The following is a 56,905-nucleotide window of genomic DNA, read 5'->3' as shown; positions in this document are numbered from 1 at the left end:
TAAATTATTTAAACAGATAATTTTTAATCAACCCTGTATAAGTACCACTGTATTAAAGTAATAATAATGTATAGGTTTTACAACAATACCGTGTTTCCCCAAAAATAAGACCTTGTCTTATATTTTTTGAACCCCGAAATAAGCACTTGGCCTTATTTTCAGGGAGGTCTTATTATTTGGGGGCATGTGGAGCAAGATGGGGCTCCTCTTGCCATCTTACCTGATTTCCAGCTCTGTCTCCCTAACCCTAACCAGAGGAAATGGTGGGGACTGGCTGCGCATGCGGTTAAATATTTTCGGGGAGGGCTTATTTTCAGGGGGTGGCTTATTTTAGTGCATGCGCCCAAAAGCACGATTGGGCTTATTATCAGGGTATATTTTTAAAAATTGCACTTGAAAAAAGATGTATAAATGTTAGACCATATTGATATGACAATTGATTTGTAGCGTTCGAATATTTTCTCAGCAATTCTCTCAAGTTACAGTTCAGTGCAGGAAATGGTGAATTGCTTTAACTCTGAATAGCTCAGAACACCTGAATACAGTTCTCTAGTTTGAAAAGACATGGGCAGTGATAGTCTAAAGCAGTGTTTCCCAAACTTAACTTTAAGTTGACTGGACTTCAACTCCCAGAATCCCCCAGCTGGCATGTGATTATTCTAAAGCTATGCTCATTGGGACATGAATGTCCATGTATTTTTTTTTCTGGGAACCTGAATGATCTGTGGTGAACATTAGATGATATGATACAACAAGGGACATGGATCATAAAACTGATGTATCAAAGATCAAGGTTTGAGAGAGCAAATGTTATATATATATATATATATATATATATATATATATATATATGTATGTATGTATGTATGTATGTATGTATATATGTATATATGTATATATGTATATACATATACATATACATATACATATACATATACATATACATATACATATACATATACATATATATATATATATATATATATATATATATATATACACAGGACATGAATATGTCTAAAGCAAGCAGATGAATTTCCATTTTCAGATAGAATGTTTATTAATTATAGGTTAACGGATGGAGAAAGGTTAAGGTGCACAAATCTTGGATGAAATGTAGTGAATAGTTTGTGATCTGTCATAAGGAATTAATATTTGTTGAAAGAACTGAAAATGTGTATAATTGTATTTCTGCCCACTTTGTTATGATATGCAGGAGAAATACTAAAGTATAATGAACACAGGGGTAATGAAGGTGTTAAGTAGTGTGCATGTTCAACCAGGCAGCAAGAATGAATGAGTCCTGAATGAATGGGGATTGAACACAGAAGTGAGTAAACAGAATGAAAGAAGTACATTGAGATAAAGTAGTTAAATCCTATAAAGACAATGAATGAAGAATGAATCTCAAAACATCTAGGAAGGAAGGATGACTCATCTGAAAGAAGACGATTGAGAAAGCCTTGGTTAGACAGAGCCCATGGCATCCTCCAGAGCCAATTCTAGTTTAGAGGTTCCAAATTGTAGAGGACACCCAAACTGAAAAGATTTCTGAAAAACAGAATAAAGTGAATAGTAGTATGTGTGTATCAGTGTGCCTGCTTGAAACTGAAATATAATTTTGCAACAATGGGTGCTGATGTAATTAAAAATACTTACTGCGATTCAGAGTAAATAGGGTGAAAATGTCTGAGAAAAGGAAAAAAAATCATCCAGGGCTGAAAATCAGAGGCACAAAGCTAAAAAAAAAAAAAGTGAAGGAAAAAAAGAAAGAAACAAGAGGGCGCCTTTTTGAAATTCCTAACAAAATTGGAAGATGAACCAAACTACAGGAGGCACCAGAATATGATTTTGCCCAGGGGCAAAAGAGGGTCAACTTTGGCAACTTTAAAACTTGTGAACTTCAACTCCCAGATTTTCCCAGCCAGCCATGCTGGGAGTTGAAATCCACAAGTCTTAAAGCTGCCAGAATTGGACACCCCTGGTTTCCAGCCAGTTCTGGAACCGTAAAAGCAGAGAGGTGAGAAGCTTCAAAAGCCAACATACATAATCCATGATCTATGGACATGTTGGAAGCATAGATAGAAAGATCTGGAGAGATCTAGAGAATGGTTTGGACAAAAACAGGATTCAGCTATATTTAATTTCCTAATTTCTTATGTTTCTTATATCCTTTTTTGTATTTAATTTCTTTGGATTCATATTTTTTGTTCTTTTCTTTTGCTCTGTTACTTACTTCAAAAGTGAATAATGTATGGGTATGTTTTTTTTAATAAAAAGAAGTGTCAGTATCACCTTTCTGACAGGCAATGCTGTGTTCTCTGGTTCAGGAAATAGTGGTTTTTTAAAAGAGAGGATGTAAATGTAATGTTAGCAACATTCTGCCTGCTCTTTTTTTTCTCATGACTCCTCTTCAAGGTTGCTTTTTTTAAAAAAACCCACTGAACTGTGCTCAAGAAAATTGTACAATAGGATTACATGCTTTTGAATCAGGCTATGTTGATGGGTTGTAGAAATTTGACCTTAAGACTTAATTTTCAACTTTTTTTTCATCATGAGCCTTTCTTCAATTCAATTCTGCGCCTTCAGATTTTATCTCTTCCTCTTTAACCTATTTGTAAAAAAAAAAAAAAAATCAAGCCTTTTCAAGATGGTCTTCCATATATACAGAGGGTGGCAAAAAAAGTGGTTCTTTTATACAGAGACTTCAGGACCTGTCCTGGGAAATCTGAAGGAACTTGGGATGTTTAATCAAGAGAAAAGATGACCAAGAAAGGTATGTCAGTGAGGAGAACCACAGCAAATGACAAAAAGTAATTTTTCAGTGGCCTTAAGAACTAGGCCAAGAAATAATAGGTGTACATTACACCAACCTATATTGAATTTGAATTTAAATTAATTAATTTGTTTGTTTATCTATCTATTTCCCACATTTATTAGTTTTATAAATAACTCAAGGCAGCGAACATACCTAATACTCCTTCCTCCTATTATTCCCATAACAACAACCCTGTGGGATGAGTTGGGCTGAGAAAGAATGACTGACCCAAAGTCACCCAGTTGGTTTTCATGCCTAAAACAGGACTAGAACTCACAGTCTCCTGCTTTCTAGCCTGGTGCCTTAAGCACTAGACCACCCTGGTTCTGAACTGAAAGATAAAGGAATAATAAAGAAAAAGGAAATATAAGGAAAAAAAACCTTGCCAATGGTAAGATCTGTGCAATAGTGAAATAGGCTACTTAGGGAGGTTATGGATTTTCCATCTCTGGAGGTTTTCAAGAAGAGGCTGGACAAACTACCTCTTCTGATGGTTTAAAATGATTTTTCTGCATACTGCAGAAGGGTGACTAGGTGATATTTGTGATCCTTTCTGGATCTACCATTCTATGATTCTGTAGTTGATGGGCTACTACGAGTAGTCCTTGCTTAACAATGGCACTTGGGACTGGCAACTCCCATCGCTAAGCAACCCAGTCATAAAGTGCAATATCACATGATATTTATACAAAGGCAGTTGTTGTGGCTGTGGTTGTTAAGTGAATCCTGCACAGTTCAGTGACCGCCATGTGTGACCTCTTGCCAATCTTCCCACTGATTTTGCTTGTTGGAATTCTGTGCTGAAGGTTACAAATGGCAATCCGGTGACCATGGGATACTGTGACTGTTGTAATTGTGAGCCAGCGGCCAGACGCTCAAATCACAATCACATACTGCAGGGTTGCTGCAATGACCACAACTTCAACAGTCAGTAACTTCCTCATTCCGTGTTGCCTTAACTTCAAACCGTTGCTGAATGAAGTGGTTAACTAAGGATTACCTGTATTAGAGCTGGTTTCATCTTTAGGTGAAACGAAACATGGATTTCCGGAGCTTCAGTGAGAGACAAATAGCCAGCTAAATATCTGCTACCCTCTTTACATCTTTTCTTCCGTTTTTTTCACAGCAAATATAGTTTATCATATATTGTAGAAGTGCGCATGTCAAAATTTCTGTTTTGTGCTATATTATTTCTGTCTCGTGTTTGTGAACTACTATCAATATAAAAATGTTGTCTTTAACTAGTGGATCATGGGTTCTAGGAAAAGTATTGAAACAACTACGTAAATATTGCCCAATAATTCATTTAGCACTGCTTAAAAGTATGTGACAAATGTTCACTGATTGAATAAAGTACTGAGCGTCATAAGTACTTAGATGTTCCTTTGAAATTGCTAGTCAGATAAACCACAACATATTAATTGTGAAACCACCATACCAAATTGGTCTGATTATGGATAGGTGTGAATTGTGTGAAGATTGCAAGCTGACATAAAAGCAAGCCTTTTTCTCAAGCTGTTTCTTACCAATTAAAATATACCATCCTTTGGACTATGCCGTGTGACCATGTTTTTACTTCAGTTTACTTCCAAGGGGAAGAAAATTAGTTAACTGATTAAATAATCAGCTGAACTCTTAAAAATAATTCAACTTTATGTCTACTAGTTTATGTCATGAAAGTCAGAGACATCACATGTCCTTTTTAATTATTTATCTTCTCCAACTTCCTCAGTTGATGTTAAGAATTATGCATTTGGGGGGGGTGTCTTCAATACTAGATGAATGGGGTCACGGCTTGTATATCTTTTTACACAAAGATTATATTTAAATGGGGCTTTGCAAAGCATTTAAAGGATTGTGTGCTTTGCAAAACAGTGTAGGTTGGTGTGAACCAAAAGCCCTCTCCTGGAAGCTTAAAAAAGCCTAAAAACACTTACTTTAAGAATTCTTAGTATAATGGGTGTGCACACTTATGGAAATTACCTAGGAAGGACTTTGAAATAGCCTGGTTGAGCCTTCTTTGTACTTCAGAGAAATACTTCATTCACACTAACATGCTTTGTGAAGCACTACTTCAGGTCTTTCTGTCAAAATGTGGGACCGGGTGAAGTTCACAAATCAAGGGAAGTGTCTGATAAATTAAGAAATGTAGTTAAGTCTAATAATTCAGATATTTGCTCACCATTTGTATTCACCAGGTTAAGGACAAACATATTTTATTTTATTTAGTTTGTCAAATATGTATGAGATAACAGGTATAAGTATAAATATGGACATGAGCACATGAAATGAGTAGAAATAAATGGGGACAGTAGGATGGGCTACTCTATCTGCTTGTAGTTCCTCCTCAGAAAATCGAATGAAGGTAGTATATTTTTTTTCTTACCTAAGTCTACTGCTTAGGGATATATCTAGACAGTCAGTTTAATGTGCTTTTCTCTAGTCTGTGGAGCACCATGAGAATATGCTAGCATCATTTGATCAATCTATGTAGTCAGTCTCAACTTTGTCTCAGTAAGGAGAGTGACCATATTCTAATAAATTACTGCAGGGCAAATTATAGGGCAGAGACAAATGGATCTCACCCCCTGCCCCCAATTGAGGAAAAACATCCACAGGTTGCTCTACCTCTTATGGGCTGGGGGTTGCGAAGTGAGTTTGGATGGATGGATGGATGGATGGATGGATGGTACGATAGATAGATAGATAGATAGATAGATAGATAGATAGATAGATGGATGGATGGATGGATGGATGGATGGATGGATGGATGGATGGAAGGTACAGTGTGTTTAACCATGCCACCTATCAGAAATATTAAATGTATTTACAGTTCTAGTGACTAGATGTGACCTGCCTATCGGTTAGCAAACACATGACAGAGCAACCTGTTTTTCTATGTGGAGCTAATAGGCAGGTCACTATATGAAGTCTTGGTCTACCATTAAGAAAAAGTCTGCTTGCTATCACTACTGTAGCAACAAACTCATTAGGGAATGTGGTAGACCAGGACCTCTTTAAGATGACCAGCGTATTCAAGACAAATGTCTTGATGGTGGCAATGGCTTTAGAGAGGTTCTGGTCTATAACTTTTTTTAGAGATCTCGAAGCTGCTAATGGCCTGAGGGAGAAGCTCGAAGGATAAATTCCTACATGACCTGAAAGCAACCAATAGATCTGAGCAGATTCCAGCCTCTACTGCATTTTCACCATAGTTGCATTAAATATGACACAAATTGTGTATATAACAAGACATCTGTCAGGAAAGGATGGCACATTGCCTTATCCAATCAGACAAATTGAAAATTAACTGACCTTGATTATAGGCTTGGGGATGAAATGAAGGTTATGTTAAATAGACATGTCATTTGAGAATGGACAGCAAGCCATCTTTGAGCCAAAATTAGGGGAAGATGTTAAATGTGCCTTAGGGGTTATTGCATGTGATATATTTTTTAAACACAAAAATTCTAGTAACTAGAGAAGAAATAACAGTGTTTTCTTATTTCTGAAGCTAGAGTTACAGGAATCATGTTTCTTGCACCCAGATGAGCCCAAACCAAGGTTAGAAAGATCTCATGAAGAATGTTGATTAGAGAGGATTGGACCATGCGCACAAAGAGGGAATTATTTTACAACTGATAAGAATATAAGGTAAGAGAAAGGGATGCCCAGATATCATTCAAAATGGAGAGGCACTATAGCATATTTCTTTGAAATGCAGTATAGCAACTTTGATTTGTGAGAGGTGTTCCAACCCTAATTGTTATTTTAACAAGCTGCTCCCATACTTAATTGTGGAAGGAGAAGAGATAAGAAAGCAGTCATGACCCATCCTTGCAATCTGTTACATTTCACCAGAGACATAAATTCTCTAACTATTTCAGCTCCTTGACAGACCTTTGGAACTGCTATAAAGAATCCCACAGTGAGATGAACAACTAGGAAAACACATTTGGATTACTTATTTTAATATTAACTACTCAAAGATCTATAACTAATTTTAGTAGAATAGAATAGAATAGAATAGAATAGAATAGAATAGAATAGAATAGAATAGAATTTTTTTATTGGCCAAATGTGATTGGACACACAAGGAATTTGTCTTGGTGCATATGCAATCAGTGTACATAACATTATGTTGTCTTTCCTCAGTATCTGCCACTATACAAAATATAATGAAATTTAGAAATTTAGAAACATAAATCCAAACTGTTATTTCTTTAGCCCAAGAAACCACAGACTAAATGAAGTGGAGAAGTGAGGTATTTTCCCTCTTAGTTATAATCTGACTTAAGTGGTTACCAATTTGGTTTCTATATTTGCTGCATTGGTACATTCCAATTAATATATATTTTTCCCCCTGCAATTGGATATCACCTGCAAATAGCAGTCAAAAGGTAGTAATCTGGTTCAACTTCATACAAAGCTATGGATTACTTAACTATAATTTAAGCCAAGTTGTCTAAACCAACTATCATTTAAACCAAGTTGGAATAAACCAAATTGGCTAAATTCATGCAACATAAAAGTATGGTATATAGACTTTTATAGCCAGGTCACATAGTATGCTAGATCAGGCCACACAGCTCAGGTTATGACTTAGCAAAGTCTGTCATTCCATCCATTGAGTATCTATTCTGTCTTTTTTTCCTCGATGGATTTTTTTTGTAAGAAAAAAGTAAGACAAGAACATAGAGGAATACAAATAGAAGCTATTGTCACACATTTACACAATCATAACTTCTGAAAACACTCCTTTCTTAGTAAAAACATTGTCAGTGCTCCCAAAAATACTATTACTAAACAAGAGACACACAATTTTTTCAAAATTTTGGTCAAGCCTTATTCAAGCTAGACAACATATTAAGAATCACACAGTTTCTCTTCTCAGAGTTTATAAGATATCTGAAGTGTGTTACGAGACTGGGGAAGGTTTGCACTATAGAACCGGTAGTAAAACTGGCGGGAGGCTCTGCCCACCGACCCTGACATCATAAAAATGCTTCTGCGCATGCGCATGGCCCCGCTGCAAACTGGTAGTAAAGGTAAGTAGGACCCACCCCTGCTTGAGAGGAATTATAATCAGTGGAGTCTGTAAGCAGAAATATGGCCTTCCTCATTTTTACAGGCATCACAGGATTTAAAGAACTTAACACAGTACAACGCTGGTCTTAAATCATCATCTTTCTGGATGAATTTGGAATGGAACACTTGTAAAATAGAAGAATGATTCCAACAATGCTGAGAAAGCATTCACAAGATTTGGATATCTCTACATCAGGCCAGATCCCGGGCTGGATACGTCACATACTGGCCACACCCACGGCCAGTTTAGTGAAGGCAGGAAAAGTCCCGCTACATCACGTGACGCCACCATGACATGAGTTTGACACCCCAGCTCTACATGATATCTTTTGCCAAGTATGTCTTTCCTAAACACATTCATTTATAGAGCACTCTGACCTAGTTGGTGTTCTCCAAAGTCCTGTTTAGCTCCCTGCTTACCCGCCTGAAACCTTGGATCACCTTTGGAGGCCTTCATTCAGAAGCTTCCATCAAGCAAACAAAATAAATGGGTATAAGGGAGCAGATCTTCTCAGATCTGAGGCATCATGGCCATCATAGGCATCACTATACTTCTATAGTCTGTTTTTAGTTGGTATATGTTCATCCACCAGGAATTCTTTTCTTTGAAGTCATTTGTAAACCTCGATTTCTAGAAACATATTCATAATGAAAATTTGTTCTTCTCCCATGAGTATCTGTCATTCAGCCAATGTCTAATGAGGATGTCCTCTTGAGCTACCACATCTCTTGGAGGTTCATTGTGACCTGGAGCAAGACTGTTAAGTGAAATTTGTATTTTATTAATAAACTTACCTGAGCAAGTAGACAGAATGCAGCTTGAGGGTGAGAATTGCATGCAGATTCCCAATCCAAGGATTTTCCTGAAATCACAAATGAAATTGTAAAGCGCAAAAGAATTAACTACATGAGGATAACTTATTGTGGTTTTAATGGCATTGAAATGAAATGAAATGAAATAATGAAATGAAATATAGGTTTGTTTGTCCAAATCTCAGCAGGAGCCTTAGCGTTCCACTTAAAAACTGAGTGTGGTTCTTAACCTAAACAAAACCTCTCCATTAAATTCATGAAGTGGGGGGTTGCAACCCATTTGTCAGTGCACCCCCTGTCCATTGATAGGATATGAGGAAAAGTTCCTTTCTCTCCCTTCCCCCACTGCTGAACATCCTCCAAATCTGCCCAATTAGATTAAAGGAGTCTCTGAAGCAGATCTGGGTACACACGGAGACTGAAAGGTAAACAGCCAGGATGGTGTGTAGCATTTAACTATGAATTAAGGTGCAACTCTTCCCTTAGCCATGAAAGATCCCTGGATGACTTTGAACCAGCCAATCTCCCTCGGCCAAAAACACTTTTAAAAGTTGTTTCAGTGATAGAATGAAGGGAGATTGTCATATATGCAGAGGTGGGTTTTAGCAGGTTCTGACCAGTTCTGGAGAACTGGTAGCAGAAATTTTGAGTAGTTCAGAGAACCGGTAAATACCACCTCTGACTGGCCCCGCCCCCATCTATTCTCTGCCTCCTGAGTCCCAGCTGATTGGGAAGAAATGGGGATTTTGCAGTAACCTTCCTCTGGAGTGGGGAGGGAATGGAGATTTTATAGTATTCTTCCCCTGGAGTGGGGTGGGAATGGAGATTTTACAGTATCCTTCCTCTGCCACGCCCACCAAGCCACACCCACCAAGCCACTCCCACCATGCCATGCCAACAAAGCCACGCCCACAGAACCAGTAGTAAAAAAAAATTGAATCCCACCACTGCATATATGTCACCCTGGTGGAGGAAGAGAGAGTTAGCAAAGAAAGGGAGGGGAAATCCCAATGTTTGCTTACCTAGCATAGAATATGTTCTTTAAAATGTGCAAGACAAAAGAATCTCCCCTCCAATATTGTCCTACATATGTATGACTGCTATTTAGTATTAGAAATTCCATGGGATTTATTCCAAGTAAGCTGAAAAGATTGCAACCTTTGATATCTAACTATCTCATGAAGTAAACAAAAACTTTCAGTGCAAAGTCCTCACTTAATCTACCTCATTAATTAATGTATTACTTAATAGCATAATGGCACCATCTGAACAAAGACGAATATTGTACAGTGCCAAATGGTACTATTGTGATACATTCTATCAAAGCACTCTTCAGTATTGCCAGTCCAAATCAATGGGCTTCACAGCACCTATGAGAACCAATTTTGTCTAATAGTTAAGACATTAGATTAGGAATGGAAAAACCTGAATTCTGATCCTGTTTTCAGCCTGGCAGTTGGGTGACTTTGAGCCAATCGTTTTCTCCCTGCCCTAGAAAGAAGGCTATAGCAAACTACTTCCAAAAATGCTTCGATTGCTAGGACAGGAATCAAATCTGATTTAAAGGCATTAATAAAGGAGAATATTTGTAATTCAGAGTTGAAATAAGGGGTCCTTGGTGTCCTCTGAGCTTGGTTGTTTTCTTGCAGATGTTTCATTACCCACATTAGGCAACATTATCAGTGATCCCTTAGAGGCATTTAAAAACAATTAATACATCCCTGACCCCTCCCTTTTTACAGAAATGAGAGTTGGGGTCTCTCAGGAAAAACCGAACAGCCAAATGCAGTGGGAAAGTGTTATTTAAGAGTGAAGGGCAAAACAAGACAGATTAGGATCAAGAATGAATAAAGGATGAGTTACACTGAATTGAATACAAAATAAAGTGGTTAGTTCCAAAGAAATAGACTGAAAGACTATGAGCATAATAGAAAAAGTAAATGTGAATGAAATGTAGAAAATAAGAATTAATGGTTTAAAGCAGATCTGCACAACAGATGTTCTCTGTGCCATAAGTGCTCTGCCAAACAGCCTTGGACAGCCCAATGGCATTTTTTGCAAACTCAATAAATTTGCCAGTATCCAAAATATTCGCTGTTGAATGCCTCCAATGTCTCCCGGCTTTCATTGCTGCTGCCAACACTCCAACTGTGTGGTACAACCATTATTTCTTTGCAACTCATGATGATTTTTCAGTTATCAGTGTAGCCCTTTCCCCTCAAGAAGTTGTGGAGGTCTGGTATAGAGGAGAGGGGGAAATTGGATATGTTGTGGTTGTATGGAATTGATGAGATCCTGAAAAAAAGAAAAGGCAAGAAGTCTCAAAAACACATGGCAAGGTAACCAAACAGGTAAACCGAGGTATAGAATAGATTTTGCTACATGCATTTTGCTTACTGCATGTTTTAATTTCTGCAGCTCGCTATTTCTTGCTCCTTTCTTCAATTTACATAACATTCCTTAAGCCTCAGGCAGGAAGCCCTATACCATTTTAGACAAATGGTTGTCCAATCTCTTCATAAAAACTTTCAGTGTTGAAGCATTCACAACTTCTGGAGGCAAGTTGTTCCACTGATTAATTGTTCTAACTCTCAGAAAATTCTTCTTAGTTCTAAATAGCTTCTCTCCTTGATTAGTTTCCATCCATTGCTTCTTGTCCTACCTTCAGGTGTTTTGGAAAAACGCTTGACTCCCTCTTTTTTGTGGCAACTTCCTAAGATATTAGAACACTGCTATCATGTCACTGTTAGTCCTTCTTTTCATTAAACTAGACATACCCAATTCCAGCAACTGTTCTTTATATGTTTTAGCCTCCAGTCCCCTAATCATCTTTGTTGCTCTTCTCTGCACTCTTGAGTTTCAACATCTTTTTTACATTGTGGCAACTAAAACTGGATCCAAGTGTGGTCCAGCATTAATCCAGCAGTTGCTGGAAACCAACAAAAGTACATTTAAGTGCATGGAATAATGACGGGAATAACTACTAGCTAATAGATCTGCTTTAGACTCATTCGTCTGAATATTTGAGAAATATTTGAGAAAGCTATTATACCATAATACTATGTAATATATATTACCTTTGTTGGCTTTCTATATTGTTCATCTTGTATGGTAGAAATGGCCATAGGAATTTTAATCTTTGAATGAATAATTCAAGTGCAAAATAAGTTGCTAGAAAACACCTTTGCGTTCTTTTATATATCTTTTCAATTACATCCAAGTGCATTATTTATAGAGGAATTTTAAGCTGTAACTAATTAAAAATAACTATCATGTGTTGAATTGAAGTTGTAAAAAGCTGAGACAGTATCGCATTTCTACACAGGGGCCATGAATAATGCTTTATCATGTTGGAAACATGAAAATTTGCTTGAAATATTTATTTTAGTGTTTGATCACATAACTGACATTCTTTTTTTTTTAATTGAAAAAGTTTTCAAATACAAATTTTCCCCCTTTTTTTCCCCCTCTCCCTCCCCCTCCCTAACCCCCCCTCCCCACCCATCCCCCCCTGTGACTTCTTCATAACAAAAAAAAACCTAATTCATAACAGATTACTTACTCCCTCCTCTAGGTATTGACCTTTACTTACTAAAAACATTATTAATATTATAACATCCCCCTCTATCCATACATATCAAAAAAGAGAAAAGAAAGGAAAAAAAAAAGACATTATACTATGACATTATAGAATAACTTCTCCACTTTAAAACTATACGATAAGTCCTACTTTAACATTTAATCTTCTATATATATTACTATAACATTTCAAAGCGGCCTTCCCCATAAAATCTAGTTTAACATTTATTCCACTCTATCCATTTCCTCCACTCCCCTAAATATAATACTTAAAAATCTCTTTTCTTAGACTAATCAATCTACTAACTAGCTTATTCACCCACTATCATGCAAAATTGCCATACACAACATTTCTTAACATCTTTGATTCACTGCCCACACTACTTAAAAATATATATCTATATTTTCCATTATATCTAAATAAAAAAAAAGAAAAGACAATGACTTTAAATTTATAATCCATATAGTATCTTCTTTGAGGTCTTTCCACTGGATTGGTAGAACCAACATCCATAATCGGGTAACATAGCTTACTGGTGCAACAGTTTATTCAGGATCTTCAGTCAAATCTGCCCCCAATCAGTAGTAAATATCTTCTTATATGTATAAAAGTAAAAACAACCACCCGAGTGACATTATAATTATATTCCATATAGTAATAATTGTGGGTTTCATCAGGATTATTAATTCCCATCATCGTAGTGGGTAACAACCCGATCTTCTGCATGCCCCAGCATAATTCTCTTGCCTTGTGATTCAAGATAATATAATATGTTTATCAACACAAAAAGAAATTCCAAAATGGATAATTCAAATCCATCAGTTTAAGGCTCGTTTCACGTCCCCAGATTACGGCCATGCAGAGATCTGCCACAAACCTCAGGATGATATTAACCAATACGTCGCCTCTTCTGTGTTTACACATAATCATTCATATTTTAAAATCACTGGCTTCACTGTTGCCTGATTTAGAAATTTCTGTTTTTATGCCACCTATTTCTTTTTTTCTTTTCTTTTTGTGGGTTTGGTTTCCATCCTGGTTCCCTTTCTACAAAATGTGTATCATCTGGTCGGTTTTTATTCTGCTTTGTAGATTGGTCTTGTTGGTTTTGCTTTTGTATCTCATATTTCTTTTTTATCCCTTGTATATCCCCTAATTGGTTTCCATGTTTATCCTTGCCTTGATAAGTCATCACATTAAGATTAGATGCCTCTTCTCTCAAATTTGTAGATAGTCCAGCTGGGGTATCCAATAAATCCAAAGGCAATTCATCTGGTACAGTCTCTGTAATTCGATATTTTACCTTTATTTCCGGCTCCTTCTGCTTATCCTGTATTATACCTGGAGATGTTAAGTTCATTTTCAACCTATTTTGATAAAATTCTTCCGCTCTTTCAACAGTATTTAGCTGATATCTTTCTCCTTGGTATCTAAATATAATACCAACTGGGGCGTCCCACCTGTAGGAGATATTTCTCTTTTTTAACTCATTCACCAGAAAACCAAATTTCTTCCTTTCCATCAATATCTTAGGTGGGAGTTCCTTGTAAATCCAAATCTTTCTTCCATACAATTGCAAATTAGAATTGAAGGAATTTTGAACGATATTATTCCTAATTTCCTTATCTGTAAAATAAATCACCACATCTCTAGGCAATTGCCTTTGCTTAGCAATCCAGGAGTTGATTCGATAAGCTCTGTCGATCCTACAAAACACTTCGTCAGGTTGAACCTTTAGAATCCCAGCTAGAAATTCAGAAGATATTTTCCTTAAATCATCTCTATTATTTTCCTGCAAACCTCTTAATCTTATCGCATATTCTGTGAAATTATATTGTACCATTAAAATCTCTTTTTCAATCTTCTGTTGCAGATTTTCTGCATTACCATACTTTTGATCAGCATCCATTTTAGGTTTTTCTTCTAAGCTATTATCCTGAGTGTTTGTCAAATCATTTTCAATTTTTTGAATTCTATTGTCCAATTTATCTTGAATTTCTTCCATTTTAGACTCTAGTACATTAGTATTTGTGTCCAACTGTATCATAAATCCTGTAAAACCATTAACCACTTTTGAGAATTTTTTCTCCAAAAAATCAAACTTAGATTTCACCAATTCTTTAATTTCCTGCTTAAATTTTTCAAATTGCTGATTCACAATCTCCTCCCTTCTTTCAATCTCCTCTATAAAAAATTCTATTATATTAAAATCAGGTTTCTGAGACTGAAGAATTAAGACTTGTTCCTTTAAGTTGTTGGTGGGGGGATCCCCCCCCTTCTTGTTTATCTGACTTTATGAGTCTCAGTGCCATGTTTCCGCCCAGGCAGGCTTTGTTAAAAAAAAAAGCAAGAAAAAAAAAAAAAAAAGGGACTTCTTTCCAATCAACAACAATATCAGGTCTCCAAGGGAAAAAAAAAGAGAAAAAGACACAGGAGCAAAGTTTTGTCTACAAATGTAGCCAGTGGTATTTATTCCGCTACATTGTAGTAATAGAAAACGGAAAGACTTTCCCTTTCAGCCTCTCCTCCAGCCAACGCCATTTTAAAAGGCTTTTTTTTTTCCTCTTTCTTTTCCTCCTCTCTCTTAAGTAATTTTTTTTTTTTAAAAATCAGTAAAATACTTGCGGTTCAATATTACAGGTCCAGCTCACATTTTCTTTGAGTAGTCTGTTAAATTTGCAGGCTTGCTTTCGACGCCTGGCTCTGCATCAGCAGAGGTCTCCCAAAGCCCGGAGCGGCGGCTGGGGATACGGGGCATCTCATCCGCTCCGTCCCAAAAGTAAAAAAAAAACTTTTGGGACTCCGCAGAGAGTTCTACCCACCCCTGCCGGCTCTATCTCCGTTTCCTCATGGAAACGGAGTTTTTTCGAGCCGCCATTCCGTTGTGAAGGCGGCTCTAACAGGCGATGGAAGCTGACGATCCCAAAGGAACGTCTGGCAGCAGCAAACAGCAACCCGGAAGAGAGCTGACATTCTTTTAATGAAAATATGGAAGTATATAATCACAACACTAGAAATAGTTTATTTCAGGTTGAGCAAATATAATTGGGTTTCCTTAAATCTCCAAAGACTTCTAATTACTAACATTAATTTATTCTATCTAGGTTATATGTTTTATTTATTATTATGTCCTCTGTCATTTATTTGATACATGGGTGGAGTTTTCAGCACCAAGTTTTTAAAATATTCTTTGAAATCATAGCATAGTTTAAACTCGAAATATAATTTTTCTTGTCTGTACAATAAAACGTAATGATAACATACATCATCTATCATATTGTGTGACTAGAGTTGAGAACTAAATTGTTAACCTTTTTTAAAATAACGGAATATTAGTAATTACAGGTAGTCCTTGACTTATGACCATTCATTTAGCAACTGTTCAAAATTACAACAGCACTGAAAAAATTACTTATGACCAGCCCTCAAACTTATAACCATTGCAGCATCCCTGCAGTCATATGATCACAATTTGGACACTTGTCAACTGTTATGTATTTACAGTGGTTGCAGCATCCTGTGGTCACATAATCACCAGTGGTGGGTTGCTACTGGTTCACCCCAAACTGGGCGAACCGGTAGCAGCGGTGGCGGGATGCTCCGCCCACCTCCCCGGACGTTTTTGTTCATGAGCAGAAGCTTTACATGTGCCCACGAGCAAACCGGTAGCGACGGGATTTGCAACTCATTACTGATGATCATCATTTGCAACCAGCTGGCTTCCGGAAAATGGCGAAGGTTGTAAAATCAGACAGGGTCACATGATGACTTATTTAACAACCACATTGCTTAGTGATGAATGTTGCAGTCCCAATTGGGTTTGTAAGTTGAGGACTACCTGTAGATGTGAAGGTATTGGATTAATAGTAGAGAAGTACGTGTACATATTCCTATTGATTTATTTTTATTGTACTTTCTTGTTTAATAGTGGAATGATAGATCACCCTATCTAAAAGGAATTTGCGATAAAGCAATGAACCTACGGTGTAAAAGTAAACATTAAAAACATGCAACTTGTCAACTTAAGGAGAGACCTGATTGAAAAACAAATCCTAGTCATAACAGCTGTTCAACAGTGGAACAATCTAACTCAGAAAAGGTGGGATCTCCTTGATCAGAGATGTTTAAGCAGAGACTCTTAGGGATGACACAGTGGGTTTTCCTGCACTGGGCAGGAGGTTGGGTTAGAATGATGATCTCAGGGCTCCTTCCAACCCTTATATTCCCTGATTTTGTTGATCTTTGCTGTTGTATTCATTTTTCAGTCAGTGCCAATTCTCCTATTTTGAAATATCATTGTTCCAAAAAAAGATCTACTTCCATTTTTGAATGTTTTGTAATAGTAAATATGTTGGGTAACAGTGGAAAAAATGAATTTCTTGTAGCACAACAGTTTAGGTCTTTGATAACGCTAAAGGATGAACTTACCTAGAATTAATTAGCAACAATTGCTAAGGATTTTTTTTCAATTTTCCAAAATAATTTTCACCAACATCAATAACTAAGTGGCCATTGCTATCAGAAATGCTACTATGAATGAAAGGTATTACAATCTAACCAGAGAATTCTAAAAAAAATTAAATTAATGTAATGCCATTTTCAAATGATAAATTCATATTTATGAATTATTTTTATAATATATTCTGGATAACTAAACTCTGAGATCGATTCCTCTGGATTTTTCTGCTACATATGGGGAAATCCTCAAAGCCTCCGCCCCCATATTCCTTTTTATACCCACTCTTACTTACATCTCCCCACAAAAACTTAAAACCAACCTTTGGGGAAGGTATTTTTCCCTCTTTCTCTCTCTTTTCCTTTTCTGTGGAATTAAGAAAGGAAGGGGTGTATGTTTTCTGTAGAAATTAAATCATTTTTCTATCAATGTTCCCAAACTCTCAAAAATAGCTTCAAATCAGTCCTGTTGCATTTCCATCCTATTGGAGGTGGGAGTGAGTTAAAAAAAGAGGAGCAGTTTACCTTTTTAATGGATGCCTCCTGCAGCCAATCTCATCTTTGGAATCTAAAAAAAGAAACAAAACAAAACCCTTAAATTGGCCTCATTTGCCCCTCCATGCCTTCAGGTGCCTCCTGCAGTTTTCTCAGTGGTTGGGAGCCTGAATTGTTCTTCCCACTTCTACCATGCAGACTTTCAATCTGACTTTTAGCTGCAGAGCCCAAACTTTCATTCTATAATTTTCATGAGAGCCTGTGATAGTTGATGCAGCATTGAAGTTATTTCTCTGATTTAAAATTATGTGGATATACCGTGTTCTTAAAAATACTAGTAACAGTTCTGACAGCAATAAACATCTAAAAAGATGGTGGAACTTGTTTAATTTGTAACCACAGCTTAAGAGCTGTGGTGGCGCAGTGGTTAGAATGCAGTATTACAGGCTAATTCTGCTGACTGCCAGCAGTTCGATTCTCGCCAGGTTCAAGGTTCACTCAGCCTTCCATCCCTCTGAAGTCAGTAAAATGAAGATCCAGATTGTTGGGGGCAATATACTGATCTGTAAACCGCTTGGAGAGGGCTGTAAAGTACAATGAAGCAATATATAAGTCTAAGTCCTATTGCTATTATTAAGAAGAGAACCATTTCTCATATATAGTTAGATCTCTAATCTTGCACAGCTCATATTTAGATATTTGAATGTTCTCTAAATGATAGCTTTGACATTGGTTCTCATATGTCTTGCTGTTGAGCCCATAGAAACATAGATGCTCCCATGGGAGCCGCATCTGGACGCTGGTTACATTTCAATGTATGTGTGACCATGCTCCCACAAACTGGGGTTATTGGAAATCTAGTTTTAGTAGATGTCAGAAACTGAATTATGGTTCTGAACTACACAACATCTGAAAATATAGATACAATTTCTTATCTATGCTGCATCTTCCCTGGGATCTGAGAGGGCTTGCAAAATCTGCAGTTTACTCCTGAAGATTCACAAATGAAACTAACCAGGAAGCCAAGTATGCATAATTTGGGAAGTATTTCTGTCCTGACATGACAACTGTGTTTTTTTAATGTTATTTAAAGTTTGTTGATGAATCATTTCAAAGGAAATTCTATGAATCCTTAAGTGTATTGTTAACGGGGTAGATTGTGTAATGCACACATATTGGTCTGTTTGTTTTGATAGTGTTAGTTATTGTTAGTTAGTGCTGACACATACTTTTCTTTTAAGACAATTAACAGATTCGGAAGAAAATGATGTGTTAAGAGTCATAACAGATGAATGTTGCCTGCTCAGATCAGTCCCTTAATTGTAGTTTCTCTTTCCTAAAGACTTCTTCCCTCCCAAGATTCTTATTCATCACAGATACTTTTGCATTTTTAAAAAATATACCTGCAACATAGACTGCTAAATGTAGCATTAATTTAACTGAGCCTCTTACAGACCCAAAAGCTGCATCCATCTGGGATCAGTGCTACACTCTGAACTCCACAACCCCATTAGTCTTGGGCAGATTTTCAGCAACTGAGCGAATTCACTTCCAGCTCTGCTGCTGCTTGAGAGGGAATGTTAGGTACTTCTTCTGGACCTAGAGGTCAGCTGGAGTCCCTCCTCATCCCACTTCTTGCATCCTAGGATTTTCTCACTTCTTTCTGGAACCACCTCCCCATTCCTTCTTATTTTGGTGTTATTCTATTTATTCTAGAGGAAGCTTTGTCATGTCTGTCATATAGTCTTCAGAAAGAGACTCAGCAAGGAAATTATTTGCAACAAATTGAACAAGAAATTACGAAGGGTGGAGCAGATAGATGGCAGAGCAGTGGGTTTTCTATTCCACATTAGCTAGTGGGAGGTCTTTCAGACTTCTTCATTCTTCCTAGGAACAATTAGAACAGTATGGCAGTGCAAACCAATGCAGAAAATATGTGTACAGAAGTGCCCTGGGACAGCTAAACCTGCCTGGAAGCATTAGCTGAGCTGAGTCCCATTTGGCTTCCACTAGTGGGAAGGATCAGGACCACTCAAAGGGTGTCATGGAAGATTGAGAGGTTTCTTCAGGGCAAAATTCATTTGGGATAAGCAGGTTGTAGAAAGAAGAATGAAAGAGAAGGTGTAGCATTCAAATCCACTTAATTTTTTAAAGATATTTTATCCGGCTTTCATTATTTTTATAAATAACTCAAGGCAGCAAACCTAACTAATATTCCTTCCTCCTCCTATTTCCCTTCAAAAACATCCCTGTGAAGTGAATTGGGCTGAGAGAAAATGACTGGCTCAAAGTCACCCAGCCAGCTTTCATGCCTAAAATTGTCTTCTGCAACACATGGCCACCATTGAATAAATGACAATTTCTCAATCTACTGTTCTTCAATTGTACTGGCCATTGGCTATTGGTCATGCTGGCCTGGGAATTCTTGGAACTGTAAACCATCACATCTGGAGGATACCAGGTTGGAAAAGATTAGAACAAGATGTTGGTGGGCGTGAAAGACAGAAATAGCCAAGTGAGATGTCACTGGTGCAGATAATATTTGCTGAATCTTCTACCCCAGTCATCTGTGTATGTCTGGCCCTTCAAGCATGAAGGGCAGTGATTAGTGCTTATTCATCTCCCAGCAAATAAAGCTGGGTGGTAGGGAAAGCACAAAGAGGAGAATCCACTAATCACTCTCCTTTAATTGTCCCACCTTAATATAATAATATAATATAATTAATAATATAATGAGCACACCAATAACTAGCCTCTCAACTAAGGTGGAACAAAGCTTGGCTATCACATTGAGAGAATTATGCCCTCATGCTTTTCTGCTAATTTAAGCATGAGATAGAACTATAACCTGACAGTGAGGAAGAGTATGTAATCCAGCATTTTGATCCTCACAGTGACCAAATTGATGCTTCTCAGGTGGTCACTGCATAGAAACATGTCCTCTCCCACCATTGTTTCCTTGCACTTGGTATCAGAAATCATACTGCTTTTGTCTCCATAGCAAGACTGATTTTTCAAGACCAATTACTCTGGATGAACCTATCCTTTTTAAAGCCTTCCAGGTTAATGGCACACTGTTGGATACTTCTTTTGTTCTAATTGCTTGTGATGATATTTTCTGTTCTATCCTGAGGAACTGTGGAATTTTGCAGGAAACAAAAACGGATTCCTCGGTTAGGAAATCAGTGAGTCATGGCATATAAACTTTCCGTGACTCATTGATTTTCTTAATGAGAAAATAAGTTTCTTCTGCATTAGAAACCTTCTTTGTACAGACACAATAGCAACCTGGGAATTTTGTCCTAAAGCAGAGTTGTGGGTAGACATTAGGCTTGTGGTTCTATTTTACTGTTTCACTGGAATTCTGAGGTTTATCAACTTCAGCCAGAAAACAGTGATTCAGCCGGGCACATAAATTAAAAAAAAAAAAAAGGGTGAAGAGCTTAAGCTTACACTCAAATCCTGTTGTGCATGATGATGATGATGATGATGATGATGTTATCCATTCAGTCGTGTTCAACTCTTTACAATTCTATGGGTCAGGTTTCTTCACATCTTCCGGTCTTGCACTACTTCTTTGTTCTTGATTGTGCCTGTTTGCTAGTGTTAAATCATAAAGAGCTTAAAATTCTTGCTGATTTTTTGCAGACAACAAGTGCTTCACTGATACATATTTATCTTTTGCTGTCCTTGTTCTAGGCCACAGGTGTCAAACTTGCCGCATCACATTTCTGTCACGTGACATATGACAACTTTTTTCTCTTCGCGGAGTTGGGGTGGGTGTGGTCTGCACGTGATGCATCTGACCTGCGGGCCGCCAGTTTGAAGCCCCTGTTCTAGGCATATCCCGAGTCATTTTAAAGTGATAGTAAGACTTTGAAGATCCTCTGTGGACACTTCTTAAATGAGAAGGACAATCCAATAATAAACACTGCATTACTGCCTAATAATTACTTTACATGAATCCTCTGGCATTGTAGTAACATTTTTGTTTCAAACAGGAAACAAGCAGGGAGGATTGCTCTGGTTGTGATATTTCATTTTTCTAGCTTGAACTGAATAGTGTTTAATTCACTAAATGGGGCTCAGTTCTGGTAGTTCAGGCTGGGCATCACCAGCTAATTAAAGGCTGTTACAAAGTATAGAAAGTGTGAATAGAATAGAATAGAATAGAATAGAATAGAATAGAATAGAATAGAATAGAATAGAATAGAATAGAATAGAATAGAATTCTTTATTGGCCAAGTGTGATTGGACACACAAGGAATTTGTCTTGGTGTATACGTTCATCAAGAATCATAAGGTACAACATTTAATGATAGTCATAAGTTACAAATTAGCAATCAGGAAACAATATCAATATAAATTGTAAGGATACCAGCAACAAGGTTACAGTCATACAGTTATAAGTGGGAGGAGATGGGTGATGGGAATGATGAGAAGATGAGAAGATTAATAGTAGTGCAGACTTAGTAAATAGTTTGACAGTATTGAGGGAATTATTTGAGAGAATTAATTTGTGAGAATTAATAGATTCTCACAATGAAAATAAATCTATTTATGATTATTTCTTTATGGAGTAGAAATGGTTTTTTATTTTGGGAGCGAAACAAGTGTTAGGAAAAAAACATTCATGTTGAGCACCAAATGAGTGGTTGTCTCTGTGTTCCTTCTGTGGCTTTATAGTGTCTTTTATTCTTGTTTTCACAGTGTGTTTTGTGTTGGAAACCACCAGAAGGCCAGGTTTTATTTAAACACAATTAAAACATAAAACCGAGGCATCTCTAGAAGGATTGGAAAATTATGATTGGCCATTGGTTTTCTGGTGAACATTGTAAACCCTAAGCCACCCAGAGTCACTTTGGATAGCAAGGTTGGGTGGCATTTAAATAAATAAACTAGCTCTCCGAAGCACTTTTTTTTAAATGTGAGAGTGAAAAGCTTGAGTAATCAGAAGTCTGGGAGTTTCCCCATAGTTGACCATTGACTCTGAAACAAACTGACTGTGGTTCTGCAATTCATGGATTCCAAGAGACTGATGGATTTCTTACATGTGTTTCCTAGCAAACAACATCTGGGGAGTTATTGAGGCAGCATTTCTCAAACTGAGACTCAGGATCTGCAGTGGGATTTGAGATGTTTCCAAGAAGGTGTCTCCTAAATTCTGCCAGACAGAACAGCAGAATGATGGGCATATTAGAATAAAAATTCACTGCAGAAAAACAGCTATTGTTTTTTTTTCAGGAATAATCTTTTTATACTCTGGGTTCATTTCTACCCACCCCATGAAACGTTTTGTTGATTTTGTTTGTCCTTTCCAATGGGCCCAAACAGTAGATGGCCTGAGAAATCCTGTATTGGGAGACTGACGGCTGATCTTTACAACTTTCTAACCATGGCAGATATATGAGATTTTATTTGATTTACTTATTTGAGATGATATGGAATCATCCGCTTAGAAATATGCAATGGATGGATTCAGGTATAATTGTAATTTGAATTGATACAGTGATATCTGCACCCAATCTAAGCAGAAGTAACCTTAACCCTCTCTATAATTTTTTATTTCTTAAATTTATATGCTGCCCATTTCACAAAGTGACTTTGGGTGGTTTACATCATAAAGAACAAAAATATGTTACATTTTTTCCTGTACTCTGTGATAGGAATACAGGTGTTAAAATCTTCAGCAGAATTCAGAGATTCAAATGTTGCAGAAAGTGTGAAAGCTTGTATTTTGAAGATCTACTAAATTATACCGTAGTATAAGCAGCCATTGACTTGATAGCAATACAATTTTTCAGTAGTTTCCTGTAGTTCATTGTATATATGAGATAAATTTGTTACAATAATTAGCAGGAAGCAATAGGACCAGCTGAGCTTGCAAATTATATTCTATGTAATAAAGTGTGTATAATAAAATATAAATAAAGTTTATATAATAAACTTTTGTTGTTGAGTAGGGTTTATTTGTAAGTAAACATCAAAAGATGAGCTCAGTAGAAAAATGTGCCTGTTTTATTTCATCTAAAGGGTTAAGTAGGAAATCTCAATTTACAAAATGAAAATCACCCTTAGAAACACAAATACCAAACCTCAATATTTAAACAGATTCCCCCCTCAAGACACTTAACTAATGAGGGAAGAGCTGTTATGGATGAGTTAGCATAAACACATAATATAAGCTATTTGATACATTGTAAATAGAACCTGTCATTGTTTGCAGCTTCTACTTTGCACACATACTAGTTGCCAAGAACAAAACAAGGAGCTTTCTATTATGGCACAGAGTATCTTTAACCAATTGTGGAAAATCCAGTTATTACGGATATATATATAACCTTAGAAAGTTCAGTAAATATATTGCACTGACCCCGAAGGAAAAAGAACCTTGGACAGTCCACCTACATTGGTAGACTTTGATCTACTGACATTCTTTTCAATATACATATACTATAGATCTGATTTGCGGGCCTTCTGAACTCACCAGAAGTAGGAAAACAGGCTGTTTCCTGCCTCCGGAGGGCCTGAAGGGGCAAGGGGAAGGCCTGTTTTTCTTTCTCACCTGGCTCCAGATCCTCCCTATGATCTGGGGAGAGCGGAAACAGCCTTCCCCACTCCTTTGGAGGCCCTCCGGAGGCCTGAAATGGCCCATTTCCCAACTCCCGGTGGGACACGAAGTAACTTTTTTACTGTCCCCAGCCTCGAGACTCCTAGAGAGGCGTGCCAGGAGCAGGGGGGGGAGGGCGGGTTGCACACGCATTTATGCGCATGAGGCGCATAAATTATGGGTGTGGGCATGCACGCGTGAACTTCCCCCAGCCCCCCTTCCTGGCATGCAATGGCAAAAAGGTTAGCCATCACTGCTATATATAGTAGTCTTTAACTTACAACCATTCATTTAATGGCCATTTAAAGTTACAATGGCACTGGAAAAAACAACTTATGACCATTTTTCACACCTATAACTTTATAGCATCCCCATGGTCACGTGATCAAAATTCAGGTTTCAAATATGAAACCTTCATATTTATGATGGTCAGTGTCTGGGGGTCATGTGATCACCTTTTGCAATCTTCTGACAGGCAAAATCAACATTTTAGAAGCCAGATTCTTTTAAGAACTGGGTTACTTAAAAACTGTTGGCGATTCATTTAGCAACTGTGGCAAGAAAGGTCCCAAAATGAAGCAAAAAAACTCACTTAAAACCTGTCTCGCTTAGCAACAGAGATTTTGGGTTCAAGTCCAGGACTACCTGCCATGCAGGAACTTCATTAATTCAATACAAATGGATAGGCATAATATGGTTGTTGTTTACACATTTTAAAGAACTGATCGAAATAGACTTATACCTTTTCCAAACTATATCTTATTTGGTTTCCAAATCTGATTCCCAAGATGATTTATGTGATTTAATCTTAGGGTAACTAAACCTGAATAAACCTTTCTTGAGATTTCTTTAGCTGAAAATGATTTTATTTGTAAATAACATTCTTCAGAAGTTCAAGGCAGTATAAAAGGCATAATGGGTAAATAACATACCCTATTGTTTTGAGATAAAATGAGTATTCCTTTTCACTGAAGAAAATGTCTTTCTTTTCTTTATTTTAGCAGCACTAAAGTCTTGTATATAGAAACTCTAGTCGAGCTAAGAAAATATTTTCCTAATTTCTTTGTTAGCAACAGGTAATAAAAAAGAAAATCGAACACATATCTATATATAATCTTTTATTAAAGACAACTGTAATTTATATACAACAAGATATGTACAAGGAAAAGAATATACAAGAATTTAAGCTGCAGCCTAGCACTCTGACAGTTTGCCAAATCCTTTTATCTTCTGGTTTAGTATATCTAACCCTATTATGCATTTTTTGCACTCTTCACAATACCTATTCAGTTGACATCTTGAAAAGCACAGTGCAAATAATCCATACATTCACCTGTCAACTTCAAAGCATATTTTAACTGGAGAAAATAATGCTGTAGTAATAAATCCAAAGTAACCAGTGGAATGTGTTATAAATAAAATTCTGAAGAAATATGGAATAAACAACTATCTGTTTTTCACAGTTTAACATGCTAAGATAGCGCTCCAGACTAAAGGCCAAGATAAATTTGAAGGGAAAAAATATAACCAAGAAATATCTGGTTGGGCATCACTAATCTTCTAGAGAGTAATTTTAAGTTTATACTCTGGATGGGCTTAAAATATATAACAATTTACCAACAATGAAAAGCTTCTGTTTCCCCACCCCCTCCATGTTTGAAATTATTTATACTCTAATTCTACTAATGGATGAACAGAGTGAAAGAAGCAGCAAACAAGCCTTAATTGGCTCATAAAGTAGTTAGGCATAAATGTACAGTTTTATCACAAAAATATTCCTACACACGTATACTGTACACACATTGCTTGGACTTTTTCATTCTAAATATGTAGACTGTCAACAAACTGATCAATTTGTCGAGTCTACAAACAGCATTCAAAATAAAACAGTACAAGCCTAGTGATAAAAAGGTTTAAATGCCACAGGATATACGGGGTACATAGTGTGTTCGAATGTCCAACAAAGTGCATTCTGCATTGGGTTTCAACTCATGTGGAATTACTTCTGTGGGAAAAAAGAGAGAAATCAAGATTTAGAATGTGGTTTCACTAGAAAATAGTGAGTATTAAAATAGTAGAATTTCTGAGAATCTATCACAAGTTCAATGAAACTGCCAAAAATCATATCTTCCCTCCCCCAACAGAGCTCTCGTTAAATTGGAAGAGGTGGACAGAGGTCTAAAACGAAGTATGGGTAGAAGTTCTTAGCCCATACAGTATAATCACAATTTCAACCAGCACTACTTCCATGAAATGCAATACATGTCGCTTCCAGAACCCTTGTTATTAATAGAGTAGTATGACAATAGACAATGTATGACTCTATAATGCTGGCCTAAAGATATTAGCAAGTAGAACAATCAGAGTGAAGGGCCTATAAAGTTAGTCCTCTACTTACAACCATTCATTTAATTACCATTGAAAGTTACAAGGGCAATGAAAAAAGAGTGAGTTATGAGCAGTTCTCACACTTGTGACCATTACAGCCTCCCCACAATCACATGATCAAAATTCAATTGTTGGGCAATCAAGCATGTATTTATAATGGTTGCAGCCATTCTGGAGTCTTGGAGCTATCATTTGCAAGGAAAATCAATGGGAAGGGGTAAATAGGTCATAAAATGGAACATGACTCATTTGCACATTGTTTTGCTTGTTATCAGCAGAAATTTTGGGCTCAATTGTGGTCGTAAGTCAGGGGTGAAATCCAGCAGGTTCTGACAGGTTCTGGAGAACCAGTAGAGGAAATTTTGAGTAGTTCGGAGAACTGGCAAATACCACCTTTGGCTGGCCCCAGTGGGGTGGGAATGGAGATTTTGCAGTATCCTTCCCCTGGAGTGGGGTGGGAATGGAGATTTTGCAGTATCTTTCCCCTGCCACACCCACCAAGCCATTCCACGCTCATTAAGCCACCCCCACAGAACTGGTAGTTAAAAAATTTGGATTTCACCACTGTCATAAGTCGAAGACTATCTGCATGTGACAAAGATTTGTTTTTCAGTAATACTCTAATGAGATAAAGAGAGCCATTATACATTTCTATAATCCGAAGATATAGGTGAAATGTTTATACCTAGCTTTGGTATCTCAAAGGTTGTATCTTGCTCTTGCAAAGTAAAGTCAAGGGAGAGATTCTGCATTCCAGATTCATTTAACAGGAACCCTTTTCCAATTCCAGCTTCATTTAACAGGAACCCTTTTCCACCAATGCTGCTTTGTTGCCACTCAGAGCCGTTAAAGAGCTGCCAGAGGGGAAAGATAAAAGAGATCAACAATCTGAACTGTTTTCTAGTTCAATTCAAAAATACTGTTATTTCCTTTCCAAGATGCAGATTACAGAACAAAGACTGCAGCCGCATTCTTAGGTTACATGGATTCTTGCGATCTAATGTGGTTCAGAAGCAAAGCAAGACATCCTAAACCAGGGATGTCAAACTCGCGTCGTCACAGCGTTGTCGCATGATGTAATGGGATTTTTTAATCCCCTTCACTAAACCAGTTGTGGGCATGGCCAACACATGACACATCCGGCCTACGGGCCAGATGACAGCCCTGCCCTAAAGTATCCCTTCTCAACCAAGACAAATGGGAACTCTTGTACACATTGCATGCCCGCCCACCCCTTTGAATACTGCCTTTAAACTTCATGTTTTGTCCCAATGCCAAAATTATTTACAAAGTTATTTAAAAAGAGAGTCTTACATCAAACAGTGGAATATCCTCCTCTTCATCAGTTATTGTGAGGTTATACGAAGCCATCAGGTAAAGGAAGGGGAAGAGAAAAGAAAAGAAACATACCCAATGAATCTCAAGAATTCTTGTTTACTAAATGTTTATTTTCCAGTTTTCTATTATCAACAATAACACCTGTCTAGTCAATCATAAAATTAAAATAAAGCATTGGATAATTTATGCTCATACAAGTAATGCCAGTGGCTTAATATCTAGAATTATTTTACTGTAGAAGGCAGGTTGTAATTAAGTATTTATAAGCTCTATATTTCAACAGGAGAGATTTAGATACATATTTCCATTCTCTTAATAAAATTAATGAGATTTACATGGGCTTAACTTTCACTGAGTCAAGCCTGTAGTAAACTAAATAAAAAAAAAACACTTTTAAATCATTACATCACTCTCATAAAACCTATTTCTAACCATGACTGCATCCAATATGCGACTACATAGGAAGCTTTGACTTTTTAAAACGAAGGTAGAGAGTAGGCAGACAATCTAAACATCCTTCCTTATTCTGAATCTCAGCTCCAAGGAGCTGAAAATTGTATTTTTAAATTTTATTTTAGTGTATGGCACATGTTAGCCAGGGATCACTGAAGTGGCTGGCTGCCTCTATGAAAGGGTTTTTTTTCGGGCAGAGTTATCTTGCCTGTGGGATGCCTGAATGCCAGTAGGCAATCAGGGGAGGCTCTTTTCCTGTCCCTATGCAGTTTATTCGCTCACAGGAATCGAGTCGCTGAGCTGCCGACCTCAGTGGAGCAAAGGTTGAGTGTCTTACCACGTGAACCACTGCGCCCCCCTAATAATCTAACCTAATAATCTAATAGATTATGGGAGCTGAATGTCCAATCTATGTGGGCAGTTGACCTAAACCCTGCCATTCTCTTGGTTCTGTTCCTCAATCCATTTATGATCAATCAACTGGTTCTGAACAATTAAATACTAACCTTCAGAAGAAGAATAGGAGGGTGAAACCTGAAGTCTGTATATGTTGTTTGTACTGTCAGGGGTCTGAATTTCCAGTGGGCAATTTCTCCAGGGATTACTGTTCATGTCACATGAAAGATCTAAAAAATGTCCATTGAAAGTATGTGATTTATAATGCGAGAGATATTTTTTCCCTAAGATTGTTCTACAAACTAAAGAAGCCATTTTGTTTCACACAAACAAACAAAATGATTGACAGCACCCCTCCCCCCACTCGGCCAGGATGAACAAAACACGAGATGCTATGCCCAGACAAATAACTGATATTGCAGCTTAAGCCGATGATCACAACATCACACAAATGCTAATTCAATATCTGAGTTCCCAAAACATACTCAGCCACAAACCTAATCAACCCCATTTCAACCGGTCATATAAATCCAGCCTTTTGATTTTCTTTAGTTTTGAGAAGTTCTCCAATAGTTTGTTGGGAATTTATCAGTGTAGAATAAACAAAGAAAAAAAAATGTCTTAATTCCTTAACATCCCTGACAGCTTATCTTTTCATTACTCAAGCAAGCTGAAAAATGGCAGGCCTGGCTTTTCCTTGTGAGACCCACACAACTGATTAAAATTGTTTCTTACCAAATGTGCTCCCCACTTCCATGTCCTCTGCTACATAGCCAGGAAGCACATAGCCACTGTGGTCATCAGGCAACTGAATGCTGTTTGTTGCTTCGACTGTCTCTTCCTTAATATCCTCCACTGACTGCAAAAGATGAAGGACAAAATGTCAACTTTATGTCTTTTAAGGCAGCGGCCCCCAACCTTTTGGGCACCAGGGACCAGTTCTGTGGAGTAAGGTTTTTCCACAGACCGGAGGGGGCATGGTTTTGCATGCTGCCTGCATCCTACGGATGGGGCTTCTCTTGTTTGCGTGGGCCAGTTTATGACATGCAGTGGTCCACGGAACAGGGGTTGGGGACCCATTTTAAGGTCAAGATGTGTGAATGTATTTATTTTGTTGTAATCAGTATTATTGGGAAGTATTTCTGCACAGTTTTCAGCAGAAGTAAATTGTTGCAGCTTTTCTTTTCTTGCTTTTAAGAATCATTTTCCTGCAATAAAATGGCCTTTAGATGGCAATTGTCTATAGCTAAGGTATATGAGCGGGGCAGTTGAGCAAGCTGGGAGCCCAACAGATTTTTATTTTGAAAGATTCAACACTGGCAATAATTAGGCAGAAGGAATGGAAGGCTTTTTTTTTTAAGAATTAGATAACTGATAAAAAGTGATCAAGAAACTAAAAATATGTTGAGTCCCAAAATGCTTCTCTACTGGTAGTCCTCAACTTACGACCAAAATTGAGCCCAAAATTTCCGTTGCTGAGCAAGACAGTTGTTCAATGACTTTTACAACCTTTCTTGCCACAGTTGATAAGTGCTTCACTGCAGTTGTTAATTTAGTAATGTGGTTGTTAAGTGCATTTTGCTTCCCCGTTGACTTTGCTTATCAGAAAGTCATAAAAAGAGACCACATAACCCCAGGAAGCTGCAACCACCATAAATACATGCCAAGATGCCAAGTGTCTGAATTTTGATCCCATGACCCCAGAGATACTCCAACCATTTTAAGTGTGAAAAATAGTGATAAATCACTTTTTTTCAGCACCATTGGAACTTTGAAAGGTCACTAAATGAATGGTTGTAAATCGAGAACTACATGCATTTCCTTCAACAGGAATGATTTCTGCCAGCAGCCATCTTCTTGTACCTTCCACTAACTTATTCTCAGTAGGAAGATTTTCAATGGATGAAGAGACAGGAAACACCCCCTCTGTATGAAGGGCTGGACAGTGGCATCTTCGGGAGAAGAGCAGGGCTCAGATCTACAAGATGGCAGGCAAAATTTCTATCATGGTTGGGCCAGTCACCCTGTAGATTTTGACTTCTGCCCTGCAAATACCCATGAATCTGTGCTTTTTAATATTTCACATGCATGTTTTACTTAAGCTATTGAAGAAAAGACATATGTTGTATGTATGGTTTTACATAGTTTATATGTTTTTTTATGGTATGTTTCATGATTTTTATAGTTCTGGATATTATTGTTGTGGCCAGCTAACCGGAGTTGTGTTTTTCAGTGAGTAGCTATACAAATCTTTTAAACACATACCTTTCTTGGGCTCTTGCTTTTTGGAGACCTTGACTTTTTTTCTGTTTGAAATAAACAAAACAAAAACACAGGCTTAGAATAAACATATTTTAAGAGAGAGTGGGTGATAGACAATGCAACTGACAGACATTTTTGGTATTATCCATCTTATAATATTTTCTTCTCCAAGTTTGCAATAGTGCAATTCTGTTTGCCCCAAAGCCATAGCCATTCTTGGAAATTTTTCCTTATGGATTTCAATTGTTGCCATAAAACTGACAACCTGGCTGCCTAGTGTATGTAACACTGGAACCAAATTTTATATTACAAGTATTGGGAATAATACCCATCCTTTGTAAGTTTTGAGCAATACCTTTTTTCTCTGATTTTACTGGGAGTTCCACTATCTTATAGACTCGAACAGCACTGGGTCCTTTGCTAATGCTTTGATCCTTCACTTCTTGAATGTCAGGCAAGGAATTCATGGCACAACGGAAATTTGCCTTCCACGTTTTTGGATCAGGTTCTACATCACCTTCTTTGTATCTCCCTGTAAAAAGACAGATGGCATAAATCTAGGTGTGCAAAAAATAAAAAGAAAAGCCACATCCAGCCAGAGGGATCCTGGTATGTTACTCTAAGGTCCTGAGAGGAACCCACTGTCACTTCTGTGTGCTTGACATTGACTCTTTTTAGTCTGTGCAGTTCAGTGTAATTCAGACATATAAATGTACTGTTGATAACAAACCTTAGTTATTGAAGGTATCAACTCAATAACCCTCTGGAACGATTTGCCCCCGGAGATACGGAGGATATCAGATCTCCGGGCTTTTCGCCGTGCCCTAAAAACTTTTCTCTTCCATCAAGCAGGGCTGGCGTGAAACCCCCCCCCCTGTTTTTGAGATATTAGATTTTTAATTGTTTAATGAGTTTTAGTCGTAAGGTTCTTAATTTTTGGCCAAAGGGTACAATTCTTTTAAATTTTTAAATTTTGTATTGGATGTTTTTTACTTGGCTGTGCACTGCCCTGAGTCCACCAGGAGAAGGGCGGTATACAAATTTAAATAAAATAAAATAAACTGAACTCAGAAGTTAGATATCACCAAGTGAGCTCACTGATTCCAATGGGCCCAATCCACATATGACTAGATGACAAATATGACTAACTATATGTAACTATTCCTATGAACAACTTCTTACTTATAGAAAGGCTCAAAAGGCAGTTGTAATATTATCACCATCACCTTTCTGTAACAAGATACATATTAAGGGAGACTGAGGAACACTTCACAATGAACCATCGATTGCTCACTATAAAGAGAGATTTTGTCAACATGCCAATGTAGTATTGAGTAGCAAACCCAGACATCCACTCCATAGTACAGTAACATACTATACCTAGATACATACAGAGAATGACCAGCCCATCCTTATCTCCTGAGGTGATAAGACTTGGAAAAAGATTTCTATTTTTCTCTCATCAGCCATTCATGTAGATTGGTTGTCAAAACTCTTAGGAAGTTTATAACTCTGACATGGAAATACTGTACAATAGCACAAACTCATGGGCTTCTGCGTGCTACAAATATGCACAAGTCAGAAGCTGAACATATTATCAACTAGTTCCAGGATAAATACACAGTCCTTTGAGGGGGGGGGAGGGCCTTTCCAGTTGTTTTTAACTAGTAAGTGCTGGGGTTTTACTTGCTTCAAAAACTATTTAGAGGAATTGTTTTGGAATGTCCAGGAGCAAGATCTGTTTGTCAGAATTTCATGCAAGCTTTAAAAATGTTGCATGTTTTAAGAAGGCACTTGCCTTTGTGCTCTGTTGCATTCTGAAACCTGAACCTTTTACAGCGTGCAATTCCCTATTAGTATACTGACCACAGATACTCAAGAAGAAACCACAAACTCTTTGCCTAAAGAGGCAGGGCAAGGAAAAGGGATCCCTTTGGCTAGTGTTAATATGATGATTCCTCCTTCAAATACAGTAACCGTTTGATTCTCTAGAAAATCTCTAGAAACGTTTCACTATCACCAGGACAAAACAGCACATACCAGTATGAACGGCCCAATTTTTGAACAGGCAGGCATCTTTTTCCAGTTCCCACCCATGCTTAGCTGCATGTTTCCAAGGGATCTGGAACATTTTATCTTTCTGTAATTGAAAAAAAAAATACAATTCTGAATAAGCATCACTGAATTGCACAGAGAAAACAAAATCAAGAAACCGGTAGAAAGCTGAAAATGAAAAACCCCTGACCTGTGAATTAATCAAGCAGTAGACAAGCGTACATTTCTGATGATTTATTTGATTTAGCATTTGTCTTGTCTACTGTATATAGCCTCCAATTCAATAGCATAGCATTTCATAACCAGGTGTTGTATAAAACAAAATAAACAAAGACATATTGATTTCTTTCCCTACAGTTTACTATAACATATGCAAATATTCTGGATGTAATCTTAGCCACAGAGAAATGAGCCTATTAGCTCTACCTGAATCTCTTACATATCTCAACTATTTGGCATTTTAAAAAGCTATAAAAGCGCAATAACATATTATCAAGTTAGTTGTAGAGTTCAGACTGACATTAAAATTAATGTTAAACATAACATCAAATGCATTAAAGATTTATTTAATTTGCATTCTCAATTTCTTTTCAATATTTTTGCTCCTTTGATCTTGGCATTTTTTTCCTCTGGTAGTTATTCTTAAGCAACAAATCATTGTATTGAAGCCTCACTACTTTCCTCACTACAATGTTTCTATATTTTCTATAATAACCTTGTTTTAAACTTGAAGCAAGAAAAGTACACAAAACTAGCCTTTTAAAAGAGAGTGCATGAATGAAAGTTTTCTATACCTTATTGAGCCAATAAAGCCCAGGAATTTTATTTGAATTAATCTGCAATTCCAGCCAAGGTCTCATGCGCATCCTTGTTTGTGGCATTCTGGCTCTAAAAGAAAAAGTCAGGAACTGTAAGCACAAAACAAAATCTCTCACTTCTAGAAATATCATGGAGACCAGTGGCTAATATTGTAACGGACAATGTGCTTTCCCCAAAATCTATTTCCCCTAATTTCCTTATAAAGAAACCAGCTTTTTTATGTATATAACACCATCTATATGTGCAGTGCTTCACAAAATACAAGATACTAGAAAAATTAGTATCATCACATCATGAGTATTACACTGTTATGTTACTTTTAAATCGATAATGTGAAAAGTCGATCTAGTTAGCAGTCAAGATGGTGGCCTAGAAGCCAGGAAACTGAATTCTACTCCCACCTTAGGTGTGATAGCCATCTGGGTGACTTTTGGCCAGTCACTCTCTCTTAGTTCAACCAACTTCACAGGATTGTTGTGGAGAAAAAAGGAAGTAGGAGTCTAGCTAAATTCCCCTCAAGTTATGTATAATTCACACCATGCAACCTTGGAGTGGTTGTTGCCTTGAGGGCATTTTCTCTGCCTTTTATCTTTTACTTTGCTTTTATTTCTCATTCTATTTTAATTGTAACTTTTTACATGGTTTTATGATTTTTAATCTGTAAACTGCCCAGAGTCACTTATATAATAAGATGAGATAATGGGATATATTAATGGGATTTAAATATAAATTAGATATAACTCTTTTTTTTTTTTTTTTGCTTTAATTTATATGCCGCCCTTCTCCGGAGACTCAGGGCGGTTTACAATGCGTTAAGCAATAGCCTTCATACTTTTGTATATTTATACAACGTCATCTTATTGCCCCCACAATCTGGGTCCTCATTTCACCTACCTTTGAAAGGATGGAAGGCTGAGTCAACCTTGAGCCTGGTGAGATTTGAACTTGCAGTAATTGCAAGCAGCAGCAACTCTAATAATAGTAATAAAACATCTGCCTATCCCAGGTTTTTGATAAGGACTCAATTTAAATAAAAATGCCAAATCTAGTCTAAGCATCTTGCTGACTGTGTTACCACCCATAATAAGTCAGTTGACAAATGCTTTGAAGCCACTTACAGCCTATTTAGAATTCAATACAGGTGAGAAAAGACTGCTCCCAAATTACTTATGTTAGGTCAAAGTAAACCCGGAATTCTATCCCAGGCTTCCTATTTATTCTCCCACTGAAGTATCTGTGTGTCCAGACCCACACTGGGCAGCCAAGAGCATCTTCCAAAACAGCCATTTGAGTCTGGGAAAAGATGTTGCTGCTTTGATGATTTGTAAGCAGGTGTTTCTTCTGCTATGTTCTGAAACACCTCCTTCAATGCCTTTGCATAGATCTGGTCTCTATTTTTCCTCTCTCAGCATAGGATGCAAGACGGCCATTGTCCATGCAGAAAATGGCACCATGTGTTTCTGCTCCTCTGCTGCAGAACCTAACATATATTTGATCAAAATAGCAGGAAGGGCTGGATGAAGATATCAGAAATGCATCAAGAACCATATTAGCACTGGTGGCATGTATACATATACCAACATATGTGGGGGAGAGCTCTCGGAGAAGAGCTTTGAGTCATCAAACAATGGCTCAGGATTATTGTATTTTCCAGGTGCACACAGTAAATTCTTCCCAATGTCCCAAACTCCATTATGTGTTCTGTTCCTTCCCTCAAACTACTATTACTGAAAACAGGAAACTGAAAATCTATTTTCTTGAATAACCCCATCAAAGCAGCAGGGAGGGTTAGGGGAGATAATCTCCCACCTGATCATTCCCGTGTTTTGTTTTACCCCTTAAACTTTGATATAATACAGTTCTTTTCTTGAAGTATCACTTCTTAAGAATGCTACAAATTTAACTGACTGTTGGGAGCTGCAGCCAGTAACCAGTTATCAAATGTTTACAGCTTAGATGAAAACTAAAGTGGAAATATTTCTTCAGGGAACACATGTTTAATTTTCAGCCAGACCAAATTGTAACACAAACTATTCCTACAGGTATTTTTAAAATAAAAAGATACAAAAGAAAGCAATTTTCATCTTCAAAGGTAAAGTGGAACCGGCTTTTCTCTATCTTGCCCTCCCCCCATTTCCAAACAGCTTTAACAAAACTTTTACAAATGAGCTTTTTTTTCATCATGGGTGCATTGGTAGGCTTTCTAGGGTGCAATAAATTGCAGAGAATCAGCTCATCGAATATCCTGATAAGGCCTCATATATATTTAAGAATGCAGGCACCCAATTCCCTCCAGAAACTGTTGCCCAGTCTCCAGTGAGTCTCCCCAGCTCCAATCCAGCTCCTTATGGTATCGTGGTTGAGGAAGGAAGGAAGGAAGGAAGGGGCTGCAGGGTAACTGCACTGCTTGCTTGTAGGTATCCACAGAAGTTTTCTTTTTTTTTTTTGTCAGAATAAATAACAAAAATGCACCAGAAGTTCCACTCATCTATAAAAAGGATAAGGCTTAGATTGCCACACCTCAGTCCAGCTTTTATCACATTGCCCTCCCACATCCAGCTCCCAATACAGCTGGATCCATTACCTCCTAATATTCAGTTTTGACAACTCTTTTTAAGTTTAATATGTCTAGCAAGTGAACTTTCCCTGAAATGCCTGACAGATGCAGAGTGCCCTTTACACATGGTAATAAGAATCAGAACTGAAAATGTTCCTTACACTTAGGGGAATTTTTATAAAACTGCATGAGATCCTGCACTGGGAATGTTGTCATTTGGCACACAAGCAAACACAAGGCTTGATGATTTCCTGTTTGCAAGATTTGGATTGGGGCCAGGTGGTTTCAAACTGCACAACTTCATTCAGGGAGAAGCACAATTAATTCAACTTTAATAAAAAGGATCTCATCTTTTATTGTTTAAATCCTTAACAAGAACATTTATGAGGAAAAAGGTCAAGATTATCTACTGCTTTCTAGAGGTTTACAATTACCCTTTTGAATGTCTATGTTCCAACTACCGATTATAGTAGGGATATATGACCAGTGGTGGTGCAGTAGTTAAGAGTGCAGTACTACAGGCTACTAATGCTGACTGCCGGCTGCCAGCCCAAGGTTGACTCAGCCTTCCATCCTTCTATAGTGGGTAAAATTGTTGGGGGCAATATGCTGACTCTGTAAACCACTTAGAGAGGCACTAAAGCACTGTGAAGCGATATATAAGTCTAAGTGCTATTGCTATTGATATAGCATGGACTTGCAAAAGTCCCTACCTCAAGCCAATTCAAGCTTGTAATTCAGCTCTGGCTGGTGTTTGATTCCTTCTTGCAAAGCATATTCCTGCATGTGACACTGATCTCCAAGGCTCCTGTGCAAAGGGCATTCCGAAGGGTGAACCAAAGGAATTTTGCAGTTTCATGCACTTGTTACAGGAGCAAAACTATGCACTGCATGCATTTGCTGTAGGATGCTTATGGAGACACCTGCAAATCATACATTTACTTCCATGGAAAAACTTCAGTGCTGAATTCAATGGGGGTTTATCAGTAAAGTCTGAATGGTCAAATAGAAATGTTTACATTCAAAGCATGATCCTTCCTTGCCAGGTGTGCTATGATTCTCCTGTTCCACCAGTTTGTCTCACATGTATTCATCCCTGCAAAGGTTTCAAGAGAACAACCTAATGGATTATCTCTACTCTTCTATCCAGCCTTTTCCAAAACCCTTTCCAAGATTCTGGTTTGCTTTAACATTTATTCTCCTGCTGGAACTTCTGGACTGCACTCAAGGATACCCGGAGCTAACAATTGGCCCGTCTCTCCTCACTCCGCCCCCTTCTTTTCTCTCCTCTCCCCAAGCTCTACTTCCTGGTCCAAACAACAAAAGAAGCAGCACCACCCATTACTGGAAATCATGGTCACACAATTCTGTTTGGCAAAACTCGGATACAAACAAGAGTCAACCAAGCCACTAACTTTTTGCAACTTTGCAAATAAAATTATTACTGTTGCAAGTTTAGAAACCGTACAACACACGCGCTTTTCTCACTTCGCAAGAGTTCCCCTACTGAGTAGCCGGAGCGCCGAGACTGCATCTTGCGCTAATTCTACTGAAGCCGCTGTGCGCGCGCGCTTCTGCAAGCACCTGACTCCTCGCTTACAAGCGGCGGGGACACATTTTATATATATAAATATATAAATATATCATTTTTTTAATAAAGAACTGAAAGCGACGAAAATACTGAATGACTCCTTCCTCCTCCTATTTTCCCCGGAACAACCACCCTGTGAGGTGGGTTGAGCGGAGACAGACTGGCTGCTCCAAAGTCACCCAAACGGATTTTTCTGCCTGTGGCGGGGCTAGAAGTCACCGCATCCACCCTCTCACCCCGTGTACTTTGAGAACATTTCCGCCCATTTTAACGCGCTTTATTACGGGGGAGTCTCTCAGCTCCGGAGTAGATCCCAACTGGTCAGGAAGTTTTTTAGAGAGAAATTCTTACTGCTAACGGCTTCGGATGCCCCCAGACTAGATTTCTCCCCGTCTAAATGGAGCTTAAGCGGGAAGGGAACCTGCAGATCATCGCAGCGCTAAAATAAATAATTAAGTAAACTCCGGTGGATCTACTTGAACCTCCGATCCTAGCCTTGATGGTCTTTAAGATCGCTCCTGCCACCCCACCCGCCTCATTCCTCATCCCGCTCCGGTGGATGAAAGTTATTCAGGTGAGTGCTGCCCAGTCTAACTTGCACCGAACTGCGCGGTGCTTGCCTCGGTTTAGGCGGGATGCCGCCAGCAGCTGCTGGACCACGACCCACCTTGCAGGACTTGATCGAGGATCACACCCTTCGGAAACACCCGAGCGACCGACAACGTCTTCCCGTGCAGGAGCCAGCTCCGCTCAGTTCAAGAGACTCTTCGCTTCTGCAGGCGGCTGTCCAGGGGGAGCCTGTATTATTCTACAGGTCACCGGGAATCCCCCTGTCGGAGAGTGGGGGGGAGACACAAACGCGCCCGGCTTAGCCAATCAGCGCCCTGAAGGGCTTCCGCCGCGGCCAATCAGCGCTTCAGGCAGGCCGCTGTTTAGAGGAGCCTGATTTCTGAGAAATCAGGCTATTGAAAACTAGCGGCGGGAGGGGAAGTCCGGCTTCTCTTCCCCGCCCCTTTCTCAAACTTTGGCGGCGTGTTGGTTACATTGCACGAAGGAAGAAAACACTTGATTCTTATTTTGGAATGCAAGAAGCCGGGGCACGTGGACCGGTCCCAGGGCTCCGGAAATCTTTTCCTGCCAGCCCAACACCCACGCACACGTAACCATCCGAACTGCCCCTGCCTGTTGTAACGGCCTGCGATCCAGCCTGCCTTGAAATCGAGGGGTTGAATCGTGCTCACATGAGGGTGACCTCCTCGTTATTTTCGAGCTGTGGGTCTGAGCTAACCCACACCCCATCCAGGAGGGTGAACAGTTGGAGAGGATCACAGCTGTTCCTTAAATTTAAAACATACGGTATTCATAAATGTTTGGAACCAAGTTTTCGGGGTCAAAGTCCACCGAGTGTCTGATAAATCCTAAAATTTATAGCTTCAAAACTATGAAAACAAAGTGGCATATTTACTTATTCCCAGACCTTGAGCTAAACGAAGTTATTCATTTTATTTGGGGAGGCCCTCATAAATTATTATTTTTCATTTTAATGGACCTCCAGCATAATAACCCAATGCCAGAGCTGAACTATAGCCTGGGACACAGCTGAAACATCTGAAGCTGCCCTAAGAATGTTTCATGCCTCCATTCCAAAACCACCCCCACCCCTAGATATGCCAGAATACAAAATCCATAATCTCTACTCAAGAGCTCATGGGTTGTATCCCAACAGTTTTGTCCTTCCTGTATGTAAAAGAATACGGATAGATTCTCTTCTTAATAAAATGTGCATGGGTTCTCTTCTTTGTTTTCTGTATATGGCTGCCTTGTCTTGAGAAAAGATAGCCATATACAGAAAACTAAGAAGCCCCCTCCCCAAATACAACAACCTTTTTCCTAAACATGGACAAGGTTTTATTTAGGGTCAAGTCAGTTTGGCTCAGGAGTGGATCACCAGTGCTGCAAGCAGAACAGCCTTTCCCTTTGCTGGTTGCCTTTAAGGAGAGACTGGAATATTCTCCAAAGCCAATGACACTTTTATCTGGATTCCTGCAAGAAATCAAGGATTGGACTCCATCTAAAGAACCTCTCTCAACTCTAGCATTTTATGAAATAGATTTATTTCTGCAAGGGTATGGAACTAGCTTAGCTTTGGCTCTGGGGTGCCCTTAGTGGAGCATTGTTTGGAGGTTCAGCAGGGTTCAATGGAACGGGAAGGATATGGCAGACAGCATTGGCAAGGAGGAAAAGGAAAAACACTAGGTTAAAAAAACTGGGGGGGCAGAAGTATATGTAGTTAGCAGAGCGGGAGGAGGGAGAACCAGGCTAGGAGGATCCAGTTCTCCAATCAAAACCTTCAGGATCCAGTCAGTCCACAAGTTTTTCCTAACAAGTTCCAAGAAGAAATCTTAGAGAGTGACACACACACACATCACACATTCTAAGAGCCTTGGTGGCGCAGCAGACTAAAGCACTGTTAAGTAACACCAGCTGCCTGCAATTACTGCAAGTAATCTCACCAGGCTCGAGGTTGACTCAGCCTTCTATCCTTTCGAGGTAGGTAAAATGAGGACCCGGTTTGTGGGGGCAATAAGCTGACTTTGTATAAAAAAAAGAACACCGTTTGGAGGTGGGGGCGAAAGCCCTACTAAGCAGGTATATACAAAAGTATGAAGGTTATTGCTTAATGCATTGTAAGCCACCCTGAGTCTCCGGAGAAGGGCGGCATATAAATCGAACCAATAAATAAATCACCCTTCCTAATCCAGTGTTCCTTCCAAACTTCTGGGACTCTGTTGGGATCCTGACCATCGCAGCGTGCTCAGAAGATGGCAAGTTGGAGAAGGTATATGTATCTGAACATCGAGTGCTCCATTATCTTTTCCCCAGTATGCCCTCAATATGAATTTGGAGTGAATTCAGATGATATCAGGGAAACTGGTTGATCCCACCTCCATTTCATGTTGGAATCCTATGCACACACACAAAAAGTGAGAATGATACAATATGCCATGAGCAAAATATCATAAGAAATGCAGGGCATTAGTCCAAACATACCTTGAAAGCTCAAAGTTAGGAAACAGTGACAAAATATATCTAGCTATAGCAACTTTCAAAGATACTGGACTATGGACTATATGTTACTCACAACCCTATTGTGGGTTCCCATTCCAGGAAATCACTTGACTGTCATGATAGAAAAGACAAACTACCGTTTTGACTGAAATTGATTTAGTATAATCTGTCATTTTTGTTACTGTTTAATTGATGCCATTATTATGGGAATCCTTTCATCCTTAATACACACCTGTCAAGCAAAGCTGGGAATATGAATTTATAACTTACTGGATTCATGATGTCTGTGTAATTTGACTGAAGAGGAAGTAAAAATTTAAAGCATGTGTAATACAATATTACACCTTCAGGCTTTGCCTAGAAGGAGTAAGACCTTATTTTAATAACTATACAGTTTGCTTAGTTTAGCCATATTTTTTAAAATTCATTCGCATCCACCAGATATACTGTCCAAACCCAGAAGATTAATATACAGGCAAGATGAACTGTATTGTTTCCCCACAAGTGTTCTTTTCTATCTAGGCCGGCTCATCACAATTAAATAAATACCTTCTCTTTTTCACTTTCTTCTAGAGAAGAGGTGGGGAGAATTAGGAGCATATTCTGTCTTTCATTCATTCCTAAACTGCTGTCAGCTGTCTGAATCCTTGTAAATGTATGCCTCAAATACTGTAGATATTTTTCCTTCATATCAGTGGTGGGTTGCCCCCAGTTCGGACCAGTTCTATAGAACCGGTAGTAAAACTGGCAGGAGGTTCCGCCCACTGACCCGGACGTCATCAGAAGCTATCTGCACATGCGCAGAAGCAAGGCCCACGTGTGAGCAAAGCGAGCATGCGCGAGTGATCCTGTTGTGAACCGGTAGTAAAGGTAAGTAGAACCCACCCCTGCTTCATATGATTTGGTATTAAATTCAAGCAGCCCCACCATACTGACATTTTGTAGAGCTTTGAGCCTTGACTATCTGCCCTGGCTTTTGGCTAGGCTGGTTGAAGGGTCTTCTAAGCGTATGTGTGTTTTCATTACTACTCACTTTTGTTCTTTTTGTCCCCTTGTCTTTACGGTTTTATTACTATTTCTCCCTGTGTTTTTTACTTAATGAACCACCCAGAATAGCTAGGAGTTGGGCAGTATCCGTATTAAAAGAAAGAGAAAGAAAGAAAAAGAAAGGGAGGGAGGGAGGGAGGGAGGAAGGAAGGAAGGAAGGGAAAGAGAGAGAGAGAGAAGAAGGAAGCAAGGAAAGAGGGAGAGGAAAGAAAGAAAAAGAAAGGAAAGAAGGAAGGAAGGAAGGAAGGAAGGAAGGAAGGAAAGGAAGAAAAAGAAAGAAAAGGCTTGTCTAGAAGAAAGACAAAAACCTATATTGGATTATCGAATTTCTCAGCTGCCCTATATATTTAATCTTTTTAAAACTTGTTCCTGTAAATTAGTTTTAGTTGATGTCACGATTCTTCATGACCCAGAACCACTGGCTTGAGATGGACAGTCATACAAGTTAAATAAAGAAATAAAAATAAAGGTCACATGGCATAAACCAACAGCACTATCAAAATGACCACCCAGGCATCCCAAACAGGAGGTCAAAAAGCAATAGTTCCATCAAGTCAGCTTGGTTAAGGCTGCATATCACCTGATTAACTGTAACTTGACATTTCACTTGTGGCGGATAGGAAGGAAGTTAGTCCCGTTCTTGCTTTGCTTTGTTTGCATTTCTTCTTTTGAAGCATCATGGCCTTCCTTTGAGCACAACAGATTGGCAGCTTTGCACTCCAGCAGATAGCATAAAAGTTAGCTCTTTTTTGTGGCTGTTGAGAAATAGGTTTGGGTGCCTCACAGTTTATTTCTTTATTTGCAGGACTTATATCATTCAATGAGTCTAGGCAGCTCACAACAATCCCTTAAAAATGATTAAAAACAAAAGTACCCATCTCCCCAGACAGGTACTATGTTACAGTGGTGTGAATACTGTTATTGTTATTATCAACATTACTGTAAGCATAAGAATAGCAAGCACTTTTATTTACTTATCTATTACCAATACTAATCATTTCTATTATGAAAACAGCTGAACTCAGTTCAAAGAGGACTTTGCTCTTGTTTCAGATCTTTTGCTACACCACAGAGTTTACTGAAAAGGGCGGTTTAGTTGTGAAGAGGTTCTGCATCAAAAGTTTTTATACACTGGGTACTTCTGTGGAGCCATATTTACAGTGCTGTCATTCATTTCATAAGTGAAGGTAGAAATGCGGAAAGCCATATTTTTTCCTGCACCGGATTTATTTATTAGATTTTATCCCGCCTTGATTACTTTATAAATAACTCAAGGCAGCAAACACAATTAATACTCCTTCTTCCTCCTATTTTCTCCACAACAGCCGTGTGAGGTAGGTTGGGCTGAAAGAGAGTGACTGGCCCAAAGTCACCCAGCCAACTTTCATGGTTAACAAGGGACTAGGCCTCACAGTCTCCTGGTTTATGAATATTCTAATTTAATTCTCAAGTTTCTGTTTTGAAAACTATTACTTTGTGATATCCACCAAAACACACACACACACACACACACACACACACACACACAAACAGAGGAGGGGAGGAGGAGGAAGTAATTAGATGTCTGTGAAGGTGACAGGAAGAGAGAGAGTTGTCATTTGGGCTGAAACCTCCAATTTTCTTAAAAACATTAAACATGAATAACATAAATTACACCATGGAAGATATTTGGAACTCAATTTTAGATGAAGATAAAATTATTTGCTGGTTGTTTGAATTTTCTACCTCATGTATAAATTATTCTAGATCTTTTGAAACTGGATTTCTAGTTTGGCAACCACAGAAGGTGGTTATTTACAGTTTCACTATTTTCAGAAAGATGAACTATTCAGGATGATTAAAAAAACCAGTGTGTCTGTGAAGAGTTCTCAATTGAAGTAAGTACAAATTTAAACCAGTTATGCAGCATAAAAATAAAAATCCCTCAACCCTAACTTTACATAACATGGGATATAGACTGTCTCTAACCAGGAAAAAGACAAAAATCCATGCCAGAGATTTTTAGCAAAGGCAATATAAACGAATATCATAATGAATTATTGCAATAATGACAACATTGCAATGTCCTTACACAAATCTATGCTATGTCCACATTTTATATTCCATGCCTGGCTTGGGCATTTTTTAAATAAAAATTGGATTAATCTTTTACCAAAATTGAAAACAATATTCCCAACGTTAAAAAAAATGATATAAAAGCTGTTCCAGTTTCACCTGATTTGCACAGACAGATCCTGAGGGAGGGTGGCTGATTACCGCATCTATCCTCTAAAAATAACCAGGATGGAACTCAAAAATGCTTTTTTAAAAGGCAACTAGACTGTTTTTTCCTTGAGGAAGAAGAACAAAATATTTCATTTCTCATCCAAGAAATTTCATCAGTGATGGGGGGAGGGGTAGGAGGAATGGAGGATAGGTACTGACGGTTGAGACTAGATGGTGAGGAGATGGAAGGATAGGTTCTGACTGGATTTTGCGGGGTGTGTGTATGTTAAGAAATGGAAGGATTGTATTTCTTTGCAGTCATCTGGTCAGTTAGCACTATCTGTGAGAGCTCTTGAGGCCACTTGGGGAAGGGGCTATCTTTGCCCTCAGAGCGCAATTGCTTGTGGAACATCAAGATGAGCTTTAGAAAATGCCTAACAGCACTTGGGGTAAGTGAGAATGAATAGATTTCAGGACCACACCTCTGAGATTCTTAGTAGCTGGGGGTGTTAATAAATCTTCAAATATCTTTCGAATGTGGATATATCCCAGCTCTACTATTTGATTACATGTTTTGTCTTATCACATCCTGACAATAGATGATCATGCAAAAAACAATAGGAGAACAGTTTGCTTGTAATTGTTCTTCCATCACTTTGACCTGTCATTGCCCCAGTGCTATTAGTGACACACTGCTTAGAGAAGTTAAGCTTCCGCCAAGTGAAACAACTAAATAAACAATATTGCTTTGTTAATTAATTATTTTATTTATTTACAATAAAACTTTGGCTTTGATTCTCAGAAGCCAGTGGTATTGGCAAGCCCTTCCTGCTTTGGGGCATGCAAACAAAAACCCAGGCTTGGCCCAGGCTTGCATCACAATGCTGAAATGCTGTTTGTGTTACCCTGTCATCCTTTATTCTGCCAGCACCAGCACCCCACCCATCTCTTACAGATGCTGCTATCAGTAGTCCAGCTTTTAATCTCAGAGCAGTGTTTAGGGACAGTTTTTTTTTTTAAAGCTAACTGTACTTTTTCAAGGGGTCTAAAGTTACAATAAAGGTGCAAATGCATCTCATATACACATTGTGTGGTGAATTTCAGCACCAATAATTTGAAGATGGCCTGATTAAAATTATCCCATACATCCAATGAAATTTCAAACTGTCGTAAAATTGTTTTATAGCTTGGAGGAAGTGTAATTGACATATATAGTTTTCCTGTGAAGAAGCTTAAAGAACAATTTCTAGAAAGTTGAAACATTTTGTGGTTATATGTGCCCCAGTTCAGAATCTTGGAAGTGTTGGGAAATATTATTCTTTCTTTCTTTCTTTCTTTCTTTCTTTCTTTCTTTCTTTCTTTCTTTCTTTCTTTCTTTCTTCCTTCCTTCCTTCCTTCCTTCCTTCCTTCCTTCCTTCCTTCCTTTCCAGCATGGGCTATGATAGCTGTGATTCAGTATTTCCATGTGACATCTCTGCTTTACAAATTGCACTGGTTGCCAGTTTGCTTCTGGGTGCAATTCCAGATGCTGGTCAGTACTTATGAAAGCCTACATGGCATGGGCCCTGGTTATTTGAGGGACTGTCCATTGTACCTGTCTGACCAATTTGATCTGGCAGGGCTAGTGCTCTCCCAGTTCCTTCAATTAAACATTGTCACCTGTTACAACCCTAGAAGTGTGCTTCTTGGTAGCAGCACTTGGTCTGTAGAATGAGTTTCTCCCTAAGATTTGAAGAACCCACCCTACTGGTATTTCAAAGGGCCCTGAAGCCCTGGCTCGGTGCCCAAGCCTTTGGCAACCATAATTGAAACATACACCCCATTCTTTTTTTTTCTTTGTTCCCATTTGGGTTTGTTATCTCTGCCATTTGTGCTTTTTGTTTTGTGAAATTTTAATAAATAAATAAACTGCCAGGGTTGGACAAGGATCTAAAGGACTCTCCTAAAACTAGTCTGGGTTAAAAATCCAACTAACAATATATAAAAGGATTGCTGGTATAAAGCAAAATAATTACCGTATTTTTCGGAGTATAAGACATGCCTTTTCCCCCACTCTGCATGGAAAAAATTGAAAACCATGCATATAGCAATTAAAGGATTCTGATTTATTACAAGCAAATTAATTGTAAGATATTGAGACATTTAGCAGATGGGATTCAGACATTAAACATGCCATTAAATCAGTTTCCTAAAATTGATTATCAATGGCCATGCTGTCTGAAGATATATTTGGAGAACTATATATTAGAACTTTACTTATGTCCAATTTGGACCATAAAGAAGGCTGAGCGCCAAAGAATTGAGGTCTTTCAACTATGGTGCTGGAGAAGACTCTTGTGAGTCCCTTGGACTGCAAGGTGATCAAACCGGTCAGTCCTAGAGGAGATCAATCCTGACTGCTCTTTAGAAGGCCAGGCCCTGAAGATGAAACTCAAATACTTTGGCCACCTAATGAGAAGGAAGGACTCACTGGAGAAGAGCCTAATGCTGGGAACGATTGAGGGCAAAAGAAGAAGGGGACAGCAGAGAACGAGGTGGATGGATGGAGTCACTGAAGCAGTCAACATGAGATTAAATGGATTCCGGGGGATGGTAGAGGACAGGAAGGCCTGGAGGAACAATGTCCATGAGGTCACAATGGTCAGACATGCCTTCCCGACTAACAACAAATATTAGAACTTTAATGAATTAATTATTCACATGCTCTATGTAGGTTTCCAACGTACATGACTTAAACACCAGTCATAATTTTTCCCTCCCTTCCTTTCTGTGAAGAATGCTTTGAAAAGTTTGTACACCATTCGGTGTAATTCAAGGTTTTGGGTGGGGGGGGGTCTCTCCTTTTTCTTGATCAGCAATAACATCATTGCTTCTTTGGTGTATATATGATTTCAGAAACAACTAATAAGACATGTTAGAGCTGAAGCTGAAACAGCAATGAGGAATGTGTTCTCAACAGCACTGACATTTCTTCTCACTGCTGTGTAGATCTGTTTCCTGCCAAAAAACCTTGCAGGGGTAAGATATGGGCTTGTACCGGCCATGAGAATAAAAACTTCTGCCTACAAATGACTCAGCATAAAAAATATCCTACAGCTCCGGCTATGAGAAGCAGTGTTATTTATGTGTCTCCCGCCCTTCTCCCTCCCTCCCTCCCTTCCTCGCCCCAGTCAGCTCAAAGCTGTTTCCATTTCTTATAAACAGCACTGCTAAGAGGAAGCGATGAGGAAGGAGCTTGATTTCAGCATTGTGAGATAAATTATGTGAACTCTGGGGAAAGTTTGCTTACCTGGCATTAACTAATGTTGATGGCTGTTAGAGAGACTCAGGTGAAGTTGGTCTGATCCAAAAATGGGCCAGTGAATCTTTCTTGGAATCTCCCTTTCCTAAATGAGGGGCTGAGTCTCATGCTGATTGTTAATTATATCCATTCCCTTTGTTTTGAAAGGAGCAAATTAAAATGCCCGCTTGTGACTGACATTTGGATTTATACCCAGAGCAGTGGTGAAATCCAAATTTTTTTACTATCGGTTCTGTGGGCATGGCTTGGTGGGCATGGCGTGACTTGGTAGGCGTGGCAGGGGAAGGATACTGCAAAATCTCCATTCCCACCCCACTCCAGGGGAAATTACTGCAAAATCCCCATTCCCACCCCACTCCTGGGAGAAGGATATTGCAAAATCCCCATTCCCATCCCACACCTGGGGGAAGGATATTGCAAAATCTTCATTCCCACCCCACTCTGGGGCCAGGCAGAAGTGGTATTTGCCGGTTCTCCAAACTGCTCAAAACTTCTGCTACTGGTTCTCCAGAACCTGTCAGAATCTGCTGGATTTCACCCCGACCCAGAGGGAATTGAGATGTTCTTCCTTCAAATTGTAAGAACTGAAGTGCATTGCAAAAGCTGGGAAAGGAGGCTTTAGGGATCACTGGCAAACAGTGTTTGCTAAGGTAGGTACCCTGCCTTACAGAAGTCCTCTCCAAAGCAGACCTGCCATCAGTTCACACCCTGCTGATGAAAGCCCAGACACGCTGGGCAGGCCAGGTTGCAAGGATGCCAGACCATCACATCCCCAAACAGTTCCTCTATGGTGAGCTGTCTCAAGGAAAGCGACCGCACGGGGGACAAAGGAAGCAATACAAAGACACGTTGAAAGCCTCCCTCAAGTCCCTGGATATTGACACCACCTCCTGGGAAACCCTGGCACACGATCGATCGACATGGCGCACACTGATCCTCCAAGGCTGCCAGACATCTGAGGACAGCACAACAACCATAGCACAAGAGAAGCGAGTACTCCGCAAAGCCAGAGCTGCAAATGCTGCAACAATGGTGCCCACACATGTCTGCCCCACACATGGCAGAACATTTTGTGCCCGTATAGGCTTCACCAGCCACCTGCGGACACATTGTGGACAGCTCATAACCTGTTAGACGTCAAGGTCCTCTTCGAATGGACGAACATCACCCTGCAAGGCATTTCTGGAATAGGTGGCAGTTGTCTGAGATGCAACTCCAGGTTTCCTGGCATTCAGTCTAACATGGCCTCAGTATGGCCCTGAAAACTGGATCCACTGCTCTGCTGGAGCAGCTCCACTAGATAACTTGACTCTGGTAATTTTCTTGGCTATCTCATACCATTGACCAGCCCTCCAGCCCGGTGCTTTCAGACCTGCATTCTGTGATGAAAGGCAACCCTTTGGGGAAGCCTGACATTGACAGTGTCTTAGCTGGGATAAGTTTAGGAGGTACCTTAGGGTGTCTAAAAGTAAAACTATTTTAGTGCTTTTCCTTATTTTATTTTATTTTTTATTTTTTTTATTTATATGCCGCCCTTCTCCGGAGACTCAGGACGGCTTACAAGGCGTTAAACAATAGCCTTCATACTTTTGTATATTTTATACAAAGTCAGCTTATTGCCCCCACAAACCGGGTCCTCATTTTACCTACCTTAGAAAGGATGGAAGGCTGAGTCAACCTTGAGCCTGGTGAGAATTGAAATCGCAGTAATTGCAGGCAGCTGGAAGCTAAATACTACCTTTAACAGTAGCATTAGTCTGCTGTGCCACTCAGGCTCTTGTGGCCTTTTATATTACAAGCTTTATATTACAAGGTTATAATCTTTCCCCGTATGCTTTTGAACATCTAAATCAGAGGTGTCAAACTCAATTTCATTGAGGGCCACGTCAGGTTTGTGTTTGACCTCAGGGGCCCGGGATGGGTGTGGCCAGAGTGGGCATGGCCAGCTTGATGTCACTCGTGTCGGAGGTATCTGTGGTGGCCTGAATGCTCTGCCAGAAAAAAATGGGGTCCTGAGCTCTGTTTTCAACCGTCACAACCTCCTGCAGCCCTCTGCCAATGAAAACGGAGCTCGGGAGGCCACACGCAGCCCTCCTGGGCCCCATTATCAGCTGTGATGGCCTCCTGAAGCCCTCTGCCAGCAGCCTCCCCAAACTCAGTTTTCGCTGGCAGAAACACTGCGGGCCAGTCCTTCACTGTTTCCAGGGTGGCCCCATGGGCCAGATCTAAGCACTCCGCGGCTGGATCTGGCCCCCAGGCCTTGAGTTTGACACCCCTGATCTAAATGAAGCTAAAATGGTGAATACATATCAAAGAGGACATGCCACAACATTCTTGGTGATATGCCATTGTTCTTGTGCAATTTTCAGAGACTGTGGAAGCCATGCAAAAATAGAGTGTGATCTCTTGATGCTTCCTGAGCCTCTGGAAATCATGTGAGAACAGGATGTGTTTTACATAGTTTTTGGAGGCTGAAGATGAGCATTGTCCAAAGCAGCTTAGAAAGTGAAGGCCTTATGTGACCCATAGCAGCCTCTGGTAAGCTACAGGGGCCCCTTAATAGAAAGAAAACACTGCCAGAAGGTAAGTGGAGAATGGCAGATTTGGGGAAACACCAGGCCACAGAGGCAATTATATGATTTCCCAAGGTTTGCACATCTTGGGAAATGCCACAAGGCAGCCTTTTTGAGTCTGCCATCCATCCATCCATCCATCCAATTTATTGGCCACCCATCTTACCCCTCTGGGTGGCTTACAATACTAAAAATAATGCTAGTTAAATAAATGTTGGGGATGGTTAATACAAAAATGTTATATATTGGGTGCTCTGGATTATTCCTATAGCAATAGCAGTAGCAATAGCACTTATGTACTGTCCCATTGTGCTTTACAGCCCTCTCTGATGGCAGTGATGTTTCCATCAGTTGTGTCTTTTCTTGAAACCCTTGGGTCTGCCTTTGGCCATTCCTATACTAGTTATGATTTCCAGGTGTAACTGTGCTTGAGGAGAGATGGAGCTCTCCATATAGACTATCTGTCTAAAACATGAATGCTCATTGCACCAGCTTTAGATCAGTCTCCCAGGCTGACAATTGATTACCAGGTTTAACATAAGGTGAATCATTAAACCTGAAGTGCTAGTTGAGTCTAAGGATTCCCTGGATTCTGAGCTCCAAAACTTTGTTCCCCTTCTGGGCTCTTGTGCTATTGTTATTCCCCTCCCCCCATAGAAACTGGACTATTGGGAACCAACAAAAGGAACTTTTACTTGATGATCCTTGACTACAGAATGCTCTTCCCAGAGGAATTTAAATATTTCCCTTGTCTGTTCATTATTATTATTATTATTTGCTTCTTTTGTTTCATTTCCAAATATGAGTGACACTAATGGTCTGATTTTATCTTTAATATTTTTTAAGAGATGTTAAGCCCAAACTCATATATCAGATGGCTAAATATCTTCATCAACTTAGACAACTGAACAAAATTTTTAATTCAATTTGCCGTTCTATTGTCCTACTGTTTTTTTCCCTGTTTTTTTCCCTTTCCCAACAATAATGAATTGTTGTGTCAAACTATTTCTCTTTTTTGCTGTGAAGACTGGTCGAAGAGCATTATAAGGATGTTTATCCCAATTATCCCAATTAGTTTCAGATTAATTAACTGTAGTGGCAAGACAAGATCCATCTGTACACTCCTTTGCACATTGTTTATGGTACAAGTTTATTTTATTGCATAATATATTGCGATCAATGAAGATAAGATAAAGATAAGGTGAAGTGTGCATGACAGTTTTTACTTTGCTGAATTATTGGGGTTTCCATTCCTGGGTTTGTTTTTTTGTTTTTTTTAGAAAAAAATGTTTTAAAAGAATACCAAGGTAGTTGTTTTAGCCAATGCAATCAGATAACAATTTGACATTTAGGGGAAACAGAGTCATACAGGAGGTCTGGAATTTGTCAAACACCCTTTCTTCTTTTTCTGGACTTTGAGAAAAATAAAGTATGGCATCTGAAAAGCTAATTTATTGGATCAGTGTGGACTGAGTAACCTACCATATAACAATAAATTGGTCTTCAGATGCTACAAAACTCCAGAGTTCTTATCTTTTTTATAATTTATGGTCAATTCTCCCCGCTAAGATAAAGAACAAGCTTTCCAATCAATAAATTATTTTAATAATATGGTTATTTTTTTAAAAAGAAAATTGCCCAAGAAAACTAGTTGCAATATGCGTACTTATCAGCAATTCTAAAGTTACACAGTGATTATTCCTACTGTCCATAGGACTTTTTTCAATGTTAAATTGGAAGTCTGGCATTGATCAGTACGACTGAGGGTTTACACCTCAATTGTTCAGAAAACTGCAACTAACCGGTAATTAATATGTCAGAATTGTATCCACTCTTTGAAAACCATTGCTGAATTACAGGGTTTTTCTTTTAAAGAAGAAGTAGCACATAACTAAAATAAAAGCAACAGTACCACTAAATTTTACTTGCTTAACAAGAGTTTTGCATCACCACTAAATTTCACCAAGACCAAGGGGGGGGGGGAGAATAAAAATTTCCATTTATTTATTTATTTTATTTTATTTGTCAAGGATATATAAGATAACAGATAAAAGTATAAACATAATTTGAATACATGAAAAGGATACGAGTAAAAAGGAACATTAGGACAGGGACGGTAAGCACACTGGTGTGCTTATGCATGCCCCTGATAGACCTGTTAGGAATGGGATGAGGTCAACAGTAGACAGTTTAAGGTTAAAGTTTTGGAGGTTTAAGGAAGAAACCACAGAGCCAAGTAGTGTATTCCAGGCATTGACCACTCTGTTACTGAAGTCATATTTTCTGCAATCGAGTTTGGAGCAATTTACCCTGAGTTTGTATCTATTGTTTGCTCGTGTATTGTTGTGGTTGAAGCTGAAGGAGTCATTGACAAGTAGGACATTATGGCAGATAATTTTATGTACTACGCTTAGGTCAGACCGAAGTTGGCGTAGTTCTAAGTTGTCTAAGCCCATAATTTCAAGTCTGGTGGCATAAGGTTTTTTTTTTTTTTTAATTTGATTTATATGCTGCCCTTCTCTGGAGACTCAGGGCGGCTTACAATGCGTTAAGCAATAGCCTTCATACTTTTGTATATTTATACAAAGTCAGCTTATTGCCCCCACAAACTGGGTCCTCATTTAACCTACCTTAGAAAGGATGGAAGGCTGAGTCAACCTTGAGCCTGGTAAGATTCGAACCTGCAGTAATTGCAGGCAGCTGTGTTAATAACAGGGTGCTTTAGACCACTGTACTACCAAGGCTCTTTTATTTTATTGTGGGTAGAGGAATGGAGGACTCTTCTCATGAAATATCTCTGGACTCTCTCAATTGTATTAATGTCCAATATGCAGTGCGGCTTCCAGACAGATGAGCTGTATTTGAGAATTGGTCTAGCCAATGTTTTGTATGCTCTAGTTAGTAGTACAATATTACCAGAGAAGAAGCTACACAAGATTATGTTAACAACTCTTAATGCCTTTTTGGCAATGTTGTTACTGTGGATTCTGGCACTTAGATCTTTAAAAATTGAGTACTCCAAGGTCCTTGACAGTGTGAGGATCATCTACAAGGTCATGCCCATCTAATTTATATTTTATGTTCTGATTTTTTTGCCAATGTGAAAGACAGCATTTGTTGGTTGAGATTTGAAGTTGCCACTTGTTAAACCAATCTGACACGTAGTCAAGGTCTTTTTGAAGGGTAGTTGCATTGTCGGTGGTGTTGAATAGTCATCATCAGTGAAGAGAGCACAGTTGCAGTTGCTTTTAATATGATTGCAAAGGTCATTTATGTAAAGTGTGAAGAGTGTTGGACCTAAAACGTTGCCTTGAGGAACACCACTGTTAACAGGTACAGGTTTGATAGAGCACTTCCTATTTTGACCACTTGTTGTCTGTTTGACAAGAAGGCAGCTATCCATTTATGTAGGAGTCCAGAAATGCCATAGGACTTTAGTTTTAGAAGTAGTTTGTCGTGTACCACTCAATCAAAGGTTTTACAGAAGTCTATGTAAATTGCATCTATTGTATCTATTCTGCATCACCACTAAATTTCACTGAGACCAAGGGGGGAAAATAAAAATTTCCATGTCGGGAATGAATAGATATCACAAAAAGAGATGCCTCTTCCATGTTAGGTTGACAGTGTGAAGATGGATGGATTGCAAGCCCAAACATGGATCATTCACATTCCATTTTTTGTTTTAAAACATTGCAAGACTGCAATCAATGAATAAATATTGTACAAAGCTAATGAAAACAAAAGGCACTATCAGTTGATTGTACAGATCATGATGGACTATAAAAGAGAAGATGGTCTTCCAACATGGGTGATCCAGCTTTTGTATCTAGATTGGTACATTCATAAAGGAAAACTCAAGGACACCTCCCTTTCTCTGTAACTTCACTTTTGGCAGGTCATGCATTCTCCATCATGACACACTGTAAAGAAAAGGAAACCACAACTGCCAGAATTATAATTTATGCTCTTCTGCTGTTTTGTCTTCCATTGCAGAAATTATAAACATCCGAACATTCGAACAGAAAGATAACTTTGCCATTCAAGCCTAAGCATGATTCCTCAGAAATAAATCATCCAATTTACTTCAAAGTAAGTGTGTGGGAGCCTATAGATCAGTGGTTCCCAACCTTTTTTTGGCAATGCCCCACCTAAGTATCTCTAAAATCCTGATGCCCTTCCCTGTGACATATAATTCTTACTTTACTTAAAAAGTGAACTCTACTCATGCGGAGGAAGCCTAAAAGGTCATTAACTTGGTTTAAACAAGGTTCAAATTGCCCCCATTAAAAATCACATTGCCCCACTGTGGGGCATGGGTCCCACATTGGGAACCACTGCTATAGATGCAATGAGGATCCATGAACTTTGCTGGATTTAACAACCACCAATAAAAGTATAAATATTTATAAAAGAAGAAAATTGTAGTAGCATTCAAAAGGAAATCAAAACAAGGCCTACATTAATATCATGCCATAATATTAGGACAGAAACTTGTAACATCTAACTCTAACCTATATAGATTTACATGCACAGACATGATTTTGTAGTGAGGAATCTTCAAGTTTTTTGAGACAAATGCCAAGATCTGGAGTTTTGAACAACAAATTGTGACTCTTGGGAGCACTCTCACAAAATAGTTTCCATATGTCACAAGACAGCAAACACTCATTTACCAGAAAGATAAAATATGAAGTAGTTTTCTACTACCCTTTCTATTACCCACATCAGGATGATGTGACCACTTTGCATTATAATTTCTTAAAAATGGTATTAACACCCATTCACTCTATAAGACGCACACTTTTGAGGGGAGGGAAGTACGTTTTATAAACCAAAAAATACGGTATGTCTGCCCTAAAGTTGCACTGGTTTTGATTCTGCAGTATCTTTACTCATTTTGCTCTTTAAAAAAGAAAGAAAGAAACATTCCTTTTCTTTTCTTGGTATTCCAATAGTCAAGAAGCAATGGCAAACATTTGTGTGGCCTTTTAAGCCATCTTTCTCTGACCTTGTGGCGTCCAAATATTCTGAACCATACTTCTACTTATCCCAAGTTAGCATGAAATAACAACTATTGTAATTCAATATATCTAGAAGGCAGCTAGATTAAATTGATACATTGTAAATCTGAATAAGGATTGAGCCCATTATAAAGCTTGCTTTGTGGACATGATAATAGCAAATAATCTGTGCATATCTATGACCTGCTTCATGTATAGCTGTCTGTCCAAGGAGTTAGAGAATTTTTACATCTGTGCAAAGGCTATCAGATTACAGCTGTAAAAAAATCTGGATAGCCACAGGATCTATCTATCTATCTATCTATCTATCTATCTATCTATCTATCTATCTATCTATCTATCATCTATCTATCTATCTACATTTTTACTACAGATGATCTAATATGGTATGTTTGTTTAAAATTCATATTGTTCTGACTTGGATAACTATTTGATTGTCAATGCTTGACTAGTGTCTTTCTGGTTATATTTGTTTAGATAAGTATAGTTATTAATTTCTGAGGATACTGAGCAATCAGTGGGTGGCAACATGTTTTTCCGGTTATTGCTGTCTTTTTTGTTGACTTTCAACTAAGGGAGTTTGGACAATATGGTCTAGAAGGGTTTTCTATGATCCGATGTACTTCAGAATTAGACTAGAATTGCCCAAAATGTTAAGCACAGTCTTTGCTGGCTAAGCATACTGGAAATTGTAGTCCAACACTTCTGGAGGGCACCAAGGTTGGAAAGTTTTTATGTGGTGAATGTCTCTTACCATAAGCAAGATTTTAAAGGGGGTGATGCTTTTTGGAGGTAGTCATGGTATAAATGGTTGATTTTTGAATTTGGTTTGCCTTCGTATCACTCAGCCATAGGCAGCCCCCAAAAACTTGCAGAAACTGAAAACCCCAAAAGGACTTGATTGAATATAAAAAACTTATAACATGAAATTTGAAACATCTGCTGAGCTTAATTTATAAACTGTTTAAAAAAAAGTATTCTTCAGAATCTGAACAAGTCAAAGAATGTATGATTAAATGAATGCAGAATTTGAATGCAATAATACAGATGCAATAATGGGAAATTCAACAGAAGAATATTACATTTATTCTGAACATTGCAGTCAGAGAACATTGGTACAAGATGTCCTCATCTTTCCTGCTAAAATGGATAATACATTCTCTAAATAAATGCTGCAAACGTAATGAGCAAATTTTGGTGACTTTTGTTGTTAAAGCTCAACTAATTAAAGGATCCATGCTAAAATGAAACAAGTTTTAAAATGTGAACTTCCATTTCAACTTGCTATATTTACGGTATGTTAAATGTTATTAAACCATACATTCCTTCAAAGTATATTAATTAGCATTTCTATGTTAATTACCACATATTATTTGTTTCTTATGGCAGTATTGTTTGATTCCCTCCTTGGAAGAATGATTAACTAAGTTTTGGGAATATGTTTTCATGTGCAGAATAAGCTTGCATCTTAAAAATAAATTTGACACACTATCTAATTCTAATTGAAATTCATACGTACAGAACAATAATTTAATTTTATGATTTATTCAAATTAGAGTACTAGTAGACTACCTCTGCCTCACTGAGTCATTGTTTCAGAGCTTCCTTCCTTCCTTGCTTGCTTTCCTTCCTTCCTTCCTTGTTTGCTTGCTTTCCTTCCTTCCACAATTTCATGTTGAATTCTCTCTCTGTGGAGCTTATCCATCCTCAATTCTAAGATACCTTGAGGACCAATGAAATAAATTTGAATAAATTTGGCTGGCTGGTTGGGGTCTGGCATTAAATGATGTAATGATGGATTTTTCCTTGAATAGTTGCAGAGGGGTTCCACCTGTTCCTCATTGGATGAATAACTTTGGCACCAAAGGATAACATTTGGAAGAGGCTGCATATCGTCTGATGTTCTTCCTAAACTCCTTTGCAGTAGGTTCCTCATTATTATATGAATCCAGAAGTTCATTAGGTAGA

General features: G+C 38.5%; 1 protein-coding gene across 2 annotated transcripts; it reads right to left on the bottom strand.

Annotated features, from left to right (window-relative positions):
• Window positions 1-24,964: 24,964 nt before the first annotated feature.
• On the bottom strand, window positions 24,965-38,560 carry IRF1 (interferon regulatory factor 1). Of its 2 annotated transcripts, none has more exons than XM_034404573.3 (10): window positions 38,386-38,560; window positions 33,546-33,639; window positions 32,737-32,836; window positions 31,052-31,228; window positions 30,700-30,740; window positions 29,170-29,293; window positions 28,545-28,664; window positions 27,562-27,584; window positions 26,933-27,101; window positions 24,965-25,864 (listed from the first exon to the last, which is right to left on the bottom strand). In XM_034404573.3, exons 2-10 carry the CDS (start codon window positions 33,630-33,632, stop codon window positions 25,773-25,775), a joined length of 933 nt encoding a protein of 310 aa, XP_034260464.1. In that variant the 5' UTR covers window positions 33,633-33,639; window positions 38,386-38,560; the 3' UTR covers window positions 24,965-25,772. The 2 variants fall into 2 exon arrangements, with proteins under 2 accessions (XP_034260464.1, XP_034260469.1); XM_034404578.3 differs by having other exon boundaries at window positions 38,339-38,467.
• Window positions 38,561-56,905: the final 18,345 nt, after the last annotated feature.

The sequence above is a fragment of the Pantherophis guttatus genome, chromosome 2 (assembly GCF_059756535.1).
Source record: "Pantherophis guttatus breed Tessera chromosome 2, ASM5975653v1, whole genome shotgun sequence".
Lineage (NCBI taxonomy): Eukaryota > Metazoa > Chordata > Lepidosauria > Squamata > Colubridae > Pantherophis > Pantherophis guttatus.
Note: the sequence above shows the minus strand (reverse complement) of the source record. Positions and strands in the feature narration are given on the sequence as shown.

What these genes read in the sequence shown, in the direction of transcription:
- IRF1 (XM_034404573.3), bottom strand. Translation starts at nt 33,632, where the DNA reads ATGCCACAAACAAGGATGCGCATGAGACCTTGGCTGGAATTGCAGATT. An exon ending in AAATTGGGCCGTTCATACTG is followed by an intron (nt 31,229 to 32,736) that starts GTATGTGCTGTT and finishes GTCTTTTTACAG; the next exon opens with GGAGATACAAAGAAGGTGAT. An exon ending in CTTTGAGATACCAAAGCTAG is followed by an intron (nt 25,865 to 26,932) that starts GTATAAACATTT and finishes TTTTTCCCACAG; the next exon opens with AAGTAATTCCACATGAGTTG.